The 72089-nt window shown below is 38.8% G+C and overlaps 2 protein-coding genes across 2 annotated transcripts; one reads left to right on the forward strand and one right to left on the reverse strand.

Annotated features, from left to right (window-relative positions):
- The first annotated feature begins 3016 nt into the window (after window positions 1-3016).
- ZC2HC1A (zinc finger C2HC-type containing 1A) lies at window positions 3017-38917 on the forward strand. The gene is made up of 10 exons (XM_036404177.2): window positions 3017-3047; window positions 3132-3437; window positions 14873-14946; window positions 15662-15778; window positions 15988-16123; window positions 19010-19158; window positions 19949-20048; window positions 20727-20835; window positions 32833-32940; window positions 33605-38917. The coding sequence occupies exons 1-10, from the start codon at window positions 3017-3019 to the stop codon at window positions 33789-33791; spliced, it is 1317 nt and encodes a 438-aa protein (XP_036260070.2). The 3' UTR covers window positions 33792-38917.
- Window positions 38918-41421: 2504 nt separating this feature from the next.
- On the reverse strand, window positions 41422-51670 carry IL7 (interleukin 7). Its single transcript, XM_036404188.1, has 5 exons — window positions 51647-51670; window positions 47861-48003; window positions 44734-44820; window positions 43814-43966; window positions 41422-42479 (listed from the first exon to the last, which is right to left on the reverse strand). The coding sequence occupies exons 1-5, from the start codon at window positions 51654-51656 to the stop codon at window positions 42333-42335; spliced, it is 540 nt and encodes a 179-aa protein (XP_036260081.1). The 5' UTR covers window positions 51657-51670; the 3' UTR covers window positions 41422-42332.
- Between the last annotated feature and the right edge of the window lie 20419 nt (window positions 51671-72089).

Genomic DNA, 72089 nt, shown 5'->3' on the forward strand with positions numbered 1-72089 from the left:
TGACTACATGTCTCTATGCACTTGAAAATGACTCACTTATGCAACCAATGATCTAGACAAACCTGTAACTTTTATCTATGCCCACAAACCATAGGGAAAATAGGTTTTTCTAATATATCACAAACTCACCATTTATCTCTTGCAACTTATCCCTGTGGGCAGACTCCTTTTTTTACCAACAAAAAATAAAAACCTGTCCCTTTACTGGCCAGCAGAAGGAGACCTGAGTATTTTTGGAAACTGTGTCAATGTTAGGTGGTCTCTCTACACACCTGCTTGATATCTGAGCAAACCTCAGACTGACTTTTACCTCTCTTCTTTGGAACTTCTGGAGTTTGGGCACAGGTGAGCATGGCTGGGCTAGTGCTTGTATTTCAATTCTTTGAAAAAAGTTTGAGTAAGGAATTTATAGATTTTGGATTTAGGGCTGTGTTTTCCTGATTCTTCTCAGAAACACTCAGGACTCTGAACACTCAGGATGGAAGCTGCTCAGACTGCATTACTTTTTGGAGGCAAAAATTTCTATCATCATTGCTGAGTCCACAAAACAACTGATATGGAAGAGGAGCTAAATATATACTGGTGCCTACAGGCTTACCATAGCATAGCAAATGTAACCTAAGATGTATTCATAGAAACATTCCCAGCAGAGGCAAAGAGGTCTCAGTGATGTGATAAGATCACCTCTCTGGGACAGTTTAAGATTCTGATCAGACATGAAATATGAACTAACATGGAATAGGCCAAATAAAGGGTACCATGGTGGCTATGGAAATGGAAAGCATAGCTTCTGAAGTCAGTGCAGAAGAGCTGTATTTTGTTTAGGCTGACAAGCCAAATACTGAAACAGAATGGATGCTAGTTCCCTATAAACGTATAAAAGAGATAAACAATAAAATACATAAGCCAGAAATAAATGTTGGCACAAGTATACATGATGCTAACTAGCAATTAATAAATTTAGCATGTGACTTGAAAAAAAAAATCCTAAATGTTATAGGAATATCATTGCATCAAACATTGAGTTTGTCAGAGTAGGTCTACAGAAGGAAATATGGGCTTGGGGTTTTTTTCAGTATGAAGGTGAATTTGTGAAGGCATTCATGTAGCACAGTGGCTGTGATCACAGACGACTTGTCCCCTGCTCCCCACACAGACACCACAGTTAAAAGACAGCTCCTGTTCAGCATCAGGAGTCCTTTAAAGTGTGCTGTCCACAGTTACAGTTGCACAACTCATGTTCAGACACCAGCCACAAGAGCCAAAAGAACCTTTTAGTTTTTCAGCAGAATCCTGCTCTGAGGCAGATATTGGTGATTCACTTGTGTCTTACCCTGGAACAGATGATACTTTGGCCAGGCAGATCCCATAGACCATATCAACAACAGGGACAAATCTCTACAGAGATTTGCCAGGGAAGTTGACAGTTACCTCAGATGTGAACACCACACTGAGACACTTGAAGGTAGGTGGCCTGAAGTTATTATGCCCCTGTTATATATATATGCCCCTGCTTTTAACAAAGAAACCCCGAAATGTCAAAGAGAAACGATAAACAAAACCAAACAAAATAGGAAACCCTTCGCTAAACTGAGAACATCTTCTCCTCTGGTTTTGAATTTGCAATCCACATATGGAAATATCATGAAAGGAAGTGCACTTCTGATCCACTATCCAATGGTAAGTTTATCAGGTAATGTTTGCTACCTATAGGCTTATTTAAGTTCTGTGTCAAAGATTTAAAGGATCATTTGCAAAGTTTAGAACTTTGCAACTTGGTAGCAAACTAGTTACTTCTGGCATGGCCTGTAATTTTATAAGCATAAACTCTAGAGACCAAAGGCAAATCTGAAATGTACTTTTTACTAAATTAACTGGAAAAAATTGCAGCTGGAACTACCATGTGTACCCATGCTTTTGGTCTCAAACTATGATTTTAATCATATATTAGTCATGATTTACATGCTGACTGTTTGGCATGAAGCATCTGGATCTATTTGTTCTGCGCTAAGGGGATGCAGAAACGACAACATGACCATAATCTCCAATTTAATGTAGTTTTAATGTATTTGTTTCTTTGTGTTGCATTCACAGATGTGCTGTGATAAGGATAGTAACTGAGATTCTATGGACAAGTGAATCTGTATCAACCAACTTGTCTAGCATAAGAAATTATTTGCATATGCCTGTAATGACAGCAGTAATTTCTAAAAGATTTATTGTACTTTAGAAAAACTTTATTAGTTGCTCACGGCATATTGCCACAAGAAAGACAAATAAAAGATCTTAAGAAGTAATTCTAAAATAATGGCTTGAAAAAAAGAAATACTGAAATGCTTTGGTTGCTAAAAATGTGGAGACCTTTTGTAAAATAATCAGAAAAATTTCCATATGTATCAAGCATTATTTATATTCACTAGCCAATGGCAATTTAGCAGCACTGTTTTCCAAAAACATCCATACTGAAATGTTATCTTGTAGCAGGAGATTCCATCAAGATAATTAATCTTTTATTAGCATTTCTTTCAGTTAAGAAAATAAGGGGGGGAAAGGGTGCAGGAACGCATTGTCTGCAATTTTTTTCAGGACATGAACCTGAAAACATTTTTTTCCACTGTTTTTCCTGTAGTCGCCCTAGTTTTCTCATTAGCAAGGGGACACCCAGTAAGGCCACACATCAGCACCCATCTGTGCAGCTGCTGGGTGCTGAGAGTGGAGGGGCCCTGACACCATCCGAGTTGCTGCCCATATACATCCAGAGACGCTGGATGCTTTGCCGACTACACGATTATTTCTCCTGATGTGCTTCGCTTTGGTCTTCGTGTTCAGGGAGGAGTCTCCCTCTCTGGAGATATTAAAAATCCACCTGGACTCGTTCCTGTATCACCTGCTCTAGGTGATCCTGCCTTGGCAGGGGTTTGGACAGGATGATCCCCAGAGGTCTCTTCCACCCTAACGATTCTGTGATCCTGTATTTCATGGAAGGAGATCGCTGATCACACCATAACCTCAACGAATGGCTTCAGGACCCGTCAGATCGCACCTGAGTCAGAACACGCCTGGTTTTTGCAGGGAGATGCCCGGACCCGGTGCCCTGCTCCCTTGAGAGCCCAACCAGGGCGCAGCCTAAGGGCGGGTGACATCTCCCGGGCCCGGCGAGGCGGAGCGGAGCTGGCCACCCCCGTACGGGGCAGCGGGCGGGGCGCAGCGGGGCTGCCGAGCGGAGCGGGGTTCCCGATCCCCTCAGCGGGCGGGGCGGCGCCGGGCAGAGGCCGCCCGCCCGCCGGGGCCGTGGCCGCCGCCCGCCCGCCCGCCCGGCCAATGGGAGCGGCGGTTGTTGGCGGGCCGGGCGGTGGCGGCGTTGCCACAGCAGCGGCGGTCGGAAACCGAGCCCAGCCCGAGACGGCGGTCGGGGTGCGCCATGGAGGGGCTGGAAGGTGAGCGGCAGCGGCGGGGCCGGGGCAGCCGGCGGGCGTCCGGGGCCGGGCGGGTCCTTCGTGCTGCGGCCGGGGAGTGCTCTGGGCGGTGGCGGCGGTGGGAGCGGGGCCCGGGCGCCGCCTTGCCCGTTCGCGGAGCCCCCGCGGCCGGGAGTGCTGGGGGCGGCGGGGCTGAGGCGGGCGAGCGCCGCGGGAGGGGCAGCGGGCAGAGGCGGGAGGCGGCGGGGCCGGGCGGCGGCAGGAGCGGGCTCCCCGCGCTTTGTCTCCCCGCCGCTCCGCTCCCGCAGCGGCCCCGCCGGCCCCTCCCTGCGGCGGCCGCGCTCCGAGCCCGCTCGCCGGGGCCCTGCGGGCTGGGCTGGGTGCGGCGCAGCGTGCGGGCATCTCTGCCAGGAGCCCGTGGTTGTTTTTCTTTTTGCTAACAGATGGCTAAGGTGGGTGTTAAGATCCGCTTATCGTGCTAGGGAAATGTTCGGTGCGGTGAAGAAAACTAGGTATGAATTTGCTGACAGGCTATTTTCAACTTTAGCCTGTGCCGGTTCAATTAATGGAAACGTTCTTGCTCTCCGAAATGATAACATCATTTTCATCGATGATGTTATCCATCACAACACGGATATCGGCTTGGAATTCATGAAGTTACAGCTTGCAATCTGAGCATTTTTGTAGGCCTGTCATTACTGCATTTTGCAAGCTGCTTTAACCATGCTACTTTAAAAAATACCTGTTCTGAAAAACAATACAACACAGTCATTAAGTCTTCCATGCTCTACATCTCTAGAGGTAACTGAGTGCTTAAATAGGAGTAAGCACAAACTAGCCTTTGTTCTTTATCCCTTCTAGAACAGTTGGAGAACTGAAGTAATTTTCACAGAATACCTGTGTTCTGTCTTTAGTAGATTTTACAGTAATCAGACCCTGCTCTTGAGCCTAGTGACTTCATCAAGACTCTAAATTTGGACATAACTTGGCATTAAAATCCCAAGAGCTTTCTTTGATTCACTTGGCATTCTTTGCTGACTGTTAATGCCTTTGAAATTTGAAACATGGTGTCCAGTGTTTATCAAATAATACCTTATCAGGCATTCCAGCTCTCAGGACAGTGGTATGTTACCTCTCCAGAAGGGGAGAGCTTGTCTTAATTTTGAGTAAGCTGTGCATTTGACTGCATTTGAGACTGTTCATCATCTGCAGCACATCTATCAATTGATTTGGCTGTGTGCTAATTTACCAAGACCAGCTATGCTTGCTGTGTTATGTAAGCTCTTGCACTTTAATTACAGGGGTAGGAGAAAAGTATCTACAGACAACAGCAGAATCCTGAAAAAACTTTTTCATAAAATTTTTCATAAAATTTGTCCAGTTCCTGCCTTTGTTGAAAATGGCTTGTATCTTGTTTGTATTTCAGAAGGTACTGGGAGTGGAGGGAACTATTAAATCATAGGTGAAATCTCATGTTTTACTTAACCTTTTCTTGAAAGTACTTTCAAAAGCTAGAGCTTGTCAAAGCATTTTTTCCCTCATGTGAAATTATTCTTCTGAATGCTTGAGATTAATTTCAGACCATCACAGGACATAAATTATGTCTAAAACTCCAGTTATTCTTGCCTTGTGCACACTCATATTTCACACTGTTATCCACTGTCCTTGAATGCAGAAGTTTTTGAAACTGAAGAACAACTTTCTGCATTTTTATGGGTCATTTTATGCAATGTTTTTATTTTTTTACAACCACCACAAAATAAAATACTTCTCTTTCTGCTTCAAAACATTTGAAGCAAGTGGGTTTGCTTATATTTACAGTTTTTCAGTTTAGGCTGTCTCCATTCATGTATATTAGCTTAGGCTCAGATTAAGTTTTTGTAGAAAGGTTCCCCTAGGACAGAAGAAATGTAAGCAAAGCCAATAACAACAATAATAAATTATTTCATTGGATATTACACTTTTATTCAGTCATTACTCCATTGGAGACTCAGAAGAACGTTGCTGGTTGCCATCTTGGATTAAATTTCTATTTGGATGTGCAATTGCACAGTCATACCCATCTGACATAGAAGTATGGGCAGCTTCTGAAATCTGGCTCAGCCTGCTGCCTCATTATATTAGTGCTTAGTAATGTCATTTCCCAGAGCTGGCTGGTGCAGTAGGTGCTTGGCAGCTGTGCTTGCAAGGGTCCTGGTCATGGGGAAGGGCAGGACTTTGTTGACAGCAATCTCTTGGTGTGTCTGTGATGGTGGCAGACCCTCAGGCTCAAGATGCTTGTCCTGGACTTCCCAGCCTCAGAAAGGTGCTGGTGCTTTCATTTTGCTGAGGATCAGCATTACAGATGAGAGATCTGTTTTACTTCGGTTTATATAAGCATGCTATTAATAAGAAAGAGCTCTACCCAGTTTATAATGATCTTTCCAAAAAGTGGAGAGATGAATGTGTAATGGTTGGCATGTGGAGCTGCATTAATGACATTTAAAAAGCTAAATAATATTTTCAGTGTCACAGTTGCATTTTCTCACTCTTGCAAGTTTAAATGTTCTGTGAAATGGCAAAGTGTGTTTCTATGTCACTTTAAAGTTCCTTCTAAAATTTACTTTTGTTGCTCCTTTAAGGCTGTTGCTCTATTAGGTTATTTTTTATCAGTATTGTTATATTACTAGATTGAGTCAAATTTGTACCTTTAAAGGTTTGTAAAAGTAATGAATGCATACTTCTCATTACAGATGACAAATCTGATATTAAGTCTAAAGTCGCTACCTCAACATTTGTTACTTTGCAGCTTGCATGCTGTTTGGGTGGTTTTTAATTTTCATTTAATTTACTGATGAAAATAGAGCCTCAGACTGGATCTGTCTGACAATGTAGTGATCTCTAAGGTGAGCTTAAAAATCCGTTCATGAGTAGTTCACCACGTGGTGAATCTCAGGACCGTTTTTGATGGATTAACATGTTCTTGTTGCTTTCACTGCTGGATGTCAGGAAAAAAGCAGTCACACTGGCGTGTTTGTTGCTCTCTGTTTTGCTTGAGTGAGATGGAACCAAGCACTGAATTCCTGGCTTCATTTAAACCAGAGCAGTCCAGTGGTGGTGTTTGATCCGCTCCTCTCCAGTCTGTTGCTTTTTCTGGGAGGGTGCCGACAGCAGCTGCTTGAGCCAACTAAATGCTGCTTCCCACACTTGTTCACAGCCCATCCCAGCCTAAGGAATAAGGGGCAGAGGGACAGCTCTGTCCGAGGGCAGAAGCCCACCTCTCTGTGGTAGTTGATGGCAGCGTTTGCCCAGCCTCAGCTCGAGCAGCCAGGGAGGGCTGGCTGTGGTTGGAAGGGGCTGGCTGGCTGCTGCCTTAGGAAATCGCCTGCAGTTTCAAACCCAGAGCTTTCCCTTGCTCATCTGCATAGGGACTGCACCCTGAGCAGTCTGGGTGTGTCCTCGAGGTCTCTCTGTACAGCATCTTCTGCTGAGAGCTGGGGTCTGCACTGTGACAGCAGTTGTCCCTGGACCCTTTCCTGGCATGGGGAATGTCTGAGATGCCCTGCTCCACCCCTAACAGCACAAGATAGAGATCTTGGGAATTTTATGTTAGTAACGTGACTCTTGAGAGCAAGTGCTTATTCTTGCTTTGTCAGAATTTCTGAATGCCCAAGCTTATTTTTTTCCTTAATAGTGTAGAAAATTATTGGTTTTTAAAACAAAAGTAATATTAATGTGAGTGTTCTTTTCCTTTTAGAGTTGATCTCTGTCTGCCTCACTGGATCCATGCAGCAGCTTCCTTACTTTGGTGGCCATTTTCTTTAGCTCCATTTGACTTCAGAATTCAGCTTTTATTTTTTTTAATAGGTGTGTCATTTGCCCAACAGAAGAAAGAATTTGTTTTGTTGTACACTGTTCTTAAATCAGCAGCTTGAAAACTATTAAAGATTGAAATGCAAAACTGATATTAATGTACACAATTTTTAATAAGTTTTTTTTAAATAAGTTATTTGTCTCTGTTAGCCATTAAAACACAGAGATAAATGTGTGTGCACTGAACTGATGCTTCACTGGGCATACTTGAATCTCAGTTAAGTGATCTGAATTTGACATTTAGCACTCTATAACTGGTCAAGTTATTTACTCTTTTTAAAGCCATCATGTTTTTATTTTTTTAATTAATAGTTATTTTACTTAAGGAAAAATCCCAAAAGCTAGTTTAGGCTGATACAATATGGATAAGTGCACTACCAGAATATGTTTCACCTTTAAAGGAGATGAAGTAGACAGGAATGTGTGTAGACAAGAATTTGAATGTTTCAGATTAGTTTCTTCAGTATCTTAGAAGTAATAGATTTTATGCCCTTTTCTATAGTTTTTTTAGATTTCTTGTATTTTTAACTTAAATTGCAGAAGCTAGATTGATCTACTAATTGACTTCAATTGGTTGAATACAGTGGAAAGATGAACATGTTTTACCTGCACACAACATGGTGTGGTTGTCATCAAAAGCAGGTCTCAGTGAAACCTGGTTTCAGGAGTATGGTAAGCACTTAACTGGAGCAGCTGATGAGTGGCCTTACTTTCTAAAGAAATTCTGAGGGAGGGGCAAACTAGGAATCAATATATTATAAATTAAGTTTATTATCAGTTTTTTTTTTTTAACACATCATATTTTGCCGATTAAGATTCTGATAAGCCAGCAGACTTAGTTAGGGGTTGCTCTGTCCAATTACACTTGTGTTGTACAGTGCATAAGCCCAGATTTGCTTTGGGGATCACTATGGCAAAACAGTCTTGGTTTAAGGCTGGTGTGAGAAGGCAAGTCTTTGCCTGACTGCCCTCTCAGTCAGCTCAGTGACTGTAGCTTAATACAGGGGAACAGCGTGTTTATGAAGCCAGAGCAGAACTGTAACATTTACATAGGTTTTGCAGGTCACATGCTTTCTAGTGCTTCTAGTTGATCTTAAAGCTTGTTAATAGAAAGCCAGATGATGTGTATCTGGAATTCAGATCTGTCAAATAGTGCTGCTTGTTCGCCTTTGGTTGAGTTGCATTTCCATAGGCTTTGCAGGGGAAGGTTTCATACATTTTTCTGGATGACCGTCATGACTGAGTGACTCTCTAAATGCCTGCACATTAACACTCAGTATGGGAACAAATGGGAGCAGTCAGAGGTCTGCTCTCTGTTGCAGGGCTAGGATCTGGTTGGGATCATGTGTAGGTGGTAGGACAGCTCACAGGACTGCAGTGCTGTGGTGGATGAGTACAGGCTCTTCAGGAAGAACCAGCTGGACAGCATGGGGGGAAGTTGCCCTTTATGTGGGAGAGCAGTGAGAATGCAATGGAGCTTTGCTATAAAACCTGGGGAGTATGAATCAGGGTTAGCAGGCAGACCAGTGTGGGAACAGCTGTTGTGGCTGTCTGCTAGAAGCCACTTGATCAGGAAAAATATGAGGTCTCCCTCATAATTGGAAGGATTAGTGTATTCACAGGCCTTGGTGTTCATGAGAGACTTTAACCTCTGAAGAGACTTTTAATCTGCCAGAGGGACAAATCAGTAAGGTGCAAGTAGCTAGGAGGCTTCTGGTATGCATTGATGGCAAACTCCTGACCCAGGTGATAAAGGAGCTGGCAAGGGGAGGCAGTCCTGCAGCACTTCATATGTACAGATGTGTGAGATGTAAAGGTCAGGGGCAGCCTTTCCTGCAGTGACTGTAGGATGGTTGAATTCAGGATCCTGAGAGGAGGGAGCTGGCTAAATAGATCTCAGCCCCAGAGTTCAGGAATGCAGTCTGTGACTTTAGTGATCTGCTTGCAGGAGTCCCATGAGAAACAGCTGTAGAGAGAGCTGGTTATTTTTAAGGATGTGTAATGTGACTGGCATGTTTTCACATTAAAAGTTACACTTCATATGAGGAAGGAAGCAAAGAAGGACAGTTACAGTAAAAGGTATAGTAAACTCACCATGATGTGAGTTGCGTGTGCTGCTGTTACAATCATTCTTGACTGCATGGAACTCATTTCTCAGTCACCAAAAAACCTATACAGAATCCTCCTCCAGGCTGTCACTTTGAGGCAATAGGTCTCACCTTGATGTGTTATTTTCAAGAAATGCAAATGAAATTCGCCATCATCAGACTCATTCATGTTCAGTGCAATAACAGGGTTTTTGAAATATAATGCATTTTCATTGTCAGACTGAAAAGCTGGTACAAAAATGTGCAGAGTTACTATGAAAGTCTTTTCAGCTTGAGGGAATGGATGCTACAGTGCTAAGGTGTTATCTTTTGGAAACAGAAGTGACAGGTTTATACAAGGTTGTCAATGCAGGAGTACAGGAGAATTCATGAGGATTTCCTATAAAATTGGGAGCAGATAGATAAAAGTAGATTGATTTGCTATTTGTTAGACAATTGTCAAAACTTAGCTGCTTAAAAATTTCAAAGTATATAGATGGTTGAATACTAAGAAGCAGGACTTGCTATGATTTCCTCTTCCTCTTTCTTTCCTGCAAACTGCAGAATAGCACAGGTGAGAAGGGATGTGCTTGGTGGGGTAAAACATGCACAGTATCATTTATCAAGCAGACTTGACCAAAGAATAGCAAGTACTGCCTGTTGTTAAGAATTACAGTCAGTGTATTTGCCTTACTTACATTTTCATTTCAAAATTCATTTTGGCAAAATAATGCAAATTTGCAAAACTTTGATCATAACTGGAATACTTTTTTCCTACTTCGGTACATTCATATTTCAATTATGTTATTTAATTCTCTTCAAAACTGCTTTAAAAAATTAATACTATAAATTTAAAAAAATTAATCCTCGAATTTAAAGGAATGTTCAAGGGTCTATGCAACCTGGTCTAGTTGAAGGTGTTCCTTCCCACAGGAGGGAGGTTGGAACTAGATGATCCTAAAGGTCCCCTTCCAACCCAAACCATTCTGTGAAGGTTTCCCTACCTGTGTCACTGCATTGGTTTAATTTTTAGGTGGCTCTTGCTTGTAGTATTTGCCATTGGTTAGGCTATAGTTAGTTAGTATGTTGATTAAAAAATATAATCCAGTTGTTATTGATTATTGGACATATGTTAGAGACTGGGCAGTCCTCAGAGAACCAGATGCTGTGGCTTGATAATACAGATTCTAACTAATGTGGGGAATGAACAGCATTTTTTTATTGTACTATAAATATGTGGAACTCTTAAGTGACAAATACCTTGCTTTTGGAGATGAGAATGGAGTTATGCTGAAAGCGATAAATACAGTTTAGTAGAAGAATTTGGCAAGTGCTCTTCAAGTGATGACTTTCAACACTTGCAGATTACTTGCTGGTTTCAAATAGTCCCAAGGCAGGGAATTGTACCAGGCTGTTTCTGCATGTTTGAATTCACAGAGGCTTGATGATTCTGATTATCACTGTTGTCTGGCCTAAATAGTTTAGTACTGTCACTGCTGTCCGTAAATAAAAGGTTTGAAGGGCAGTCAGATTTTACTACCTGACGAAATACTGTTACAAAGTGCAATCTTGGTTTCTGCAATTTGTATCTAAGTTCACCTACATACTTGGGTATATAGAGCTCTCCAGATGAGAAAAGTGTAACAAAATTTCAGTTATTCAGCAATACTGGAGGCTTCTACTCCACCTAGTGGGAAGTCTATTTACACAACTGCTTTATCTGTAAACATGACATCAAGAACAAGTGACTGTGACAGCTATGGCTGTGACTGTGTCAGATCGAGCTTGTATGTATTGATGGGTCCCCACATTGTACTGAGAAAGATAAATAGAACTGGCAGCTTGCCCTTTCTGCTGTAAATCAGTTGTGCTATTTGAACATGAGAGAAGAGAAAGAATGAAGTTGTTCTCTTGAAATCTTGGTTTCAAGGAAGTCTAAGCTTATCTATAATACTGAAAGCACCATGATACGTCTGGAGACTGTATAGCTGTACTGTCAGACTTAGTGGTCCACCCAGACTTTACAGCTGAACTTTTAACTTCAAGCTCAGAAAGTATAGACAACTAGACTGTAGCCATACTCAGAAGGGATGTGTGCAGTAACTTGTGTAGCTACAAACCCAGTGATTTGGAAGTAGAGCTGGAGGAGGAGGAGCTCTGACAGGGGTAATTAACAAACATGAACGATAAGATTTATTGTAGTCCTGCTAATAAGCTTCCAGTCTGGTTAAGTCAGATATCCAGCATCATAGTAGGTTATTCACTGTGTTTTTCCTGAGACCTGGTCTCAGGAAGGCAGTAAATAGGATGTAAAGATCAGCACTTCTGAGCTTATCTTCTGAGCTTATCTCAGTATTCTGTGGTATTCACATAACAATTTTGATCACATTTATCTTTTCTCTAGATGTGTTTTGATTAGATAAACAGTAATAAATATTTCAGTCCTTCTCCAAGTTAACTATATTCATTCATGTTTAATACAAGCATCTAAACTGCTGGTGATTAGCGATACTAAAGCTGGTAAAAAGGAAAAGAAGTGTAGCTGCTATATGACTAAAATGATTTTAAAAAGCCTGCATTGTTGCCAAATTTACAGACTGAAGAAAATTGCCATGACACTATCTTACTACCAATTTCTATTCTCAGACCAATTTGTCAAGCATATCCTCCTTCTGATTCCTGATTTGAGTGTTTCTTTTTTTTTTTTCCTTAACCTTCTCTCTGCAGTGCATCCCAGATTAAAAACCATTTCAGTTAACTTTTTCAGGAAAAAATTGCAGTAGATATCACACATTGATGTCTTTAAAAAAAATAAAACAAATCCAAAATTAACTCAATTGCAACTTTCACAATTTTATTCCCGTGCCTTAATTTTAAGTTATCAAATTTCATGTGGATAACATTGCTAACCCTTCTGTAAAGGAAGGCTCATGGGCTCCTAGAAAGAAATGTTAAGGTTTTGTGGTTTTGATTTGTTTGGTTTTGGGGTGGTTTTGCTTTGAAAGTGAGGAAAATCACAGAGGAGTTAAGCTGAAGGGGTGAGTGTGCCCCTTCATAAAGGACACTTGGCTTCCTGTTTTCAACAAAACTTCAGGAACTTTCATTTCTTAAAAATAACTTCCTTATGTGCTTTGGGTCAGTGATTTGTGTTATACGGGAGGTGTTGGCAGTAGAAATAGCTCTAGGCAGATGTGATTACCTGCCAGCACCAGGGGAAGGTGGGAATGCTGTGAGGAAATCCAGGTCTGTGACTGCAGCTGCACTAAGTGGTAATTGGTATTCCTTGTGCTTTGGTATGTTGTATGTAAATACTGCTCATTCAGGTCAGCAGCTCTCAAGTCTGCTTCTTTTCATGAGGAATTTAAACACCAGCTCAAATTCTAGAACACAGAAGAAAACTGTGCAATATGTAGCTTCTTTTACTAAGGCAGATATTTGAAAGAATTCTCTTCTCAGCCAAATTCTTAATTGCATACTGTATACCTTGTGTCAAGACCACTAATTCTGATTTATTTCAGCTAATTTATTGAAGACACAAACAGTGTCACTTCATATTTTTGGAAAATGCCTGTCCCACTTGTTTCTGCAAAGCTGAGGGTTGTATCAAAATGATATCATAAAAAGAAGTTGAACTCTTTAGCAAAAGTGAGTTTGCAGTGATGTAGGTTATCATTCTTAAGAGGGCTAGGGACTCTGAAGAATGAAGTAATAAAATAAACAAATCTGTGCATAATTTGTATTTTTGAGTGGACTAATTGAGAAAAGGTTAAAATCATTGCTGCTTACCCTTCATTCAGATCAGTGGTGAGGGCAGATTCCCAGCCATATAAGCTTTGTACCAGTGTTGATGAGCTCAGGCTTGTGGATTTAAGAAAACAGACCTACAGAAAAAATTTCAGACATGATTTCTTAAAAAAGAGTTTTGAAAAAATACAGTTAAAAAACAAGTTCCTAGTAAATCCTTATCGCATTCAAGTACACTTCAAATGCAAGAATAGAAAAAAAACAAGATTCATCTGCATGTTTTGCATTTTTCCTTCTTCTCGTACTTGTGTACATCTAAATGCACAGATATTTAGATGGCACAAAAGAAAACTTGATTATGGCTTCCATTTGTAAAACTTGGTTACTGTCAGTGCAGTCCTCCTGTGCTGTGGTAAGGACAGGTGTATTCATATCTACATGGAGAAGGTATATAAATTAATTAAAGGTATGGGCTAAATGTTATAAACTGCACATGTTCATGCAACATTGCATGCAGTTAGTTACTGGGGGTGAACTTGCTTTAAGTAATTGAAAAAATCAAAAATAGAGAATAATTGCTTACTGGTAATACAGATCTCACTCAGTTCTAATTTTTGTATTTGGGCAAAAAAGGTTTTCAGTGGGAACCATGACTGCCTGAATCTATGTTTGTTTGCTGTGAAGTATTTAATTAAATGATTCATTTTTTAGGACTGGTCATACACTTAGTTAGCAAGTGTGTATGTTTAAATGGAAAACAGTTTTCCACTGGGAAGCTGGGAACAAAACATGATCAAATGATTGAACATTGCTATGTTAATAATTTTGTTAGTTTAAGATGCTGCTTCACCTAAAATACAAGTCAATTCAAAGTGGTTTTATTTTAATGTGGTGTAAATAGAGGCAGTTGTATTGTCTGCAATAGTCAAATTGAGTACAGAGAAAGCTACTAGTGCATCTCAAACATAATCCAAATTTACAACTTCTTTCTTGATGTATACATGATATAAAAATATCCCTGTATTCCTCTGGTATACTACTAGATATAATAGATGCCTTTTATTGGGAAACCCTGCAGTTTTCACCTCTGCCATGACTCTGTTGCATAATCCATACTATATAAATATATTTGCTTGCATGGGTCTTGATACTTAGACTTGTTGGTCTTTTGTCTGGTTCTGTGGATCTGCTGTATGTCAAATATGCTATTTACATTTTTGTTACCGATGCTTGAATAGCAACATCAGAAATACTTCTGTAAACCATCAGTAATAATCTGAATAAAATATATAGTAAAAATAGCATCAAGACTGTTTTCTTTACAAGAGAAAGTGGAAGAGTTTATCTTAGTAGAGCAAAATAAATAATGGAATGTGTTCTTTTTATATTTGATACTAAATTTGATCTTTTCCAAAGACACAGAAATACCCACTAAACAGCTTTATTCTTGGTGTGTGTTTGAGCTGTCATTGGGACTTACAAGGCATTTTTTTTATTTCCATATTGATATGCATCCTTTTAAGGGTGGAGTTATGTATTATAAATAAAGAGAATTGCTGGTGATGTGTGGGCCTGACAGCTTCCAAAAGTACCTAAAGACTTTGGTATATTTTTACCTTTCTCATGTGCCTAGCCTCTGCACAAGTCAAAGGATGTATACTTGTACAGTAACAAATGTTATTATGGCTAAGTGTATATGAGGTTAGCATTTTTTGAAATAATGTTTTGTCATTAATCAACTTTTCTTAAAAAAGTATGGTTTTTGTTTTTTAGGTGAGGTTACAGTGCAAACTGGAGATCTGTTGCCATGTAAGATTTGTGGAAGAACCTTCTTTCCAGCAGCGCTGGTAAGTGGTGTGAGCCCTGTTGTCTTTTAGATTTGATAAGTTGATATGAAAGTTAAGCAGGGCTTACTATAGCTAAATAAAATAGATCTAGGTGCTTTGTTTTGGCAGGGGTTTTGGTTTCCCCCCACAAGTAATTACTGATTCCACTTGTCTCAGGTTTGAAGCTCCTTAGGAGAGATTTAATTTTCTTTTAAGTTCCCATCATTTTCTGAAACACATGCCTCTAAAAGCATCTTTTTTAGGGTTACAGAATCAATCCTTGTCTTCTGCAGTTTTAAGTCTCAGCTAGTAAATGAAGTGTTTTATTTGCCATTTCCAGGATTGTCGTCTCCATTGCTAATAGAAATCGGTCTGTCCTTAAATGTGAATATGAATTTCAGACACCTGTGATTTGTTTTGCCACTCAAATGGCCACCAAAAGCTGCCTACCTATCATCAGTTTTCTATGTGCAAGGAGCAAATGTAGATGCCTTCAACTTTTCTTCATTATCACGTGTGGTTTTGTGACTCTCTATAGACATCTGTGAATTCCTGTAGTTCTGTTTTAAAGGTAGTGGCTGGCATAAATGCTTGAGGGAAAACAGTCTGAGCTTATTCATCAAGAGTTGGGGGTTTTTTGCATTTTTTTATCAAGAAAGAGGGAAATAATGTGTTAATAAGTTCTGTTTTCAAAACTAATTTCTGTATTCTCCTTTTATTTCGCTTCTGCTTACAGAAAAAGCATGGACCCATTTGCCAAAAAACTTCTTCCAAGAAAAGGAAGACATTCGATTCCAGCCGACAGAGAGCAGAAGGAACTGACATTCCCACAGTAAAACCTCTTAAGCCACGGGTATGTTACAATTTACTCTGAATATGAGCATTTTAGGCATACTATGTATGCATTTTAATAAGACTTATTTCTTCTGGCAGTTCATGTTAATTAGGTCAACTAAGATTTGGAAGAAATCTTAACTATGATGTCATGTACTAAAATAAGGTGCATACTTAGCTTCAAGTAAAAACTTCAAATATAGAAAACTTTCTTTTTTTGCCTCTTAGCCAGAACCACCAAAAAAACCTTCTAACTGGAGACGAAAGCATGAGGAATTTATAGCAACTATACGAGCAGCCAAAGGACTTAATCTCAAAGACGGTGGAAAACTCCCTCCACCACCTCCACCATCATATGACCCTGGTACGTAAAACAGTCAAGTTCCTTAGAGATTTTTAAGTTAATGTGAAGAAGTTTGAATTGAAAAGAAATTTGTTGGAATGCAACATTCACAAGTTCTTGAAGATTACTTACTATCCCTGTGCAGATGCTGGATTGTGACTTTGGGTCTGGCTGGCTCATATCCTGTGTAGATTTAAAAGCCCATGACTTTGTTTTTAATGTGTGGAAAGATAGCTGGGGCCAATTTGCAGCTTGCTACTGTCTTGTACACCATAGGCTGGACAAATTGTTTAATACCTTGTTAGTGCTCACAGCAGTAGCAGATTGCCTTTTTGATTAGATGACAGCCACAGCATATTTACATTGTGGGAATGCACTTTTGTGTTTTTCAAATGTAATCTCTGCCATTTCTTGCTAAATTCACGTTTAGTTTAATGTATGCAGTGTATTCCTTAATGCCTCATGTGTTTTTGGTGTGTGAGATGTGTGGAGTTAGCAAGGGCAGGACAGTCCTTGGGTATCTTTGAACTGAGACTGGGTAAAGTGTTCAAGCAGTTTGATGTGAATGAGAAGGAAATACACCTTTCATTTAACTTCTGGGATATGATAATAGGCTGAAGAATATATTTCTTCCTCTTGTCCTAAGAGCTAAACCATTTGATTAGCTGAATGGCTATTTTCAGAAGGATTGGAAAAAACCAATCCGCCTGTCTCTGTGGATGTGAAGTGTTCCCTACCCTGTTTCTTTGCAGAAGATGTGTTAGTCCAGCATTAGGATTGTAATGATGCATTCATTCTAAGAGAATGTATTATTCAGCATTCTGTACTCACAATCCTGAAAAGCCATATAGCTAATTTTAAAAAGTAAGGCCATCTTAAAGCCAATTGCAAATGCTATGGATAAGAATCACAAGGCTTGATCATGGAAAGAATCATTAATAATCTATATAGCATATCTATAATCTGTCTAGTTGTACTTGTTAGTCTCCTTACTTCAATCCTTCAATCCTGCAGTGGGTTAGATTTATGAAGAGGAAACCAGGAATGAAGAGACCATGCACAAAATGATCAGTGCATATTCTTCTTACAAATAGAGCAGGAGCAGCTACTGATGCTCCTTTTCTACTCATCATGTAGGAGAGTGGGAAGATTGTGAACATTCCATGTGTATCCCTCCTCTCCTACTCAGCTCTGTCTTGGGCACACTTGTTTCTAACAAGCAGCAACTCTTTTTCATTTTAATGGAAAGAGTCTCATATTCATACTTTCTACTTAACTGCTCTGAGCTGGCAAGAATTGCTGCTTCTTTCATCTCCTCTTCCACTTTTTCTGAGAAAGCGCAGAATGGCCTCAGGTTAAGAAGGACCTTAAGTCACCCTGAGCTTGACTGTGTATGTTTACTGCTCTCTTATTTTGATTAATTTTTGTTTTATAAAGCTTACATGGAATCCTAGAGGTTCTTCTGGACAGTATGAGCAGTACTTTCAGAGAGCCAAGTGTTTTACAAAAGAATGAAGATACAATTCCTGATTCCTAAAAGTATACATTCATCCTTTCTAGTCTGATACATTTGTGGGCTTTGAAAGTTTTCTGTGGGACCTGAGCTCTGCGCTAGTCAGGTATAGGATATTGTCTAGGGGTTTTCACAGCTGCTTAATTTTTTTTCTTTTTCTTTTAGTTCCTTTTGAATAATTTTGGTTTGACTACATAGCTATTACAGTTCTGTTTCTGATTTTTTGTCTTTTAAGGTGTAGTTGTTGCTCAAGTGTTCTGACAGTAGCAGAGAATATGTAAAATAAATAAATAAATAATTGTTGTTGTTACCCCATGAGATTCCCATGCTTCTTCCCATGTCACTTCTCTGTGTTCTTCCTCTGTCCTTAGGTCACGCTTCTTGGGTCACAGTTCATGGTTTGGTGGTCATTACATCATTTAACTTACTCAAAACTGTTTATAAATATTTAAAGGGACAAGTATTTAAGCCTGATCTACTGCATTTGGACTAGTAACATGTAATCCAAAACTTATTTTAGATTTTATTATATCTAATTGTAATTTTGGAGGCAGTGATTGTTGAATTTCATCTCATTTTCTTCAATACATTTCTAAAATGACCTAGAAACACTAATTCAGCCTGCTTTGGCAGTATCAGTTGTCTGAAACTGTAGTCCAAACATATAATTTTCCAAGGACACTGTATTTTAAGGTGTGTATTTCCAGCATACAGATGATGTATCTTTTAATATTTTAAGCATTTCTGTAGCCCTTTCTGTTTTTTCCCCAATAAGAGTAATATTCATGTATGTAATACTGTTTGCAATGTGACAAAATTAATCTGGCAGGAGTAACATGGTCACCAGTTACTTTCTTTTGCATGTCTCTAGAGATAGATCCTTATTTTGGCTGATTTTCTATTGATTATTTGTTAAATTTCTGATTTTTTTAGTAATGATCACTTGCAATATTGCAGTTAGTATTTCTCAGTTCTTTCAAATTCGTCAGAGGAAACAGATTTGTTGTCTTTTGCTGCTTGTGTGGGAAAGGTTTTAATGTATTCCCATATCTTGAACAAACTGAACTGTTTGTGATTTTTTTTGATTGTTTGTTTGTTTAGCTTCTTCTCTACTTCCTTCCAGCTGATCTCTGTGCCATGTCCCTTTACCTCTTTGGCTACCTTCTCTGCAGAATAGCATCACTTAAAGTGTTTCTGATTTTGCTTAGGTTATTTCTAATCCTCAGCTACTTTTATCCATCAAAAGAGAATATGCTTTTACCTAGCAATCTGTATTTCATTTTCAGATTCAAAAAGCCATCATTTCCCCTGGAGGGGAGGCTGGCCTTTAAAAGACTTTAAAACACTGTCATTTTTAAAACAGATTATTAATGTTATATTTCTGTGTTTTTAAGATTACATTCAGTGTCCATACTGCCAGAGGAGATTTAATGAAAATGCAGCTGACAGGCACATCAATTTCTGTAAGGAGCAAGCTGCACGTATCACTAATAAGGGAAAATTGGCAGCTGATACCAAAGGAAAGCTTCCTACTCGAACTCAGGTGAGCTATAACACTTTTCTTAACTTGCAACTTGCATTCAATGTCAAATCAAGCTTGTTAAATAGTGTGTTACTTTTAAAAAGAATGAACTATTTCATTCTGTAATTTTATTATTTGCACTCACTGAAATTAGACACTAAGCATGGATGAGGCTTTTGCTTTCTTAAACTGCAGAGATCCACAAGTCAGATGGCAGCAGTTACAAAACGAAAACCAGTCATAAATGTAAATGAGGAAATGTGCAAATGACAAGTAAAGATAGCTGGAAGAAAGAGAGATGCAGTTTTTTTAAAGGAAGTTGAATTTCTGTTGTGCTAGTTTCTAAATTCAGGTGTAGACTTGTTTAAGGGGCAAACAAAGTTACCTGACTACAGGATAACTGACCAGCAGTAGAGTGGCTAATTAGAGGCCTTAGAGGGATTCAGGTGTACTACACAGTATTTTGAATTAGTGCAGGGACTGGTCCAGACCACACAGGTGAAAGTAAGATTTGGATTTGAAAGACAAAAATAATTCTACCTTTGAGTATTTGCTTTTAAATTAATTGGTAATGAGATTATGCTTTTAATCTTAACAGAGCCACTAAGTTAGGGAATGTTTCCTGCTAGTATTATCTGTAAGTACTAGAAAACAGACTATCAGAAACCATTTGCATGTTCCCATACCAGAAACAGGTTACCTAGTAGGAAATCATCCTCTCTTCTCCCACAGTACCTGAAAGAACTACTTGTTGTGTTATATAGATAGCTTGATTTAATTGCTTAAATTTCTAGGTTGTATTTTGTTACAGTACAAACCTGCTCCAGTTAAGAAGATGCCTTCTTTAGGATCAACACCATCACCATCATCACGCTTACCACAGCCAAGTGGTGTTAGCAAAACTGTTGTAGGTATGAAATGGATGTTATTAATTGTTCCATGTCCTTTTTTAATAATAATTCTCAAACTATGCAGTAAAAATTGATTGTTTATTTGATATAGTGGTCTGTAAAATCTCATTTAAAATAAATTTGGAAGGGGCATTGATTGCCATTTATCTAAAAAGACTCTTGAACACTTAGGATTCTGGTTTATATACTTGGTCTTTTTTTTTTTTTCTGAATTGAATATGAAAAATCATTTGGGGTAGTAATGCATGATTGTATCGAAAACTGATCTATCTCATGCTTAATTCTGTAACTAATTTGTCTGCTGAATATGATCATAAATTGGTAAAAATACATAGTTAAGGCATGTATATTAGAATTATGCAAACAGCAGTCTAATTTGGGTTTCAGATATCGGATATCAAACATGTTCTGTTCGTACATAGACTTTTTTTTCCTGAGCAAAGTAATTGAGATACAGTATCTTTTCTTAGAATAAAATACTATATCTCAATTACCTATTTTCTGTACGTTTCTTGAAACATTTTCTTTTTGTATTATCTTGATACTGACTCACATATCTGTATTTCTAAAACTTTTGTTATGAATTTTGCAATTAAAATTTTTTTTAATAAATGGTATCATTGCAGCAGCAAAATCTTACATTTTCTTATATTTTTATGCTTGCCTTTCAACTGCAAGGTGTCTCTTCAAGTAAAGCACTGTCTTCATCTGGATCCAGTGGGAGCAAAATTCAGACATTATCACCAGGTCATAAAAACTCACCGGGAATGGTGAACCCACAGGCAGGGTGAGTTCCATCTAATGTTGGCATTTGTGCTTTATTTCATATTTATGTTGTTCTAGTTTTAGAAGTCTTTGTGGTTTGGTTCACTTACTTTTTATTTTTTTTCCTACAAGCTTTGGAAGTACAGTGTTTTTCATTTATCCTTTATCTGTAAATATAGCTAATGTTTAAGGAACATTGGAGAAGGCAAAGGTTTTATCAAGTTGGTTTACCAACAAAGAAGATCAAGAGATAAAAATAAAATATATTAAAATGAGATAAAAAAAAACATTAAAAATTATAGAAGAGGCAGAAGTGGCTGGAGTAATGAAATTTTTCTTGGTAAAAGTGAAGGGTCTTAAAAAAAGCAGAAAACATTAGGCATAATTTCCTGCACTGCATGGAAATAGAAGAAAGAGGTTTCCTCTGTAGACTACAAGGCAATTGTGACAGGATCTTCTCTCTTAGCCCAAAAGGATGGAGACTTTCTCTTTTCCCTTTCCTAAGAGGCAACAAATGAATGAGCACAAATAAGACAAAACCAGTGCACTTACAGCAGCAAGGAGTGCAATGAAGATTATTAGTGTTCAGTGTAAGTGCTGGTGTGATCAAGGCTGTGACTCATGCTTTGCTGGAGGGGTAGACATTTCACAGAATCTCATAGAGAAATCTGTGGAAGGGATTGAAGAAAAGTAGTGCAATTCTACAGAAGTTTGAGGAGCACTGAGAACACAAAACATAAAAGGAAGTGATTGCAATTATAACATTGGTGACTGAAAAAGATGTATTCCTATAAGAATGTGTATCCAGTTGGTGAAGACTGTATAATGTGAAAAAAAAACAGTGTCTTTAGTTCATGAGGAAGAAAAGGACATTCTGAAAACTCATGGGGTTGGACAGCAATTACACAAAACTAAGAGATTTTATCACTCTTAAATTTTAAAGGTTATGCATGAATATGAATTATAGCTCTGTCATGCTTCCCTCCTAATGTCCTTTGGATCAGGATTCAATTCTGTCCCTCCCTGCTCTGTCTACTCATGATAACTCTTTCAGACATAGGTCACATGCAGAGTTCATAAGGTTGACAGATGTCTTTCTTTTTATTTCCCCCCTCTCCTGGTGTCTCACTAGTCTTTGGTCAGCTTCACTACCATTTGTAGGCATCTATGCTGTGACTCTCAGAAAATCCCAGCCCCTTATTCACTGACTTTCTTTATTTCTTCATTTTTAGAAGTTGAATTAGCACCTACTGATGAGTAGCAAACAAGCAGGTCTGTAAACCACAGTAAAAAAGTCAGCTGAGATTATTTGAAGGCATGTTTCTGAGTCCAGTAGTGTAACCCAGCTGTCTGGGAAAGGTTTTTTCCTGTTGAACATTCCTAACTGAAGCCTCTATTTGTCAGTGAGGATGCAGCAATTTTGGTCTTCACTTGTTAACAAGGAAGTTCTATGTAATTTTACCAGTCAGTTGTGTTGCAATAAGCATATGAAATTCGGTAGAAAATAAACCCCCTTTTGTTCCAGCTATTCCTCAGAGATCAGAGGGGCTGAGTGCAGCTTGGCTTAATTTCTGATTATAACCAGTTAGGCACTGTGGCTAGTTATGTTCAATAAGAACTTTTACAATTCCAGATTCACAAATAATGTAGCTTATTGAAGCAGCAGATCATTGACTCTTGTTAGATTGCCGGTGATAAATGTAGTAGATCTCCAAAATGTTGTATAACCGTTCCCAGCTATACTGTGGAGGCAGCCAGAGGCACAAATCTTACCAGAGAGTCATCCCTGCTTTGGGGAGGGGAGAGAAGCAAGACCATTGTCGATGAAGTAAGGTCGTGTTCTCATACTCTAAAAATGGAGGATTTCAAATACCAGTTTTAGACTTTCTGGAAAAGTGGAGGTATGACTATAGTCAAATATAATTGCTTACCAGTTACTGTGATCCTAGTTGGGGGAGAAGCAGCTTCTTTCTCATTTTCATATCGCTGGGTGCATTTTTCAATGTATTAATTATCTTTGGATACCTTTGGCTGAATTGGTTGTAACAAAGGCACCACAGATCCCTAATAATTCAGTATCATCCTCCACCCAGGTGAGGGAGCAGTGAAGACCACCTGACATTACTCCTGTCAGCATGTTACCACCTCACATCATCTTCCCAAAGGAGCAGATTTGTAGCAGAGGCTGGTTGTGCATGGCTAAGGTGGAGTGAGGCTGATGCCGAGGTCTGGGTGCACTCCTGTTCTTCACTGAGACACCGATGGGCTGTGAGACCTCTGCCTCACCCCGGGCATCATTCAGCTGTTAAGCCTTGCTCCAGCCCAGTGCAAGATAAGGAGGTGGCTCAGCTCTCATTTTTGTTCAAACAGCCTCATGAATTCTCCACAAACTCACAGCATCTCTGTATCTTGACATAGTAAGTCTGGCAATTTTCCACAGTTGCTTACTGGACTTTGTTTTCAGTAGTCTTCATTTTCTCCTCTGTTGCTTGGAGAAGAAACTGTGACATGAAGCCAAATAGCAGCTGGGGAGATGTTTGCCCAGGTTCTCCCTGTTTAGGCATTCTGCTAAGCACAAATAGATGGCTTCTGGCTGGCACACCTCTCAGATAATGATCTCTGCTGAAAGACAGTAAGTGTTAGCTTGGCTTATAACCTCAATTGCCTACACAATTTCCACATTTAAAGAGTATGGGTGTGATGAATATGTTTCTGCCTGCAGTCCTTCTAAAAAACTTATTGTCTTCTGTTTTCCAACTCAGCTTTATGGCATTTGCTGCTCATACTAACCAATCTTCCACAGGTGGCTGTTACATGTGCCTTGTTCCTAAGTGTTGTATCTATGACCTGGCATTTCTTTTTTTTAGCTTCATTGTATTCACTTCTGGGGACAAATTTGTCAGAAGTTATATTGAAGCAAAGAGGTGTAGGAGCCAGTTACATCATGGAAAAGTTAGGTTTGTTGGATTGGTCACTGGTGACAATTTTGGTCTTAATCATCTCAACTTCTGCCTTAGTATTGGGGCATGAGGGGGAAATACATTGGGTTCTGTTGAAATACCTACAAAATTATACCAAAGCTGGGATAGAGACACTAACAGTCAATGTCCTGCATGAGAGTGAAAATAATTAATACTGCAGTGACAGATTTTAAACATTAAAACATCTTATAATTTAGGGTATAGATAAATGCAACTAGAATTACTTTCTAAAACTTCCGAACATTACCCTTCAGTAGGATTAAATAAGATTTATTTCTTTTATTGCATTTATGATTTAACCAGTAGAATGAAGCCTTAGTGTGAGATCTGGGATTCTGTTACACTGAAGTCAGACAGAGCTTATGCTGGAGAATAAGATGTTGTGCTCTTTTGAATTGTTAGTGAAGCAATTTGCTGAGCAGTGTTGTGTGGGGTTATTTTTAAGGGCAATCTTTTAAATGGAATGCTAGGAAATCACTTTTTTATTTTCTCCTTGACAAATATTAAAGAGCCTACTCGCGTTATTTTGACCAGGTTAAATTCCAGGTTTTCCTGTAAGAAACATGTTCCTGCAGTTTGCAGTAAGGGAAGCTGTAACTTCAGTGGTTTTTTAGATATTACTTCAGTGTGCAACCTTCCATCTTTGCCCAGATTCTTGTAATTCTGGATTTTCCAGAGACGTAATAGAAGAGAGGCTTAACAGTAGAATTGCAATTCTATTGTGCAATATCAAGGCTGAATTATGTGTACCGAGTGATGGGGACACCGCTGCCTTCTGTGGGGGCCGCGGTCGTGCAGGGGCGCGCGGAGCGACCGCAGGGGGCGCTGTGCTGGGCGCGCAGTGCCGCCCGCGCCCGCCAGGTGGCGCTGGCGCAGCGCGGGCCGGGGCCGGGGGACCTCGGTCCAGGGAGGGAGCTCGGAATTACCCATCCATCGCCTGTAAACCTCGTGTGCAGCATCGCAGCAGCAGCAGGCGGCACTATTACTGTGTACGGGCAGGAGTGGAACCCCAGCTTTGAATCCTTGCCTGTAAACCTCGTGTGCAGCATCGCAGCAGCGGCAGCAGGCACTATTACTGTGCATGGGCTGGAGTGGAACCCCAGCTTTGCATCCTCGCCTGTAAACCTCGTGTGCAGCACCGCAGCAGCGGCAGCAGGCACTATTACGGTGTACAGGCAGGAGTGGAACCCCAGCTTTGCATCCTCGCCTGTAAACCTCGTGTGCAGCACTGCAGCAGCAGGCGGCACTATTACTGTGCATGGGCTGGAGTGGAACCCCAGCTTTGAATCCTTGCCTGTAAACCTCGTGTGCAGCACTGCAGCAGCAGCAGGCACTATTACTGTGTACGGGCAGGAGTAGAACCCTAACTATGAATCCTCTCCTGTAAACCTCGTGTGCAGCACTGCAGCAGCAGCAGGCACTATTACTGTGTACAGGCAGGAGTAGAACCCTAACTATGAATCCTTGCCTGTAAACCTCATGTGCAGCACTGCAGCAGCAGCAGCAGGCACTATTACAGTGTATGGGCAGGAGTGGAACCCCAGCTTTGCATCCTCGCCTGTAAACCTCGTGTGCAGCATCGCAGCAGCAGCAGCAGGCGGCACTATTACTGTGCATGGGCTGGAGTGGAACCCCAGCTTTGAATCCTTGCCTGTAAACCTCGTGTGCAGCATCGCAGCAGCAGCAGGCACTATTACAGTGTATGGGCAGGGGTGGAACCCTAACTATGAATCCTTGCCTGTAAACCTCGTGTGCAGCACTGCAGCAGCAGCAGCAGGCACTATTACAGTGTATGGGCAGGGGTGGAACCCTAACTATGAATCCTTGCCTGTAAACCTCGTGTGCAGCACTGCAGCAGCAGCAGCAGGCACTATTACAGTGTATGGGCAGGGGTGGAACCCTAACTATGAATCCTTGCCTGTAAACCTCGTGTGCAGCACTGCAGCAGCAGCAGCAGGCACTATTACAGTGTATGGGCAGGGGTGGAACCCTAACTATGAATCCTTGCCTGTAAACGTTGTGTGCAGCACTGCAGCAGCAGCAGCAGGCACTTTTACTGTACATGGGCTGGAGTGGAACCCCAGCTTTGAATCCTCGCCTGTAAACCTCGTGTGCAGCACTGCAGCAGCAGCAGGCACTTTTACTGTGTATGGGCAGAAGTGGAACCCTAGCTTATGACCTCAGTTATTTTATTTTAAGTCATTTTCACTGTGCAGTGTCCTTTTTGTTTTAATTTGAATTCTCCCCTTCTGCTCCCCAAATAAAGGACTACTGAGAGAACACAGCACAGTTTCATCAACATAAGCTATCTTAGAGTCAGTCAGGCTTACTTTGTACGTGTACATCAGGATGTGTCAGCTGAGTTCTGCTGTGAGTTTTCTTTTTCTGCCTGGACAGAGTAAGGACACAGACAGTCCTTCCAGTATGAATAAAAGTGTTGCATAAGGGCATAATTTCTGGGTCATACAGAAGCAAGTGAGGAGTAGCATGTGACTGTTGTAGTCAGTAGGAAAATCTTCATTCATTTGGGTGAAAATAGGTTTTTATCCTTTTGATATTGAAGAACTAAAAAAGGAAAATTAATTCTATATAAGTTATCTGTCATTAGGCTTAAAATTTGATATCATGTTATGAAGCAACATTTGATATGCATTTTTTACAGTATACAGGTTAGTGGTGTCTTACATTTCTTGAGGTATATTGCTGTCAGAAGTAATCAGATGTTCAGGATTAAAAATTGGGTAGGTTCTTCCTAACCTAAGGGTAAGCAAACAGGTGAACCCCACACCCACATGCAAACTGTTTTGCCCATCAGAACCTGACACCATTAGTGGCCAGACGGGGATCTTTTGTGTTTCATTTGTGAACAGTTATGTTTGTTTATTTGGTTTTTTAATGGGACTTGGAAATTAATTTTTAATTTTTGTTTTATTTTGGGGATGAAACATACATTTTAATGTTAATGTTCCCCTCCTGGGAATCAGGTCTGCTAGTGACACATCCACTACTGTCTTACAGCTGAAATACAATATGAACAGCACACCAGATCAATAACAGTAAATTTTAAATTCCACTTACATGTTTACCATAAAGCATTTGTAACCTTTAAAAACATTATCTTTTTAAAGCAGTTTGATCCTTTTATGAAGACCATAACTTACAGAGTTTTGTTCAATGAAATCAAGATATGTAAGTAACTGTCTTCAAGATCTTTGCACTTCAAAATATTCTTGTAGTCATGGGGTTTTTTCATCAGAATGTGAAAGGGCTTTCAACTTAGGGTTTTTGGTTTTGTTAAGGTGTGAAAGAATACTGTAGTGCTTTGTTTTGACAGTATTATGATGCCTTCTAGGATATTTCTTTGATGTCCTACTCAGTATATGCCTGGAGTTCACCGATTACGCTGATAATTTGTTAAAGTTCAAAAATAACTAAGAAAATCCTGTTAGGTTGGAGTATGTGTCTTACAGTGTCAAAGACCTCAGTCTTGCTTCTCAGTTTCTTGGGAGTATGTAAAGAGTATATATGAGGTCAAACAGGAGTTAATTAGTTTGAACTAGAACATCTGTTTGGGAGGCTATTTGTAGGTTTTACTTTATGATGATAAGATGATAAAAATGGCAAATTTAACTTGAAGGTCTGATTTTCTAATCTAAGTTGTGATTTCTGAAAAGCTGCAGTGTTCCTTATGATGATGTGAGGGATTTTTTTTATTATTTTGTTGGTTGCCTTTAATAAAAATGTTTTTAAAATTAGATTTTTGATTTATTCTTTTTTGGTTTGGAAATGTTATCCATAATACTAAAAAAAAAATTAAAGTATTGGCTGTGTATATAGTACTATCTATTTTGAATGGGGTTTTTGTTGTTAAAACAAAGCTGAGTTTCTTTCAGGCTGTCCTCTATTCTGTCTTTACAAATAAAAAAACAAAAGGAAAAAGAAAAAAATTTTTCATCTTGCTAATTCTAGAGTTGCACATATATATCTGTTAAACATTTCTAATGTTTAAATTTATTATGACTTGTAATTATGAGCCCTCTTTTCTAGATGTGTTGTATGACATCATGAAAGCTGTTCTTAAAAGAAACCAAATGTGAATATATTGTGCAGAGTTTGAGAATAACTGGCATTAGTGTTTTGTTTGATAAAGAATTTTAAAAAATGTATTGGAAACCTAATCCAAAGTCTATGAAATCCATTCCTCATCAAAATGAGGAAATCCTTTTGTTTGCTGGATAATTAAAGTCTGATTTGTGCTTTTTTTTTAAGTCAGTGGGATTTCTTTGGTAATATAAGTATTGAATTGTGAGTATTTTTAGTTTCTTTTTTTTTTTGCATAACTTGAATAGCAATATAGCACTGTCCTTATGAGCACCCCTTTATATATTTTAATAGTAAGATGGACAAGTTAGGCCCACCACTGTGAACTGGAAGAAATGTGCAAAGGTTTCAAAGGTTTTATGATGCTAATACAAAAACAGACAGTACCATCAAAAGGCCAGATGAGTTGTTGCCTGTTAAGAAGTGAGTATTACAAATCAGTGTGTTTTATCTATTCTGCAAAAATGTTTCTCCTGAGGAGAAAAGTGTGTCCTTGATGAACACCAGCTTCCCAGTATGTCTTCCATATAAATGCTGTGGGAGAAGAGTAGATTATATCATTAGTATAAGAGTGAGGTAAACAGCTTCATAGAACAGGGAACATGAAGGTTTCCCTCAGATTTGATTTCTTCTCTCAGTGCTTGATTACAGATTAAAAGTAATGAGTTTGAGTCTTGATTGCAGATTAAAAGTAATGAACTGGTGCTTTTCTAAACCAAGATAAAACTGATTTGCATGATGCAAAGCTGAAGTAAGCATTTATGCCTGATAACTATACTGGTTTTTGACAAAGTAAAATTGTAATTTTATTCTCTTAAGGTCAAATATTTCTCTAACTCCTACATCTGTAAGGTAGCTGTGATGGTCCAAAAATATGAGGGAGGCAGACTTTGTAATGAAAGGTAAAGTCTTTGGTTAAGTCCAACTTACCTCATATAAAATTTCTGGATATTCAGAAGTCTTTATAAGATCTAAGTTTGGAAGGAAGGTTATTCCAATTATTCTAACCTTTTAGAAAGGAAATAGATACTAAATTGTAGTTAAGCCTTTGTCATATTTTGGAAGATGCCAAATTCAAATAGGCTGCATTTTAATTTTCTAAAAGAGAAATAAGTAATTAATTATAAGGCTCATACATGGAATGTATTGCTTTACATAGTAGAAATGTGTCTGAATCTCTTAATGCTGTAACCAAAGCTGTAGTATCTTTGAGACAGGGACTTTGGTTTTGACTAATCACAAGCAATGAAAGGAATGGGAGCTCTTTTTAAACAAACAGAATTTCTTTGTTTTTATTTGCTCCTTTGCATGTTTGGTTAGAGTTATAAATCCTGTGAACCATCAAAAATTAGATCAGTTTTTCATTTTGTAATACATTATTAAGATGTTGAAAATTTAGCTTGGTGGATTACTACAATTGCTTAAAACAGGCTCGATCCATAGAGCAGTGATTTGATTTTTCTTCTCGAGAAAAACTCTTTAAAAGTTATAGGCACTTCTGCTCTTCATACAATCCTGTTGTTACTCAAGTATCTACTTAGTTCAAGAATTGAATCTGCCTTACTGGCAGTAAGTTATTCAATATATTGCATGTCAACAGCATTCAGCAAGTGTGAATAGCTCCTAAACTTTCTTAAATTGAGCATAGCAGTGTGGATGGTTGCAGTTTTTGGCAAAGGTTTCTGGACTTTGGGACACATGCCATTAGTCAGCAGAAAGTTATTTATGACTTTGCATAGAACTATGAGTTGTTGAGGTAACAGTGACAGCTGTCAAGGATATCTGAAAACACTCTGTCGAAGAAGCAAGATTTATATATCAGTGTTTTATTATAGAATTCAACCAAATCATAAATGCATGCGTAGAAAAAGACAGGCTTCTTTTAGAAATTGTTTTCAGATTTTTATTTTGCAAGCAGTGGTAATTCAACTAGATGTGGAACATGAGCTGCTTTAGGAAGAAAAGTCACTTTCAATCTTAGTTCTTTTAAAATAGAAAGTGGATAATAAATTTCTGTAGAGTATGTCTAGATTTTAAGAATTCCAGCGGATGTTTGTATACAGCCTCATCTGCTGTCAGGCTCTTGTTCATACTTCATGTGATACAGTGTAGAGCAGGGATTTATATAGCTTTTCAAAACAAAACACAAAAGCCAACCAAACAGGAAAAGCAACAGAAGTGGACAAGGATATAGAGAAGGCAGAGATCAGGCAGATCAGAAGAAACCAAACTGTGGTAGGACAAGTTGAAATAACGAAAAATACCTGACTTTGTTGGAAGTCATCTGTCTCTAGAGATCAGATTGCTACTTAAGGATGCAATTTCAAGATTTGTCACCAAACATACATGAAACCTGATGCTAATTGTGTGTCTAGATTTAGGCTGAGTAAAGTTGTAGACAGTGGCAGCCTACTCCTTGTGTTCATTTGCTCATCAAAAATGTCAGAAATCACAGAATCAGTAAGGCTGGAAGGGAAGTTTCTGATCTGAAAACATATTTTAAGTTTCTTCTATCTTTTTAGAAAAGTAGTTGTGGAAAAAGACTGCAGAAACATACAGAAAGCTGGTTTTATACATCTTGGAATGAAGATGTCCTGATAAACCTTTAATGAGTCATGTTTTATGTGTTCATGTGACTTTGCCTCCTTTTTATCCAGGGTGGACTCTGCACTTTGAATGGCTTTTCAGTATTTCAATGTCCTCCCTCCCCAGCTCAGTTAGTGGCCTGAATGTTGTATTAATACACTGATTTCTCTGAAATTTATTTAGTATACACCTAGTACAAAAGCACCATGTGAATTTTCAAAGTACTTAGTGAGATAAGGGTGTTTGATACAGTTGAATACAGGGAAGAATAGTGGACTGGTTTTCACATCAATTTATTTCAAACATCCAAGACTCGTAACATGATGTTCACAACTGGTTCAAAGTACGCTCTGAAGAGACTTCAATTTAAGAAATTATTGTTGTTAGTTTTGGAAAAGTAGCATGTTGGTCCCAAGGTGAAAATGCAAAGAAAACTGAGTCAGCAATAATTTTGAATTTTTGTTTTTAATTACTTTAGGCTGTCTAAACAGGAATTGAGACACAATTCTATTCTTAGCTTCATTGTGTGATCATCCCTGATCCATGATGATCCCATAATGTTTCTGTGTGTGCAGCTGATTTTTCCTTTATATGCTTTTCTGTCTTCCATAACAGGTAAAGTAACAGTCCAGTATGTTCTTTCTACTATGGAGCTCTAATGGGTTTTACTCAATTTTAAGCAAAGGTCTCTCTTCACTGTATAATGAGATGGGGAAAATAGCACAAAATGAGTATTTAAAATCTGTACATCATAGCAGTGTAATTTAGGTTACATTTAGAACTTTTGTTCTAGAATTCTGTAACTTCTGAAACACTGACATAACTTTACTAAGTTTAATTCTGATATAGCTGATGTAGTGCTTTTCAGTCTGCACAATATTTTTTTTTTCAATTAAGTCCATCTTTAGAATCTCCTTGCAAAATAAGGGGCCAGACAGGGAAACTAATGGAGAAGGTTAGTGTTCTGCCCAGTGATCCATAATCTTTGATTATTCCACTCTACCTGTTGCAAGTAGAAGCCATTATTGTTAAACTTGAATGCTTTAGTTAGATATAATTTCAATTTAAATAATCTTGCAATTAGTTGCTGATTTCCACCTTTGTGCTTAATTATTTTATCACTTCTCCAGTGGTTGAAGTTATAGAAGGAGCTGAAAAGCCATCTTTATTCCATGTGCATGACATGAAGGGAGAAATGTTTTATGCAGCATGTCTATAATTAAGGAGTTATTACATGTTCCTTAGTTGTGTCAGTGTTGCATTTGAAGTTACTGGAGTTGAATGCATTTCCTTATATGTGGTTTGAAAACCAAACCAAGACCAGACAGTTTATAATTCTTAAAGGAGCAGTTAGGTTTATCTGAAGGGACCACATGGCCTCTCGGTGACTAAATTTTTTTTTATGGAGTCTTGTTTTAATTTTTTTTAATGTCCTGGAGTGAGTCCCAAATTAAATTTTATTTATGCATTGGTGTTCAAGAATGAGAACAGAAAAAATTGGTCATGCACAAGATGTCATAGTCTGAAAACTTGCCAAAGAAGAAGAAATCCCAGTGAATTGTAGTTCTTTTGAGCAATGATGAAAACTTCTGTCCTTGATCACTAATGATAAAATGATGCCCCTCCCAATTTATTTTTCTTGGAGCTCCTCAGATTTTTCAGGGTATTCTGATGTTTCTATACTCATCAAAACCAGCAGCAAGATATTCTCAGTGATTGGGATGTGCTGGTCATTGTATACTGACTTCTCATAATACTCATAAGTCCTGAGGGGAGCAGTTTCCATATCTATGTGGTCATACTATTTATCTGAACTTCATGAACACTGTGACAGTTTAGAAAAAATTGAGGCCGTAATGCCCACCTGGATATACTTTCTTTCTTCTGCTATTTATATTCATAAATATAATTGTTCTTTGAAGAAAAATGATTTACATCATTATCTAAGAAGGAAAATTCTTGTTCACTCACTTCATATTGGTCAAAAAGTATTGAAAATATGGTATCATTTCTACAGATCTTAAACTATTAAAACCTGCAGTCATCTGCTCTCTATTTTCCTAAAACCCTGCCAGTCCTAAAAAGTGACTTAAAATTTGTCAAAGTAGATATTAGAATGTACTGAGCAACCAATAATGCAGGATCTACCTGTTAGGAAGTGAGACACGTGAACAGGAAGCTCCCCTGTCCACTGTTGGTAGGAAATGAGTTATTTTTCATACAGTTAACCAGTGTGTAGATTGATGCACTTTTATATGTGTGTATATATATACATATATATTTGAAAATGCATATTCTTGTATGTATTTCTCTCTGTGTGTATAAAGCATCAGATATTTCTTCTATTTTAGAGGCGCAACAAAAACCCGGACATCAACCCCTCCTGGTGTGGCAAGAGCCATGAGCACGGGTGCTTTGACAAACAGAAGGAAAACTAGCAATTCAGACATTCACTTAAGGTAGCTTTTAACTTTGTGGATTTTGTCATTAATAGAGCCTTCATTAAAGGGGATTACCTACCACAAAAGAAGTTAGGGAATGTATTATTCTCTGCAGTTAATAGATGATCAATGTTATTTGGCTTGTATAAGGTGCTCAATATATTTTGCATGTTTATCATCTGACAACACACCTTTGTCATCAGCTGTCTCAGATGTGCACAGAAGACCCTGTTGGAAATGTGAAAAACTGCTTGGAAGCTGTTGAAAAAATAACCAAATTTTATTTCAGTAGAAACTTAATTAAATCTCCATGCTAAGCACGCAAATTGTCTTGCCCTTTCAAAGGGTAGGATGAAAATTGTGTTGCTGTTTTAGCCTTCCTTTTTTGACAAGCTAAGTTTTAAGTTTTCAAACACTCCATTTAATCTAAGTAGTCAATGAAATATTTGATCCTGTTCCTCAAACTCTGGTGGTTTTTTATTTTCTAGTAGGGAAGGTGGGTATCTGGAGATATGTGTGGGAGCCTGGGTAGCATTGTATATAAAATATACCACTCTATATAGGAAATGAAGGTATTAAAATGACAGTAACAATAACTATATTCATTGCAAAGATTATACTAATTTTACATTGTTATACTGAACTGACTTACAGAGAATGTTCTTCATCTGGGAATTTTCAGGTCTGATGGGAAAACTGGGTATGACAATGGAGACTGCCCATCCTCAGTGAATGGAGGAAGTGCAAAAAGCAGCGAAGGAATTTCACCTGTACAGTTGTCCAAGTTCTGCCATGCATGTGGAACAAAGTATCCAGTGGAATGGGCGAAGTTCTGCTGTGAGTGTGGAATTCGAAGAATGGTTGTGTGAACACATTCTTTAAAGCAGAAAGAAAACAAGAAATTGGAACATCTGCTATGTACTGTGCATGGAAAACTTGAGTACTCCATCCAGTTAGACTTCATGCTGCAAAAGTCAAAACATCACTTTGTAATTTTCTGAGTGCAATCTTCTGGTTACACAGTTATTTATAAACAATGATATGTACTGTATATAAAATAGCAGCTACCTAAAACTGTGCCATTCAAGGAAATACTCTTTACTCTTTGTTGAAAATATCTAAAAGGAAGGTAAAAATGCTTTAAGTAACCTAGGTAGCAGAAGAGGTTCAATGCTATTTTTCTTTGTAAATCCTACTAGGCAAAGGATTTTTTGAATCTCTTGTGTAGGGTAATGCTTACCTATGGGGAACAAGCCATGAACAACTTGGGCTTCAAAAGTTTCTCTGTGGAGGCGTTTCTTTCATCTGTGACAGTAACTTAGATGCTGTGTTCTAAGTGAAAACAACATGAGGAACTCCTTATAAATTCCTAGATAAAAGTGTAAAAAGTTTAGATCTTTAAATTCTTTAAAAGTAATATGCTAAATGGACTTTCCAGTTGCTTCCTAGGATTTTTAAAGAATCAAAGTGTAAAGACTACCTGCGAATTCTCTTTGCATCTAAGAAGAAAGGCAAGATTTTCTTTTTGTGGCTTTCCGTGTTCTGTTTTTCAGTAAAAACATGTTAATATTTTTATGTATGTATAAGGAAAAATGTGGTATTAATTTTATTATTATTCATTTTATTAAGTTCCTTTTGTTTCAAAATACTTGTCTTCCTCCTCCTGTGCTCCACCATGCCTAGCATATCTAAAGATGTTGTGCTTTGTCCTGTTTCCTAAGGTCCTCCTAGTTTTTTTTTTTCTTTTCCCTCATTTCCTCAAGCAAAGTCAAAGTCTGTGCTTATCCTACCTAAATGTTGAACTCTTATTTTGAAAACAGCCTTCTTGATGTATCCAATACCAAAAGAAAAAAATAGTTATATAAAAAGGAATGCTATTAGAGTAGTAGATCTTGATGTAAGTAGTAAGTCTTTTTTATTCTTATTCCTGTGAAAATAGCACAGCTTATGCATGTGAATGCATAGGGGAGTAACTGTGCTTCACTGACTTTTTTTTTTTTGCAATTTTTTGTATTTCTGATCTCAAAACAGCAGTTTCTTCAAGTTAGTAATAGACTTCACATTAATCCATTGGGAAGAAAGGAGAGACTCAAAGTTGTTGGGTTTTTACTAAGTAAATTAGTAAGTTACACATTTACTAATAAAACCATTCACAAGCCAAATCAGTTAACTTGTATCTTAATGTTGTAATTTATTTTGTGAAGTTTTGCTTTGAAGTACTTGCACCATCTTCATTAGGCGTGACAGAACAATCTGAAATAGCTGTGCCTTTCCCACAGTAAATACATTTTTTGTCAAAAAACTGATACTTTCAGCTCGCAAACACCATTAGTTTCAATTCATTTAATTTCTTTACAACTTAAATATAATGTAGTGTTCCATGGTAGTATTATGGTTGTTGCTTACCTTCTCAAAAATTGTGATTATCAATGGGGCCAATATGGACAAAAGCATGATGGAAGAAGAACATCTTCAAAGCAGATACCAGTCTAAGAGTGAGTGATTTAAGAGACTTGATGTAGTTATGTTGCAGGCCACAAGCTATTCATGTTTCAAAATTAGTTCAGTGAATGTCTTGCACTTTTTATACAATTTTTTTAAATAAATTATCCTTCATTCTGTGTACTCTTTTCACAATTGGTGTAAACTGGCTACTGAGCATGATAGGATGGATGACTGGTAATGATACTTAGAGCTGACAAATCCTAGCCAGTTTATTTTCTAGGGGTTTAGATTCTAGGATCCATATTTGGCACATTCATGTCTGTATTTGGAAAAACTGGAATTCTGCATTCCTTCCATAGATAAGTTTGCTTTGCAAAACTTGCCCTGGACTTGGGCCATTGAGGTCTGCAGACTGACTCTCTGAGCTGAGTCCAACAGCAAAGATACCAGTCCAGAACAGGTTTGATTAGATAGTGAATCTACTTTTGCCTGATGAATTTGCAGTTGTTTCTGCTGGAAAATGCATTTTTCCATTTATTAAAAATGCTTTCTACAAAGGGAATGTTTGGTACAGCACTAAATACCTTTCAGATTTTCCAGGATTATTGTAACTGTAGGAAAAAACATATTGACTTATTTCTCTTTTGAATTGTAGGTGACAGGTCTTCTAATTTCAAATCATTACTCATACAGTTTACTGTATTTTCTGCTTTGTGAGCTGTTTGTGAGACTCTTTGCTTTCAATGCAGCATTTAGTAAATTACTTGAGTAGCTCATCATTTGTTTCATTTACACTTACGTGATTTATCATGAGGATTATATAGGGAATTAACCTGAGCAGAAAAAAAGTTTTTTAAGACTGATCTTTTTATCTGGCCCTACAAAGAAGGTCTATGAAACATAATTGACTATTGATAGTAACACTGGATAATGTGTGTGTGTTGTAATCCACAGTAAATACAAGCAGACAATGAAATTCCTTTTGACTGTGTAGTTTGGTGCTGTATAGTAAGACTTACAAGGCCAAATATGTTTTGTGTTTATCAACTGGTTTTTTTACTGAATGACATAGGTTTCTGAAGTCTGTGATGTTACAGACCCTAGCCTGTATTTCTCAAGGTATCAACACAGATCACTGTAATTCCATCTCAGTGGATGTTTGTACAAAACAGTGGATTGGTTTTCATAACATCCCCAAAGAACTGAATGTGGGAAACAAATTTGTTATATTTAAAGAAAAAAAAAATCAGGGAGTTGGACTGAATTTTCAATCTTTAGTATATTACATGTGTCAGGAAGTTCCCAAATTTAATTTATTGGTGATCTACATACAAACCCTCTTGCCCTAGTCTTCTCCACACCCTTATGCCTTGGTTTTCATGGGATGAAAAAACATGAACTATGCACTGTCTCTTTATAGTGAAATTTAGTGATGCAATCGTTGTGATGATTCCCATACCAATGTATAACGCTATGACAGATTGACTGTCTGCCATTTTATCTTCCTAATGTTCTTACTAATGTTCTTCCATTCTTTAAAGAAGGTGGGGGGGTAAAAGGTCGATGATAAAACAAGAAGAGGCTGGTTTTGGTGTTTGGCCTGAGGGAGTTTGCATTCCCATTCTACTTTTGTGATTTTCTCTTTTACAAAGGACCTCTCTGTGCCAGGAAGTAGTGCAAGATCATTGGAACTATGCTGATAAAAGTGCAATGGAGTTATGAAAAATGCTAGCTTCAATAGTAAAAACAGCATAGCATAAAGCTTAATTGCTATATGATGTACCTTACACAGGCTTATATTTATGCATGATGCCCACACCCTAGGTAGTTTCAGAACTGGAATCTCCAAATATACAGCAATTAAAATATGTATTTCTATGAATAATTAGTCTTAAACACCACTGCAGGGAGGTGGGCAAAGGGAAGTGCTTCATCCCCATTTCAGGTTGTAACTATGAAATGAACATATAGGCAGAATTTTTCAAATTTGCCAAAGGGACTGGAGGGAGGGGGAAAGCTCCACCTGAGCATTCCCTGGCTGGGAGGGGGTCAGGCAGGGGCCGCTCTCCTCAGTGCTCCAGCTCTGAGCCTCTCCCGCGTGCAGCCACACGTCCCGTGCCTTCACAGGAGGGGAAGGCTCAGGGTGTATTGTAACACCTGACCCAGGCTTTATGCATCATGGAAGTGCTCTGTCATCTGCAAGGGACTGACTCCTAATTCAGAGCTGGTGCCTGAAATGCAGGGAGAGCGTTTGCATGATGCCTGATTGCTGAGTCAGTGGGAGGAGGTATGACTGCAGTACTTTAAAGAAACAAGATATGTGCACACTGATGTAGACTGTGTAAACATATAAAACTGAATGGTATTGTCTATGTATTACAAAGGTCACAAGAAGTGCTAGTTTCCATCACATAGACTTTGTATATCTTCAAGGAACAAACCTGTTATGAGTGTTTTTAATCTTGGCTGAAGAAATTGTGTTTAGTAAGAGCACTTTTTTCAGTTTTATTTCTATCCAGCTTGACTAAGCTATGAATAGTTAAATGGGTTGTATGAGAAGGTGGAATTTTCATCTTTGGTAAAATTTGTTTCAGTGACTGGTGAAAATAGTTTAATTGCCTTTCAAGTACAGCTTATTCCAACTTGTGATTGTTTTGTTGCTGGTTGGTTTGGTTGGTTTTTTTCCATCTGCTAAGTAAGGTTTGAGTGACCTAATTGTGTTGTTGGAAGAAGTGTTAGGTAAAAGACTTCATTAGCTGAATTCAGTAGTTACTTGGTTGATATTTTCATTCCAGTATTCACAGTATAAGAGATTACTCTTGCATACTAGTTCATTTTTTGGTTTGTTTTGGGTTTGGTTTTTTGGTGTTACATCAGTCCAGAATAATACACGTTTCTGGAGGATCCTAATTAGTCCCATTCTACTTCATCTTGCCAGAAAACAGCTTCTTCATATTTTCTCTTAATAAGTGTTCATTCTTTACAAAAATTATATTTTCCCAATTTGAACGTTTGAGTCAGCAAATCAAATACTCAGTTTAATATGGCTGAATACTGAACCCACATTCTAAACAGAAGTGCATGGTTTACCATAGTTCTATATTTCTGTTTGGCTTTCTGGCAGAACCATGAATGGATTTGGGTGGGATCTGTAAAGTGCTGAGTACAGTACAACTGTTACAAAACCTACTTTATATGATTGCTCTAACTCTTGGTGTTCATCCTTCATATGACACTTAATATGTTTCTCTTCATAAGTTTATTTATTACTGTTCTCTGTTTTTAAATGGCGTGTTCATTCATGTGTTGGACGTGATTAATTTTTTGAGCATTGCATTTATTATGTTTGCCTTGCCCCTCAGTACATGGAATATTTGTTTGTGACCATCCAGTGAGGTGTTTTTTTTGCCAGAATTCCTTGGTTTGTTTGCCTCTTATTTTGTATATTATGTTTATTTTAAAGTGTCATTTCTGTTTTAATTAATATATGTAAATCACCACCTAATGCTAATTTGGCACTTGTTAACAATAAAGCAAATATGCCAATAAAGCTTCTTGTGATGTGCAATTTTTTGTAGTCAAATGTAAAATAATCTTATATAACATAGCATACAGGTAGGTAATATAATTTCAGTCTTATTAATATTGTGATGTCTGATCTCAGGTACACAAAGAATAGGGTTTTTTAATTGGGTGAGATGAGATTTGGATTCCTAAGTCACCTTGAAAAACATACCAGATATTTAAATCAGTGTGATCTGCTTATATAAAGTTAACTCTCTATCTCCTCTATTTCCCCAATTACACTGAGAATTTAGTTTATGTAGAGCCTATCACTGTGACATCTTTAGTATTTCTTTTTTTTCTTCTTCTTCTTAATAATAAAACTGTAAGGCATAGTTAGCTTGATCTGGGTTTGTTCTCCTTCATGACATCAGAGCACTGTTGTATTGATGAAATTATTAAGAAAAAAAGGAAGTTGTTTATATTTTTCTTCAGAAGTTCATTTATGTGAGCAGAAATTACAATAAGGGTTTGGATTGCTATTTTTTTTTCCCTAAATATGGATGAATAGAGATCAATGCCTCTTATCATTCATTTTTTTAGGGGAAACTTCCTCCTACTGAGCTCTTTAATGTACTTGGAGAGATATAGATTTGAAGGGTGGACTATTCAGTGGAAAAGGAATTGACTGAATGGATACAGCTGGAAAGTGGTGGTCAGTGTGTCTATGTGTCTATGTCCAGGTGGAGGCTGGTATCGAGTGCTGTCCCTCAGGACTCTTGTTTTAAAACTCTTGTTTTGGTGGTCTTTTAGTATCTTCATCAATGACACAGTGAGATTGAGTGCACCCTGAGCAAGCTGAAGGACAGGATGCCATCCAAAGGGACTGAACTGCCATGACTTCTCAAATATCCTCAGATATTCGCTCAGAACCCACAGATGTATTACATCAGCTCCCATGGACTTGTGCACCTTCAGGTTCTTTAGATGGTCTCAAACCTGACCCTCTTACAACAACATTGTGAAAATCCTTTCAATTTAAATACCTACGTTTTTATCCTTGACACTTTCCCATAAATTCCATGTATTTCTAAATCATGGTTTTGACCTACTCATTCTTTCTGTGGCCAAATAAGTAAATAAATGCATAAGTGAAGGTGGCAGGCAGGTAGGCATGATGGTGACGATAACATGCACAGTTTTCATTCCTTTGCCAGTTCCTGAAAAGCACTTTAGTGCCACATTTGAAAGTTCAGGAAACCTGAGGAAGTTTTCAAATTGAAGGAACAAATCAAAGAGCACAAGTCAATGCATTTAGCAGTTAGTGTTTACATGTAATTGGTGACAACAGGAAATTTGGCAACAAGAATCAGACAGGCAGGATATTTATTAAGAGAAGTAATCAGAAGAAATCCACAGTTTCATAATCACTTCATTTAAATTTCTGCTCTGGATCTACCCTTGGTCTTTGGCCCAGGGTAGTCCTGGAATTGCGTTATTTCTCTCAAGACTTAAGTTGTGGAATGATGCTTAAGTAACTTACACTGACTGACCTTTCAGTTTTGTAGTAGCTAATACTGCATCTGTGTATTTTTGTTTTAACTCACACAGCCCTTTGCTTGCCAAGTGGTTATTAGGAAATAAGTGCTGGCTTTCAACTGTTCTTGAATTTCCAAAAAATATCAAAACAACCTGTACTTCAGTCTCAGAGACCAACTGAATCCACAGTCTCCTGGGTCCTCTTTCAGAAGAAAGAACTTCCAGTGAAGTCCTTACACTTGTGCTTACATTCTCTTTATCTGCAGTGTGATACTGGGAAATGTTTCCTTTCCCTGTTCCATAAAAGATTTATGGTTTGGGGTTGGTTTCAGTTTTTTAAGGTCTTTGGAGTGAAAGTTGCCATCTCTTATACAAAGAGCTAAAGAGAATATGTGAAAGTCTCAGTCAGTTTACAAAGTTACCACCCCTGCCTCATCATTAGCATCAATACATGGGGTGTATTTCAGGAAAGCATGGTATGCTTTGCTCTTAACCTCTTCCCTCTCAGATTCAGTAGAGCAATCTTATTCCAGTCAAACACATAAAACTAGTGCTCTTTACAATCAACTGAGCTAACAGTTCTTTGAAGTACATCCTACTGGTTTTTCGGGTGTTTGTTCTGAATACCAACATTTTTACAGAGTAGTTTTACAGAAAAATTCTGTATAGCACAGATAAAACAATTTATGTTAGTTTACTTCAAACCAGGAAACATCAGGCTGACTTTACTAAAGCTTTCCTGAAGTATTCAGTCCAAGGCAGATGGCTGGTATGAAAATGTTTATCTCAATTGGGCAGGTTACAGGCAGCTAAGAAATGGGTATTTTAAGACAGGAATTCCCCAGCTGAGCTTTGAATGATTATCTCTGAATAAAACCTAAAAAAAGAGTAATGGTAGTCAAAAAGTGAACAGCCCAATTTCATAGAAGACAAATATTTTATTACCAAAGGAGTTATATCAAAGTAAGAAACTGCAAAAGTGTAATAACTATAAAAATACTTCTATTTATTCAAAATAAAATATGAGCACTTTATTAGTTAAATGCCAATATATTATTCTCTGACAATATTCACATATTTTAAGTCATGTTTGCCTAACATCTTAAAACATGTTACATAAAATAATTGCATATGAGAAATCACAATCTGAAGCTAAGGAATTCTAGCTCCTCCTGCAGCTAACTCTGGGTTGATCAAATGAATGAGTGTAGTGCTGTTTCCAGTCAACTGAACAACTTACATTCAGGCATCTTCTTCTTCTTCCACAGGATTCAGTCTTGCCTGTGCTTCAGCCAGCAGAAGCATGCTGCATCTCTCAAAAATCAGTACCCTTCTTGAGTTTTTCAAAAAGCTAACTTTTTCCCTGTTTTTCCAAACCCAAATCAGTTAGCAGACCCATCAGACCCACACCAAAACCACTTCTGTGTCAGGAGAACATATCCAAGATAATCTGCTGCTTTGGTAAATTGTAATTTTTGGTCCTTGGTGTGTTTTGCATAAATATAAAGCAACCAGCTACTTTTTCATACTCTTCATACTCTTTTTCTTCACCTGCAGATTCCAAGATGTTTTTGTAAAATCCAGTACACATGTAAGTGGCTGCTTTCATATGACAGTATTATAAGGTTACTTGAAGAATTGGAAAATTCAGAGTAGTTTCCAGAGCACAAAAGTTGGACACAGACTTCTGCAGAGTTCTTTGTTTCAAATGCTGGTCTTCTATTTCCACTTCTCGGACTTCAGCAGCTTGGTTCAGCCATTTCTGTTTCTGTCATCTCCAGGAACAAGGTACAGTAGCCTTCCATCAGAATTCTGGCATAATGTGTTCATATAAGCGAGCAAGTTTACTTGAAGAATGCATATAAAATGCAAAGATACCAAGTAATGCCACTTCGAAAGAAAAGAGCAAGATTCACCTGGAATCACCTGGAAATTATTTTTTCAAATTTATTCCAGCAGGATCGAAGGCTAGATATATTTTCTTTCAGTTCACAAACTTCTTGGTTACATTTCTTTTTGGACTGTTCACCTGTCTCTGTATCTTCTAAACTAAATACATGTGAGCAAACCTGAAACAGAACAGATTGTATGAGAACTGCTTATTCTATTTCTGTAGCCATCTTTCAAAGCAAACCAATTGCTTTACATCTGAATACTGGAGAGACCCTGCCCATGGGACTGTGAGAATGTGGCTTTAACTCAGAGCAAATAAGAACACCTGAAACAAGCGTGTCCAACCGAGAACATGTACATCCTCCAACACAGATTAAAATTTATCCTCCATTTTCTGAAGGACTGAGAAAATAAAGCCAAATAATTTGTGAGCCAAACTTTGACTATATGTGTCAAGACCAGTGGAACAAGACAGACCAGTTCCAGGGGCTGATGCTGTGTCCTAATGTTCAAGATCTCAGCCAGACAAAACTACTGTAGTTCTTGTTCATATTCAATGACTGCTCATTTTTTTCTTTCTAAATTACTTTAATTAAATTAAATCTTTAAATAAAAGCAGGAATCCATAAGGTTAGGCAGAAGTTGCAAGGGTGACACTGACTTCTATGACTTGACTGGGATACCTTTAAAGTAAGGCAAATGTTGGATTCACCAGAGGTGACAAAGGAAAATATAAACACCAACATTACTTTGAAGATCTCCTCCCAGACTGTAAGTCTCTCCACTCAAGGAGAAAAATAAAAAGCTAAATGAAGCCTTCAATCCATCTGTTTAAACACTATATTTTTGGTGCCTATGAGGATACTTTGATGCTGGTTAATATTTTTGTGTTCAATAGGTAACACTGAGCCACACTTAAAAGAACACTCTTCCTTTGTTACAGTAGTCGGTAGATCACTGTGCTACATTTAAGCGGCACCTCAAAAAGAAGATTCTGCCAAAGACTAAAAACCCAAATATTATCATACCCAATTGTTCTTGTTGAATCTGAGAGATTGTGGTTAAAATAAAGACCAAAGAGATTACAGAAAAGAGAGAATCTCACCCTAACTGTTTGTTGAGAGAAACCAAATTAAACATTACTCTTAGAGTTAGTGAGAAGTTACAACTCTGACAATACTCCAGAGAAGTTTAAATGCCTTCTTTGCATAAGTCTAGTCCTTGTCTCTCACTGGAGAATTAGTTAAGTGAAATTCAGTTCACTACTGAACCAGAGCAGGTATCTTCACCATAGACTTCCAGATGAATTTCTGAGTCTTTGCTGAGCCTAATGTCTATTACAAGAGCCTAATGTCTATTACAAGACAAATGCTATACAGAGGAAACTTCCTTTAGCATGGAACATGTGCAAGATGGTTGTATCTTTTAGAGGCAGATGTGATAGTCTGTGTTGAAGAGCTCTAGAAAATAAGAGTTAAACTATTACTCACTAAAGTTGAGTACAACTCACCTTTTCTTTTTTAGGTCTTTCACATTTACACTGTAGAACTTGTAATGTCCCACATGAGACGAATGCTGCTTTCTGTCTAAAGGCTTTGTTGATCCTCTGCTTATTAAAGAATCTGAGCATGTTGCATGCCATGCTCTGTAGTGATTCTATTTCCTGTCAAGACAGCAAGGAAAATATGTCCTGAAAAGTCTGTGCACCATTAATTATTTGCAATGATGGTTTATCTTTAAAAAACCCCAAACTCTCCATCAATTACTATTGGTTTCTCTTGTTTTCATAGTGCAAATCTTTTTCAATAAAATACATAACTAATCTGACTTACCTGCCATCTTTTTGAGATATTTAAAGCAGCAATTTTTAGTAGTAATAATAGTAGCATAAGGATGTTAGGGAGAAATCACAGCTGTAATCAAATCAATTGATGCAGTTAGGAAAACAAATGATTTATGCAGCCAGTCCTTTTACCAAGTCATGAAAAAATCTGTAGCAACAGCTGCCAATTGTGCTTTCTGGCATTTGAGATCTGCCAAAACTACTATTTTAAAGCTTTCAGGTCTGAAGTGAAAAGTTTAGCTAATATAAATTTCTGTAAAAAAATTTTAAAAAGAGATTGGGAAATTGTAATATTTACTTCCATTGCCCAAAAGAAAAGTATCTGTTTTGTTTAAAAAATATAGAAGAATCTTCATAGTAGGGAATAAAACCCCACATTTCTTGGATATGGAATTGCTTAATATTTAAATGTTTAAAATATCAATTTACTCAACACATATAATTCCAGATTCAAAAAACAAACCATCCTGAATACTGTGATTTGACTATTAAAACTAAATACTATCCTATCACCCTATTTTATCCTGGACTGTACAATGAACTCACTTGGGTTTGTATTCTCTACATTCTGAAAAATTAAATTTTACCTCAGTATCATTGCAGAAAAACACTTTGATATTTTCATATTTTTTATTCTTGCAGCACCTGTCACGATTCTCTGCAGACATTTTTACCTGTAAAATATCATATATGTTTAGACATGTAAGTACTGTGTCAGTGCTCAGTCACCCTGACAGCAAAAAGCTCTTTCCTGATGTTCAGAAGGAACCTCCAGTGTGCTGGTATGTGCCCACTGCCCCTGGTCCCATCACTGGGCACTGTGGGTAAGAGCCTGGCTCTGCACTCTTTGCCCACTCACTTGAGGTATTTCCACACATGGATGAAATCCCTCTGAGCCTTCTCTCCAGGCTGAACAGCCCCAGCTCTCTCAGCTTTCCTCATCAGAGGGATGCTCCAGTCCCTTCAGCATCTTCATGACCCTTTGCTGGACTCTCTCCAGTAGCTCCATATTTCTCTCATACTGGGGAGCCCAGAAAGGGACACAAATCTGTTCAATTTAAATCTTCATATTCTATCAAATTGCTTTGTTCTTTGGAAATTTTGAGACATGGAGCAATGTTTAAATCTTACAATTGAATTGTAGCATTGAATACAGTGTTTGTCAATGTTTGTCTCAATAAATACATGTCTCAGCTCTAAACAGATGGTAGCACTCACTTTGTATGTGTAATAACAGAAGATGGCCTAAGCAACATCACATGGTCTTTTGCCTGATTATAATATTTTATCAATACTTTATCCTCTCTTGTAGTTTTTTCTTCCACTTTCACACTTGTCATCAAGATGACAATGGAAGTCAACTCAACAGAAACTTTGTCTTCAGCCTGTATCCAGACATTCCAGTTAAGCCAAAGGGCTTTAAAAAGGCAGCTCACGACAGTATTGTTTTAGATCTCTTCACTTAGCCATGCATATGAGCACATCAGACAGTTAATTCCTAAAGTTTTTCTGCAGAAATTGCCTGAATTTCAGAAGCTCACCCAAGATAAACAGAACTTTATCCAAAAAGTGATTTTAAAACCAAGAGTTTAGGGAGTCAAATATTCACTGACAAAGGAAAAACCACAAAACAGCAAAACCAAATTAAAAAGCCCAAACCACAAACATCAGGAAGCTAATGCACATCTTTTCTTGCACCACAACAGATATTGCTCCAGTCACAGCACCAAAATTTATAATTATATAATCATCCTAAAAGCTATATATCTGTCACTTCATTTGCTAACTGCTATGAGATTTTCCATCCTCTCTAGCTTCCTCAGATCACCTTTAGTATAATGTACAGTAACCACATCTGAAGGTAGTTCATTGGCCGTGTCGAAACCAACCTAAGGGAAATCCTGACCTCAGAAAAGGCATTAGTGAAAATTTAATTACCTTACAGAGATCTATTATATGACTCACTATCCTGCTCTGCAGTAAACCCGTAGCTGCTCCAAACATCTGGCTGAGGAACTGAAAGCTACTGACTTTGGCTCTGCAGTTGCAGGAAAGTGCCTGCTGGGCAGTGCTATCACCCACACAGCACACATATTATTTGCTGTTAACTTACAGTAACAATACACTGATTATACATAGAAGACAAATTTATCTTAAACAGTGAAAAGTAAAGGCAGAAAAAATAAAGAAACTTACACAGTAGTTGCTTGTGTATGTCTTCTAGGAAGTAAAAGCTTCAGAGCTCAATACATTCCCATTAGTTTTCACAAACATTAATTCATTAAGGTTTTATTTATGTATTTATTTTGATATACAACATCAAGCTCCATCCTACAATAGGACAGTGGCAAAGCATTGCCCTATCCAGGCCAGGAGAGCCCCTCAGCCTCCCTGACCTGCATCTTGAGCAGGGCTGGGATGCACCTCATGGATCACCACCACCAGAAGGCAGCAGGATCTGCCTCCCAGAGGATGTTATTCCTTCGTATCATTTCCTCTTATAGGTCAGCTATCTTCTAACTGCTCACCAAGAGAGTTTGGTTTTGTTCTCTAGGGAATACTTGTTCTTTGTCAGAAATACAACAGCAAACTAAAGGGAATACGCCTCTATTCTAATATGGCCATTAATATTCTCTCTAAATTTGATGCCTCCTTCAGGATAAAGTCATTTATAAGCAGAGAAATACCTTTCTTTCTTCATAATCTCAACCAACATAACATGATCCAAGTGTTAAAAGATGATTCCCTGACCCTAAAGATATTTTTTTTCCAGATGAGGGTTGATGTGCCTTGGGTTGGAGACCACTGCCATAAAGCTCTGAAGGATGGTGGTAGTTTGTAAGTGTGAGGAAATGCAATGACTCCTGATTTTCCCCTTGGAAAAAGGTTGCATATTATTTGTATTTCATGCAAATAGATCTTGATTTAAGACTGCAACAGGATGGTGAATTCTCATTTAGTGACAATCTGTCAGCAAAATCACAGTTTTTTGTGGGAATGCCTCTACTAATACAACTGTTTTAAGTGTTCCCCCATGGAAGTGTTCTTGACAGATTAATTTAATTGCTAATAATTCATGAGGAAGAATTGGAAGGTAAATTTTGGGCATGGACTGGTAAACTGTTAAGAAACTATTTTGCTAAGCTATAATAAATGTGGCTGATAAAGCCATAATGGAGGAGATTTACACATGAGAATGTTAAGCTCTGCTCTGCTGCTATCTAGAAAAGATAATTTGTTTTGGCTAAATAAGATATATTAATAGGTACAAAGAAACCTATTAGGATACAAACAAACTTTTACTGTCATATGAATTTTGTGCCTCTGTGCATTTGTATTCAATGGACAACATAAAACTTCAGTCAAGAACTCTAGTTAGTAGAACAAATTACAGCTGTAATGCTTTCTCTTGATAAAATCATATAAAGAGAAGTAGTAATGAAATTACTTTAGAAAAAAGTACTTTCTGATCAAATATATGATGTATATAATGCACAGGCACAAAAAACTGTATCACAGTATTTGTTCATGCAAATAGGCATTATCCACAGATTTCAGAGATTTTAAAGAGACTGAATTGTTGCACCCCTCAAATAAAACCACCATTCCAGCATAATGTGTGACTTAAAATCGGTCTTTTATCATGTTTTAACATTAGAGATTTTATTATTAATTGTTAGCATCTAAAAATAAGCCCAAGAAGCTACTACCTACCAGCTCATTGATGTCGTGACTTAGTATATTCTCATACTTCACACGGATTTCTGTTGTTTTATTTCCCATTGCACAGGTAGATGCATTCACTGGAGACAGAACAAGGAGCAGTGGCAGAACTGGTAAGGTAGATCTGAAAAAGGCTGGATTATAAGAACAGTAAGGTACATATTAGTTAATGTCACAGACTGTGTGCTGTATTAACAAATACATTCTGTAATCTGTTAAAATAGTTTAAAAGGGATCTTTGTACAACCAAATGACTTGTGCCTTGCTAGAGGGAAGGATTCACCTCCAGATTAAGACACTCTTTGGGTGTCTAAACTCCCCCGTACCACAAGATGATTCAGCCAGTGTGGATAAGTGCTGTTGTGTTGTTGAGGGTCCCCAGGATGAGGTGAGAGATGAGAATTTGACTCCAAGTTCTCAGAAGGCTGATTTATTATTTTATGATATTATATTATATTAAAAGAAATTATATACTAAAACTATACTATTCTATATATATATACTATACTATAAAGAAAGAGAAAGGAGACATCAGAAGGCTACACAAGAATGAATAATAAAAACCTGTGACTGACCAGAGTGTCCAACACAGCTGGACTGGGATTGGTCATTAATTAAAAACAATTCACACGGAACCAATCAAAGATGCACCTGTTGATAAGCAACCTCCAGACCACATTCCAAGCAATCAGATAATTATTGTTTACATTTCTTTTTGGAGGCTTCTCAGCTTCTCAGGCGAAAAATCCTAGCGAAGGAGTTTTTCAGAAAATATCATGGTGAAAGATAAGAGCCTACAGCTATTGAGCTGACCAGCCACTTGGTGACTTCTTGGGCTGAATTCATCCTCAGGGTTCACTGCAAGCATTGTATTTTATTGGACCATAACCACATTGGACACATGTAGAGGAGTGTTTTAATCATATTATGTTTAGACATTCAAGTGTCTTAACCTGCAGCTGAATCTTGACTATCCATTTTTCCTTTGACAACTACAAATCCCCATGAACACAACTCTATAACAAAAGTTGTTTAAACACCTTTTCAGGCAGACCAAATGTACAAATCCATGCTACTGGCAATAACATGAGATAAAGCAGCAACACAACCTTCTCCACAAGATTTCTGCAATCTTTTTGAGCAAACTTCACTGCCCATCACTTTGCTTGTCCCTGTACTGGACTGCCTTCCCTTGCTCTGACCCCTGGTCTTCTGTCTTTGCATGACATCCAGGAAAATATGAGTTCTGTGAGGATGGGCAGAGAGAAAAGACCAAAACATCAAAAGAGCCTGAAGAGACTGACAGGAGGCTGCAGGTGACTCACCTGGTGCTGGGAAAGAAGGAGACCAAGTACGTGATAATACATGATCAGGAATAATTAGACTCTGGCCTATTGCTAGTCTGGCTAGGATAATGCTTAAATTGAAGGTTTGGGGGAAAAAAACAAAGGTAGACATTTATGATGGAGGACTAGCAAAGATCACAGCAAGTTTCTGGAGGAGTATGCAGTGTTTCTGCCCATCTTCACCACTGAGTAAGAACAACAACTGCACACAGAGTACCTGTGAGACAGGAGCCAGGAAAGGAAGAGGGGATGCCCTGGCCCCAGCTGCTCCTTTCCTTCCTCTCTGTCAGGGATGGGCTGTTGGGTACAGCCAATCCAGCACTCAAGAGATGGGCACCTCTGGACCTGGGCATCACAAGTAAATCATGTCCTCAGAGAGCAATTTTGAGCAACTAAGAAAACAGCAATGAAACTTGACCATAATTTGCATTGACCCACCTATCTTCTGCAATGCAAGAACCACAGGCACACCACATGCTCACTGCCATTAAAAGAAACACAGTCCCTTATAGCCCATCCCAGCCAACTCACAGCAGACTGAATCCTCAAAGAAGAATGCATACTGACTAGTGAAGCCTTCTCTTTCTGATAGATTGCATGTGAACATGTGATTATGTACACCTCTGCCCTAGAAACAGGACTGGAAAAATTTTACCTGTACAAGCTAAACCACAGAATTCTTGAGCAAGCTGCCTGAGAAATTCTAATTGGAAATTTCATGGGTTGAAAACCAGATTTTCTGACCTTTTCATATACTGATCAACCAAGGTCTATTAATGTCTCAAGAAATCTAGCCTGATGGGCTCAGTGAATCTTAAATGGATCCTAAATGTAGTAAATTTAAAAACTCTGTAAGGTGACTCTATTATGATCTTCAAGCTCAAAGTGGACACACCTGATTTCCACAGAGCTTTACCTTTGTAAATCTCTATGCTAACTATATCTCTGTTGCATGATTTATCAGTTTGAAGGATGAAGACTTAGTATTTTAAAAGACACTTACAAAAAATATTGAAGAACTCAATAATAGGGCAACATTTTTCCAATCTCCCATTGCACCTCTTGATTCCAGTGCAAAAGATGAACTGCAATGCTTGTTCACCAGTAGGGTAATACAAACAATTTGGATATGTTGCTTCACAAACATACTTGAAGGGACGAAAATAGCAATCCTCTAAATTAAAACAATCTGACTCCATCACTTTAAACTTGGCTTGTCTGGCAACAAGTAGAGATAAGAGATAAGATATTGTACAGATCACCAATCTTTTAAATGAGGAAATTACAGAATAAAAGTAGATCACGTGTTGCACACTCATGAGGTCCCTTGGGCCACTGCAGGATGGTAATCAAATTTTTTCAGACATTCCTAAATGAGTCCTGGAAAAAATATTAGACAAGTGTCAAAAAATTCTATGAGATCTAGACTGAAAATTGAAAGGGATTTTCTTGAAGTTAGGTAACTTTGAAAGAATGGGAGTTTATGGTGCTCCATATGGCCAGCAATTCAAAAGAAAGACAGCATTACTGGTAATAAACCATTTTTCCAGTAAACTCCCAGAAACTCCTAAGTCATATCTGGAAAGCCCCAAAAATTCTCGTAGCAAATCCAGGAAGAGCTAGTTTTCCAGTATTTCCACATATTTAAAAAAAAAAATGAAACAACACAAAAAAAACCCCAAAACCTCTTGGCTTTTTAACGTTAAAACACCCTCCTGTGCATACACCCGGGGGCACGTCCTCGGCGGCACCCAGCGGGATCCTCGCAGCAGCCCCGGTCTCACAACCCCAATCTCAGGGGGGGACGCTCCCTCTGCCCCCTTCCCCTCTCCGCAGCCCGCAATTCCCGCGGGGAACGGGTCACTGCCGCTCTTTTCCCTCCGGGTCCCGCTGCACCCGGGCGGAGGGGCGGGCGGGCGAGCGCTCCCGCCCGGGGGCGAGGCACCCCCGGCACTGCGCCGCACCTGCTCCGGGGGCACCCGCGGGGCTGCAGCTGCCCACGGCAGGCAGATGCCCACGGCAGGCAGATGCCCACGAGAACGTAGGTGCCCATGGAAAGGGCGGTGGGAGCAGCACGGACCGGCGTGGAGCGATGCCTCCCGCAGCTCCCCCGCCCCACGCTGTCCCGCTGCCTCTGCCACTCCCGAGCCGCCCTTCCCGGCAGCTAGCGTGATGGGAACCTGACTCTTTTACTTTCATTCTGCGGGGAAAAGAGAAAAAAAAAAGCGAAACCGGGAATTTCCCCAGCCGTCACCAAGGGTTTAAAAGGCACCGGGAAGCACCGCGCCGGCAGAGCGGGCGGGACGGCAGGAGGCAGCGGAGCAGGTGAGGAGCCAGCGCGGCCGGGGTGCGGAGCGGAGCGCGGCCGGCCCGGGGGCAGGTGAGGCGGGCGCCTCCTGCGGAGCGGGGCGGTGCGGGGCGCGCTCCTTACCATGGAACATGGTCCGTGCGGAGGCTGTCGGGGAGCTGCGCCGACGGGTCCGCGGTCATGGTGGCGGCGCCGCCTGGGCCATGACGGCCGCAGCCCGCGGAGCGCCGCGCAGGGGCCGGGAGGGGCCGGGCCGGGCTCAGCAGCCCCCCGGAGCCCGCCCGCCCGGGGGCACCGCGGCGCTGTCCGGAGCGGCGGCGGGACGGCCGCGCTTTGCCTTTCCCATGGGGCTCCGCCGGCCGCCGCAGTTTCACTTTCTGCTCGGCCGCGGCGGGGCTGCCCGCGGGCCGGCGGCGGGCAGGGGCGGCTGCGCGGCCCCCGGGGCGGGCGGCATCCCCGGGAGCGGCTGTGGCGGGCCGGGCTTACATAGAGCCGGGATTACATAGAGCCCCGGCTACACGCCCAGTGAGCGCCGTGTGTGCGGCCGGGGAGGGAAGGATGGATCTTGGCACTACGCGTGGAAAGAGCCGCTCATCCGCGGGGAGGATATCCTTGCAAAAAAAAAAAAAAAAAAAAAATCACTGCATGTTGTGGAGTCGCTTTTTCAGAGGGGAGCGGCTTAGCTTGAAAGCTGATGCGCTGCCCTTTCGCTCCCTCAGCTGCCCTTGGATGGGTTGTGAAGGCGGGACTGCCAAGAGGGCTCTGTCTCCGGTCAAGGGTTACCCCAGGCTGTTGGCATGGGCTCAGAAGTGAAAAGTGGATGGTTTCTGCACAGTTTGTCGTCTACACCCTTTCCCCCTCCCCTACCCCCCTGCTCTCTTCCCCCACAAAATCATTTTGTGGAATATGAAAGGATTGAGAAAGAATGGTGGATGGCTCAGGAAGGTGTTTCAGCCTGGAAGACACCCAAATTCTTTAAGGCAAACATGTAGAAAGATGTGCTTTTCTTGGTAAATTCAAAATGGAAAAAATTTTCATGTGCAGTTCAAAAGGCTTGGAATAAAACAGAGTATTAAATATCTTAGTAGAGTCCCTTCACATCTCCTGCCCAAAAACTTTCTGAGTTTTGAGTTCTGCATCACCCTTCCTGCTCTGCGTGAGCACAGAGAGATGATTCCATAACCCCTCTTTCTTCTCACAACAGTGCTTTTCTACGGGGAGATAGATAGTGAGGTGAGAATATTAAGGAGCAAATATGGGGAATCCTCAGGATGGTTTCCTCCCATTCTCTTGAACTGAAATTGTGCTGCTTCCTTCCTGTGTAAGGAGGTCCTTCATCCCCTTTATTGTCTGTGAATTAGACTCTGCTTTAGATTGGCTACACATTTCTCATTTCTTTGTCTTTGGAAAAGAATTCAGTCAATTCTTCTTCAGAAGTATTCTGTCAAGATTCAAGACAGAGGAGGTTTTCCACACCTACAGCTTTGAGCTGCTTGATTTCATTAGTGATTACCCGTAACTACGATTTAGGCAGAGAACAGGGATCAGTATTGACACAAGGAGCGCCTGTACTTGCTTGTTCCTTAAATGAGTGCCAGCTTGGATGTGATGTATTGTTCAGTTCTTGAATTTGAACAAGGATTTTGCCTCTTTCATGGCTAAATTATCTAGCACTTATTGTGTCTTAAGTTGTCACTTTTCTGCTTGTTTTCATTTACTGTTTTGTTTTTTCTCTTCTGTCAAATATTGTCTAAAAACATCTCTGTGCATTTCAATTTGCTGGCATGTGCGAATCAGAGAATGCTACAGGACTCTTCTTCTGGGGGGAGATTAGTACCTGGTGTAATGCAAGAAAATTTGTGAATATCTGTTCTATGGTCAGGTACATAGAGACTTGCATTTTCAATAGTCAGATGTTTTGAAAACACTGCACTATGAAGCTCCAGTCATACAAAACTGTGTCACCAAAATCAACTTTCCTTCTAGGCAAGTAGTTCTTCCAATTTCTTACAACAGTACATGTGTGTTCACAAAATGAGATTGTTTATGCAGATTGTCAGGATGCAAAATATAAAGGAAATACTTCTTTAGCTTCTTTGTGTGTTAGTTTTCTGGCTGAAACATCAGGAAGACTGGTAATTGCTTCAATTTATTTTTTTTCTTTAAATAATGTAATTGATGGAAGAAGTCAGTATAGTAGCTTAATGCATTAATGAAAACATGACTGAAAGGTGATGCTGCCGTCTTTTACAGGAGTTTTGCTCTTTTCTTCAGTAGTGGCAGGATTTGATTTTTTTTTTTTTAAGATGAAATCTGGTAAATGTATGGGAAACTTTTTATTCAGTCAAAGTGTCAAATAGATGGTGTGATCTGTACTTTGCCCCATATCGAGTGTTTAGATCCAGTCAATCCCTCTTATGTGACCTAACCCTGGACCAGGGCATAAACTTGAGATAAAGATGTTATTTGATGTATTTGTATGTAAAATATTCAAACTTTGTCTGTAACTTTTATGTGTTTTTAAAAATATCTTGAATCCCTATATGCATTTTGTTTTCAAAGTGTTTCTTTTAGTGATTTAGGATTATTTTGGGGCTTCTTTCTGAAAAGATTACCTGCCAAAAGATCAAATTCGAGTGTTCAGAAGAATTCTGTATTTTTTAAAAGGAAAACCAAACACCAACCAGTTGAAAAATTAAATGAAGGAATTTAAGATTGATTATGTGACTATTGTCTTAACAACCCATTTTAATCAAGAAATCATGAAAAGAGTCCTGAACATATAAAAGTCTATCCCAGCTGAGTCTTACCTTGTTTAAATGACTGGTATCACTTTACCTGTTTTGCAAAACACAGTTGATGCTGAGCTGTAATAGAGACATCTTCCTCTGGAGTGGAATTAAGCTGCAGCTTGTCTGGGGCTGTGGGTAAAACCTTTGGAGGTAGAATAAAACTGAAATATTTCTGTAGAATTTCCAAGACATTAGGTGTCCCACTTCACTTTCATACCTGGAGAATTTACAGAGCTGACTGTTTTAATAGGAGTTATATTAGCTTTATTATGTAGATAATTTGACTAAGTAAGATTCCAAATAAACAGTCTCTGGAAAGATGTAGTCCAATACAGGGCTTTGCTGCAAATGTGTGTAGTTTTCTCTTTCACACTACTTTTGAAAATAACTTTTTATACCATAAAAGAGAGAACTGCAAATTGTGCATCTAACAACTGAAAGGCACCAGTAATTTTAGCTGCTTGTGTATGACCATATGTCACGTTCAATACATTTCCTGAGGACAGTTTCTCTAAGCGAGTTTAAATTTAGAGATCCTCCTGACATGATCAAATTCATTCTTAGAAAAGCAGGCATTACATATTAACCTCTACCAGAATATTGATATTGCTACATGAGAACTACATGATTGCAAAGCACATAATTTCTTGTTACGATTCAGTTCTCCAAAGACTAAGTACGTCTGGGATTGTTGCTGTCTTTCTCCAGATGTTGCTTGTCAGCTTGAAAAGCTCTTTTGATCATGACTTTAGATTTGACTTTAGGCTTCTTGCAAACTTACAGTATCATTAGTATTGTTGAATAACATTAGTTAAAAAGCCATAAATATTTTTATGTCATTTTGGAATAAAAAGTATGTGCTCCAGTTGCTGCAAACTGGTGGAGTTCAGAAAAGTATGACCACTGTTATGCTCTTATTTTTAAGAATAAATATGTCTGATAGTTAAATTTTTTGTAACTAACTGGGGGAAGGTGGGGAGAAAAAGAGACATATTGGCCCCTATTCCTTCCACTAAATAAAAACTGAACCCACAAGAGAATCCCTACTTAGCTGGGATTCAGTTACGTTTATTGTGCACCAAAACCTCTCATTGATGCTCAGGTCTGGGAAGTTCTAATCTTCTGCTGTATTTGGGCTAGACCAAGGGACCTAATATTATCATGGCACTAGAACACTCACTTTTTATAAATTATTATTGCTACTTTTTGTGTACAAATTGTTTGCCTGGTCACTGAGGTGAGCACTGAAAAAAACACACAAACTGACTGATAAACAGGTTTTAATATGGAATTAGATCTTACGTTCTTTCAAATGTAATGTATGGATCTCTTTTTCTTTGGCAAGAATTAAAGAAAAAAAACATTTCTGGAAAACTATTAAGATAAAATTTGTGGACGTGTGGGAAACTCACAGGAATGTTTTGTTATCAAGCTGCAGAATAGAAGGGGTAATTACTTTCTCTTCCTGTCTTGCTATGCAGGATGATGCCAATAAAGATTTTATCAAGAGCAATATGGCAAATAAGTGTGTTTTGAGAAACCACCACTCGGAAGGGGAGGTCTCCCAAGGGCAGCACTACCAGTGTTGAGATGGTGGCACTCAGGCTCCTCACTCCTGGCTGCCAGGGCTCTGCCCCCAGCCCAGTGCATGAATCAGGCTTTGCCTCAGCCTCCCCAGAATAGTGTCTGCTGGTGCCTGGGGTGTGCCCGAAACCCAGCTGGGACTGTGCCCCTGGGTCACATTGTCGGCTCCAGTGGGACGGTCCTCCTCACCACGCCAGGCTTTGAGCTGATTCTTGTTTGTTTCAGTGCCTCAGATGAGGCTGAATGTGGGAGAAATTGATATTTCAGCCAGGAAAAAATATGGAAATCCTGTTCCTGCTTTAGAGAGGCATAGAAGAAAGAAGGGGTTGGTTGTTAGTTTCTGTCAGTGCATATGCTTCTACATTTCCTACTTTAATGAGTGACTTTTTAGGGAGGAGGGGAGGTCTGGTAACAGCAATAATCATTGCAAATATTAACCCATACTGAAATTATGACAATTTCATTGTATTTCAGGGTCGTGGAATTTCCTTTGGGTTTGGTGCTGTGTTTTAAAGAGTTTATTTTCCAAAATTATAATAAAATATTTTTCATTATTTGAGTAAATCTATGTGTCTTACTGGTCATTCTTTTTACAATGTTATATATACAAGTACAAAAATGCATTTAGTGAACTTTTTCATTTTCTCCTCTCCTTCATTGCCCATTATTTGTTTTGAGAAAATGTGGTGAATTGATTTCAGGCAAACTGTCCCTGAAATAATACTCAATTTCTTCCAGTTTTTAGCTTTTCCTTTTTTTCTTTTAATATTCTTTTAAATTTATTTTTTTAAAGAGAACTGGAAGTCTTCCTCTAGGGTGGTTTTAAAGGCAGCCAGAAAATCACCCTGAAAAGTCACAGCGACTTAATTGGCACCACTGTGGTAAGGAGTAAAATTAAATATCTACAAATCTTTTAGAACCAGAAGACTACCTGAGGAATGAGTGTTGGAAATATGATACAGGTGCCAAAGGTTATTTTTATCCTTGCTTTGGATTAATAAATGTCTGTGTTCAATTACAGTTCCAATGAAGGGTTTAGGTCTGTTCCTAAATTAATTAAAAGACATTTTTTCTCCATCTGAAAGAGGTATTGGAGGGGAGGGTTTGTTAGTTTTTCTTTGGTTTCTCTTGTAAAATCTCCTCTCTGATTAAATGTTTATTCTAGGAAGAAATATTCTGTGTCCTTCCTACAAAACATAAAACTGACTCCTTTTTCTCGGTGTGAAATCTTACTTAAGTATGATGAATTCTGTGAACTTCAGGCTTTTTGATTTTGCCAATCATACCTTTCCAGCCTTGGTATGGTTTTACTTTATCAGCTTTTACTTGATTTAAATTCATCCACTTAAAAAACCTTATGAGATGAACTCTTAACTATCAAGAAGCTGCATTTATTGCATGATGATAAACTATCCTGAAGAGGAACCCTGTTCTTAAAACTTAATTTTTAAATTAAATTAGTTTTAATTTAATTTTTAATTAAATTAAAACCAATTTAATTTAAAAATCTATACAAATGGTTTGAATACAATGGTTTTAAATAGAGAACTCTTATTGTAAGTGTGGATTTTGTGGGCCTAATCCTGCAACCTGTGCCTGCTTAGCCCCAGTTTACCATACCTAGCTTAGATGCTTGTTTGTAAGCAAAACATTAATTTGCAGATTTTAAACTTGAACTTCGAGATTTCCCCTCTGAAGATTTGAATTATTTTTTACATTTATTTTGCTGCTGTCTGGAGTTGCCCTGAAATAATTCCAAACACATTTCTATCTTTGAAGATAACAAATTCTGTTGTAACAGTAGTGAAAACCATTACAAATGGGCCTTCCTTCCTTGATGTGGGATCTCTGTGTGGTTACAGTGGGAGGGGGTGGTTGAGAAAAACTACAATTAAGATATGATCTAATAATGCAGTTTGCCCAATAAGCATCACCTGGAAAATCAAAACCGTCAGTGCATGCTGAGACTTGAATTTCTTTTTTTAACAATGTATACTTATATATTACATGAAGATCTAGCCACAGTATTTCGTAAGAACAGTGTGCAGGTACTGTGTTTTTTGTTTTATGTACCATTTTAAAGGGCTGAATTTGAAACAATGAATGGATATGTGTGTGCTTGTTCTGAGTTGTTTGGTGCTTTTATTGCCTTTGGTTTGTGTTGTTTCCCTCAGCAGAGATAACACCACCAGCTCTAAAAAAAGACCTGAAATTATTTTAACCTACAGAAAATGGATAATAAAAGTGAGTCCCAGTAGTAAATCTTTTTTTTTTATTGTTTTAAATTACATTAACAAATTGTTCCCAAAATATACAAGACTGACATTTTTCAGAATGGTGATGAAGACTCAAGCTAAACATGACTGTTGAGACTCTCCATGCCTTGCATCCACAATTACTACTGTCTAATTAATCGGTCTTTAATAGGCTGTTGTGATTTCAGACACATGTTCTTGAATGTCCCACCTTGTATTGAAGATTTGGGTCTCTTTTTCTTTCATTAAAAAGGCATGTAATTATGAAGAAATAACACCAATAGGAGATGCAGCTAATAAAGGTTTGTATATTAATAGTAAAGGCTTCCTAACTCTGCAGTTCTTAACCCCTTCCTCTCTAGAAGTATTAAAGAAATATACTACACATCTCTTAGCTCTTATCCCTGGTTTATTTGTTGGAATTCTGGGCCATACAGTTTTGGAAGGAAAAATAACTAGCCTGTAATTTACAAGTTATTCCACAGACAGAGTTCCATTTTGCCATGTGTTTTATTTGATGTGTTTTTATAGGGGCACTGAGAAGCTGTGGCATTTTCTCTGCGTGTCACACCCAGCGTTATCTGTTATCTTTCCTGACCCAGATGATACAATTTAGTGCCCTTTGTCTGTGTATGGCTAAGATTAGGGCAAGGCTGTGAGCAAGGCAGCTGAAGATGTGTTTAGGTAAGACTGTATGACTGGGAGATTGTAGGAGGTGAATGGGGGTTTCAGCAGGGAGTCAGGGCTCTCTTTGGGAATTCTAGTCCACCACTGGCCCCTGACCTGGGCCCCCAAATCAGGAGGGCTTGTGGTGGAGCTGCAGTATCTTCCACAGAGGCAGAGCCTTGCAGATACTGTGACATCATACACACTGCCTTGAGCTGCTTCTGAAGAAAACCCTGGCAAGAGATCCTGTGCCAGTGTTTGCACATTTATGTTGTGATCCCTTAAGGGACTTCTGGCACAGCAAATGCAGTCTTACTTGGGGCACTCCTGGGAAAAATACCAGTCTCAAATCCACAGGACATTCTTCTTGCACTTATCCTGCCCCAGCTTAATATTCCTGTGCCCTGCTCTGGTTTTTTTTGAGTGCAAATACTTTACCCAGTGGTGGTCATAACACAGCTTGTGAACCTGGACAAGAGTCCTCCCAAGCAGTGCCAACTGGTGAACAAACTAGCACCTTTGCTTCCATGAATTTGGACTGAGGTGTTCAGGAGATGTAAGGACTGCTTCCACTAGTTGCAGATCTGGGACACAAGCTCAAATTGCTATCCCCTCAATTTCCATGGCATGTAAACCTCTCCTCAGTGGGAATCAGAGCTCACTGTTACTGTTTGGCAGGTAGAAGAATAGGAACTTCCTTGGTTTGTGTGCTTTTAGGAAAAGAATCTAGGAGACAGATGCAAAGAAAGTACCAAATTTTCTGACTCTTATAAAGGAATAAAAGAAATTTTTACTGTTGTATAAACAAAGACACCTTGGATTGTTACCACTTGGAGGTAGTAAATAGAGACTGGATCTGAAAAATTGCACATAGGGTCTCAGTATGGAGATAGTGAGGCCAGGTTAGCTGAGGCATTGACCAACCTCCTCTAGTGGAAGGTGTCCCTGACCAGAGCAGGGAGGTTGGAAAAAGATGATCTTTAAAGTCCCTTCCCAACCCAAACTATTGCATGAACTCTATTGGTCCCACAGCAGCCAAGGACCCTGAAGCCCTGCTCCTGCTGCCTCACCATAGCTGAGTAAAATAGCAGAAACAAGCCATTTGCTACCCAAATGGGTCACAAAACTCTTTAAAAGCCAAGTTTGTCTCACAAGAAGTGTTTCAGTTGATACAGTGGAGCATATGAAACTGTGAAGACAACATATACAAGAGTTTGGACTGGAATACCAGAAGTACGTTCCTTTGTTGCTGGATTGCACAAAGAACAACATGAGGACATGATGATGCATGAGCATCACTGTCATCACCTCCAGTAAGACTCCATCTCCCAGTGACTGACTTCTCTTGAGCTGGGTTCTCAGTGCACTTTGGCATATGGCTATTACTGCATACACAGCTTACCAAGAGCTACTTAGTGCATGGGAAATGCTAGGGATCACCAGCTTTTCCATTTTTCTCCTTCAAAGATTATCAGTCTCTTCCTATTCTGTCCTTCCTGATCACTGTTTGGAGTCAATGTGTGGCACAAGGCTGTAACAAGTCAAGTCACAAGTGTCTTCTGGTCATCTAGAAGCCACCTGAGGAAGGATTCTGGAATAACTTTTAACCAGGTTAAAAGTTAACCAGAAGCTTAAGCTCCTGGAAAACTGCCTCTCCCTGATTCTGTCTGTGGATGCCATGGGACAGAGAGAGAGAGAACACAAGTGTTTCTCACAGTGGCTTGTGAGAATTTTCAGGGAGTTGTAAGAATGTAATAACTTGTTTGTATAAACAATCTGCAGGTGGTGTTTTTCTACTTGTCTCTCTGCTCTTCTCAAGGATGGAGTATGAGAAAGGTGTTTTTGTTAACTAGCCAATCAAATAGAGTCAGTGGTATCACTCTGTATAAACCACGCGGTTCTCTTGAATAAAGCCTTCTTGCTCTTTCTGCAATACTGCCTCTCACCTGTTCCTGTGTCATTCTCGGCACAAGAGTGACACTGTCAAAAGATCTTTTTGGCCATTCACCTGTGAAGAAGCCCTCCATCATCAGTAACTTCTGCCTTGGCAATTTACCTAAGAGCTTGTCAAGAAAACTTACATCCTACAGTGACTTTTCAAGCTTGTCTACATCCCAGATGGAGATCTACCCAGGCACTGACCAGAAATTGATGTCAGAAATTGATCAGAACAAGACAGGACAGCCCCATTAGGGAGGGGGAACTGGAGGCCATCCTTCTGCTCCTTGCCTGGGGACATAAACCTCAACATAAGCCTCAGAAAGTGATCAAGACATTTTCCACTTGGCACATCTATAGAAAATTCAATGGGATGCCAGCTTCCCTCCCTTGGATGTCTGGATTCAGTGGGATACCTGCCTCTCCGATCCTTCTGGTGAAAATTAAGTCTATTCTTTGCCCTTTTCTAGAAGTATTTCAAAAAGATGCTAGGTCCAGAAATTTTAGAAGTGCTCAGGATTGTCAACATTGGAGTTACCACTACCAAGCCCTGGAGCACAGCTTGGGTGAGTGGCTTAGGTAGAACCAGGAGGATTATCCAGAGGCAAGGCACTGTCAGACCAGCTGCTAAGAAAGTTATCAAATATTCAGGGATTCCTTCCCTCCCTTTTCATTCCTGTGCCCAGGGTGTGCACCAGGGATGGATGGCTTGGTGTGCCAGCCTGAGAGGGCTGAAAGGGAACTGCCTCCATGGGAATGATAATGTGTCCCATGTTCACAGGGAGTGGGATGTGACAACCTCCACTACCCGGATTTTCTGCACAATTTGTGGGCACAGGTGAGTAGAAGGCTACAGCATTTTGCTTTTTGCTCCAAAAACACTTTGTGGGAATACATTTGTTATTTTGCCTCACCACAGACACAAATTGAAGATTATAAATAAGGCAGATTCATATTTCTTTTAAAATAATATTTAAAAGAATAGCAAGAAGGTAAAGTGTACATTATTTTTCTGGTGCAACATTAAAGTGTTGGAGATCTCCTTTGGAAAAGCTTAAGGGCTAGCCTGTTTTTTTCCCTTATCAGTTCTCCTCACTCCATAGGGAGCCTGCCAGAATGAAATCAGTCTGGTGATAGCTCCTTCTTCAGAGATAGCCTGAAACACAGATGTGAGTCTGGTTATCATGGCAGGAGATAGGCTGATGGCTGGGTGGCATGGAGGTGGGGTTGGTTCAGGACTTTCCTGTGCTGACTGCCCCAGGGGTAAGGGATAAAGCTCTGTGGCCTGGGCCATGTGTGCCTGTCAGGGACTGAGGCACTGCTCAGCACCTTCACCTCTTACAATCTGTTGGCATCACTGCACTCGAAAGAAACAAAGAAAGAAGTTGTTTGAGAATAAAACGACAAAGTGTGACAATAAGTGTGCAGTGTCAGCCACAGCCAGCTCCCACATAGGTCTCTCCTTGTTAAATTACACCTCCACACTTGGCTGTTTCTGTCTGAACAGGGGCACCAAATAAATGGGAGGAGGAGAAGGGGAAGGAGTGGGTAGTCTGGAAATAGCTTTCACCTTTCAGGCAGGCAGCTCTCTGCATGATGCTCTGGGTGTGGGACAGGCTGTGGTTGTGCCACATGTGAAACCCTGCCACGTGCCACGTGGCAATCAGAGTCAGCAGCTAAACAAACCAGTGAGTCTGGGGAGAAAGGTGCCCGAAGCAGGGCAGGCTGGAAGGGCAGCGTGCATGAAGGTGCAGTGGCTGCTGCACAGGTTTCCTGTGCCTCGCAGTGATTTCTGGAGCAAGGCTGTAAGCCAAGCACTCTGAAAAAGCTGAGGTGCAATCAGGAATGCAGGATACTTTAGCCCCAAGAGAATGAAGTTGCTAATATGTTGCCTTGCTTCGGAGGAGAGATCTGCCCGTTGGTGCTCTCCACACGGCTTGTGCTTTTAAAAATTAAATTGTCCATTTCTTACTATTTGAAAACACTTTTGGAAGGGACGACTGAGATTGACGTACAGGTTTTGGTTTTCAATATCTCTGTAATGAATGCTGAAGAATTAGGAGATTAAAAAAATTGCGCTAAAAGTGAATAAAGCATGTTTCTCTAAGTCAGATGTCTTTATCTTCTATTATTATCAGGATATCTCAAGTGTCATCCTTTACTAGTATCTTCACCAAAAAAGGTCGAACATCTTTTTTTTTTTTCCAAGGCTACCTTGAGGGGAGGAATTAGACTAGAACAGAGTTTTTAAGCTGGAGCACCCACTGTACCCCCCCCCCCCCCAATTATCTTTAGCATTAGTTATACATAAAATTATTGATACAAGATCTTCTTGGCTCCTTCTTTCTTCTTATGTCCCTTCACCTTTAAGCTGAATAAAGAGGTCTGTTCCCAGGCTGAAAATACTATTGATAGATTATTTTAGGAAAATTTAAGTAAAAACAGACTGGTTGACTTCTGAAAGGAGAAGCACTGAAGAAAAATACTTGCTAGGATGGAACTTGTTCACTCTAGCTGCCTACAAGTAGGTGAAAATTGGCACAGCTCACACAAAACATTTCTAACGTTCCAGTTAAAACTTGAAATGATCTGTCATCTGTAGTAAATATTTGTTCTGGCTTTTGCAGCTATCTGTCAGTGCTGGCTGGGTCTGCCCGGGTGTGCCAATGTTAAAGGGTGGCCTTCCTTCCCTTGCTGTTTCAGGGTGCTTACAGTAGGGTGGGAGAGAAGGACCTGCTTTGGAGCAGCATGGAAATAAGTGGCAAAAGCTTTATGGAAAGTGTTTCATTGTTCAACAGAGTTAGGGCCAAAATAAAAGGTGTTGCATACAGTGGAAACATTTGCATGCTGTTTCTTATGTAATGTATTATTTGTTTTGTCCTTTATCAACAAGTGATTTGATTCCCTATCCTCCTTTTCAATAACCAATGAAGACTTTGTTTGCTTTCCCCTTTCTGTGTCACCTGTGAGACATTTTTGCCCTTGAATACAGATTTGCCCATGGATGCAGGTTGATTTCAGAGGTACACATTTCTGAATAAGATATGCAAAAATGTAATATCAGTAGAAGGGCCAAGGCTGAAAGATGATTTCTTTGATTTATAAACTGATAAACTGGTAAGTGTATTGCTAACTGAATGCAGTGGCACTCACCACAGTGATTATTATGCAGTTAACTGCTTCATCCAAGTGCAGCTGTCAGTGAGTACCATCATTAAAACTTAACTAATTAATCAGAACTACCACTGCTAAGTGTTCTCCTGATTGTTTCTCTGGCATGGAAAAAGAAGTATGCAAATAAAATTGTCTTTTATCTAATGGGTCATTTGCCTCTTGCTCGGAAGAAAATGACCCATCAGGTAGCAGTAGTGCTCTACATTTTCACAAAGTAGGAGATAATTATGGGATACTACCATACTTCCATATGGGATATGGAAGGCTAGTTAGAAACCAGAAGAATTATTTCTGTTACATGTTTATTATCTCTGGTGGAAGTTCAAGTCAAACAGTTCAGAAAACCAAAAACTTATGAATTCTTTCACTTAGGCATTCACTAAAACTGATGGTCATAAAGCACCTGATATTTTTTAATTAGAATGAATAATTGTACACCTCAAGATGCCTTGTTATTTCAGATGCATTTGTAGAAAAAATACTGATTGAGCCCAGAATAAAGAAAATTTATTGAATAAAAGTGCCCTTTTTTTGTCTTATCTAAAATCATATTGGAGAATTCTGAGTAGGTCTTTAACAAAGAAAATTGACTAAATTCAGCAACTTGCAAAAAATGAGAATATATATTCAGTCTCACCTCCAAAACCACAAAGGCCCAGCAGTCATTCTGGGTCTCTGTTTTCTGCCTTATTTTTTAGGTGACTGGAGCACTGCTCAGAGGTTGGGAGAGACGTGCTCTGCAATCCTTGTTTAGTCTGACAGATTTGGGCCAACACATGCAGCTGAAACTTGGCAGTCCAGGTACCCTGCAAAATTAAATTCTGCATAGACATGTTTACCTTTTTATTAGCTACAAAAAAACACATTTTAAGGATTAAACCAAATACTGTGCTCTGATAAGTGGAGATGTAGCCTTGCCAATTTGGGAACTTAAATGGCTGATGGTTTACACATCAGATTTGTACTTCAGTATAAAACTGCAGTGGGTATGAAGCTTTCCCTGTTACTCATCTCTGGCTTAGGCCATGTCAATAAAACTGTCAATAGACAGTAAATTAAACTGTCAATAGGTGCCAGTTTAATAAGGTCAGATATGGTGTGTACTTCTAGAAGTTTTAGTAAGTATTCCTAGAGATGCTGGTTAATTTGAGATTATAGCACTCTGACCTCCTGTTTTATGTATTTTTCTGAAATTGTATGTGCTTCAAACGTGGATTAAGTGACTTGTCATAGTAGTTTAACTTCTACTAATTCCTTCCAAATGTACCAAACTTTCCTAATGTGCCATATTTGTACAGATGTCTCTTTCTGGATAAATACTCTTCATTCTTGGAAAGATAGAGTTGGAAAAAATGAAATTAAAAAAAACCCAAACCAAACCTGTGCAGAAGTGGATTGGTTTCTGGGATACCTATTGTCTTCCTAATTAATCTAAAAGTTCTGGGCTATAAATCTATACAGGCTACTACTCTGAGAAATGGTGGCATAATGATTTGATATGTGAGGGTGTAAACTGCTGACAGTGAAAGACATAAATTCTTCTTTTATAAACTTCAGTGATTCACATATTTAATAACTTACTTCCTTGTAGCACCAAGTCACACTATAATGCAGTGGTTGTTGGACATAGACCAGTAAAGCTTCTTTCATAGTTAAACCATAACCAATACTTACTGTTTGAATATTGCAAAAGCAGTGTCTTGGAAAAAGCAGAGGTTTTGCTTTCTCATTTGATAGAATGCTTTTATTTGTAATGTATTCCAAGTTATTGTATAGTTGATTTTTAACCAACTGCCAATTACCAGTATGCCAAACACCCTGACATAGTACTGGTAGCTCTTGGTATGTAGTTGCAGATTTTAAAATATTTATAATCTCTATTTTTTTTCCATTAGATCTTCTTCCTTTTTAGTGAAAGGATTATATAGGAATTGAACAACTCTCATTTCAACCTTTTTTTTGTGCAAAAAATAAAAGATTTTTGTGGTCAGGAGGAAAACATTTCAAAGGCTCAAGAGAATAAATAAGTTTGTTAAAACCGAGGCTTCAAAACCTTAGATCTAGAGTCAACCTTAGTCAGTTTTGGAAATATTTAATTGTTGTCAGTACTTTACTGAAGAGAATTTATTTACAGCCAGCTAATACTTGGCTTATAAGCAAATATATTGTGTAAGGAGTCCTTTCCTACACACTACATCATCTCTGCAGCCTCCCTCCTCTTAGCCTAATACTATCTAAGCATTTCTGCCAAAGGATTTGTATCTTCTTATCTCAAAATGCTAGTTTCGTTGGTTGATATGAACAGCAAGCTGGCTAACATGAAGATACACAGTTCCTCCTAGTTGGGTGAAAGATTCAATGCCTTTACAGGAGTGGCTTTAATATAAACTTGTGCATTGTTGTAAATCAGGTAATCAACATGAGAGAGGGGATTATGAAACCTTGCAGTTTGCAGCCAACCTGATAGGCAAAGCTTGGTAAAGCTAGGTTCACTCTCTGATTTGGGTTTTTTTTCAGTACATAGTGCTGTACTACCACCACTCTGTGCAGGAGCTTGAGGTTATGTCTGAAATGTCCTAACACAGCTCTTCATTCTTCATGATGGCTTTTCCTAAGAGACCAGAACCAAAAATTGCTTGCCCTTTTCTAAATAGCAAAGGTCAAAAGTAAATTACACTCTAGTGTGCTTATATTTTTATCCTCAGATTTGTATTGCCCTGATAAATTATGATCTATTCCATTTATGATCATGTGTGAGTTTGTATGGTCGTCATGTCTGAGTTTTGCAGAGCTTTAAAGATGTTGGAATGGTGTTTTCTGGCAACCTTTCCCTGCCTTTATGTCTCTGAACATTTTTCTGTGGGTTTGAAAAATGTAGCAAGAAAACATTTTCGTAGACATGGATGCTCTAAATATTTGTTCCTTGAAGGGTTTTGGAATTTCTGATGTGCAGAACACTTGTTGGTGGCCTTCAGACAGCTGGCTGATCATGTTGAGCCGGCACTGCTCCAGGCTCTCTGTGCTTCCAGGATGGTATCTCATCCAGTTCTGCAGGGTAGGCAGGGATCCTGTGTGACTGCAAATGGAAGTAGGGGGTTTTGTATATTCACTGTGATATAACCACATCATAAAAGCACTTGAGAGCTTCCATTCTATTATTAAACATGGGTAATGCTCCCTGGAATGAAATTATAGCCACCCAGGCCTTCTCTCTTGATTAAAAAAAAAAAAAAAAAAAAAAAAAAAAAGACTAAACAAACCATTACATTTATATGGTTTTATTTGCTCCTTTGCATATCCACCCTAATCTCAGGATTTTCAGGGGATTTTGTGTGTTTGTTAGGCTTCATCTTCTTCAGTTGTATGAGATGGTGTTGTGGTGGTCTAATACGTGAGATATATTTTAAATAGATTTTCCCTAGCCAAATTATTGAGGATTTTATTATATAATAAAAACTCCATTTGTCTTTAATGTCAAGATTTTGGGTTTATCCATATGTGAATGATGTGGACTTTCTAAGCAACTTTTCAGGCTTGAAAATTAGTGACAATATAACCCCAGAATTTCTGTAGGCTAGCCCTTCATTTCTGAACCCTTCACTGCAGAAAGAACAAGGAACTGGGAACAGCAAAATTACTCCAGGAGGCCTAGTCCTGAGAGGAGGTCAAACCCTGCTGTTACAAGGAACTGGAAGTGTTTTGCACCAAAACAGGGTTCCAGGTAGGGATGCGTGCTCTGGGGGAAAACGAGTCTATGTCCTTCTGACCCTGAGCTGTAATCCTTCAAGTTCTTCTCAAACAAGGAAGGCTCTCTCTGACAAGCTTCCTCAAAATAAAGGGTTAAAAATTAAAGAATTGCACTGAGAAGAGTTGTAGATGAAAATGGATTTCAGTACTTCAGTGCAACCTCATGTATCACAGTTCTTTGTAGATTTTCGCTAATTAAGTGAAAACCAAAAGCAGATTCTTTCAGGCTTGGATACACCTCAAGATCAGCATCCCTCAGTATAAATTCTTGGGAGGAAGATGACAAGCTGTCAGCACTAGGTAAAAATTATGGGGTTTTTTTAAAGATACGTAATTGAAGGGTGTGACTAAGTAGTTGAGACTTCCAGGAAAGAGAGAGTCAAGATATGAATCAGCAAACACGAAGGAAGAATATCTAAAATGTCAAAGACCAGACATCTGTTATGAGATATGAATTGTTTTCTTGTCTTCTATTTCCATCAATTCTCTCCTTTCTCAGTCTACTCTGTGTTCTACTTTTGCAAGTGTAGCGATTAGTATTATTTGACTATTAGAACACTTTGATTCAGAAATGAGGAGAGAAAACAAAAATATGCCATGGAATAAATTGTGATGCTTATTAGTGTAAATGTAATACTGTAATGTATTGATCTTTTTCACTCTTTGTTTCCAGTCTCTGATTTTTTTCCCTTTCATTAAATAGGTTATCTGATACATCTTTATGTAAAAGTTTGACAGAATTTTTACTGGTTACTTGAACATATTCCTGCTCATTTTTTTACTTCATGTGAAGTGCAAACTTTTATAAATAATCTATTTTGGGAGACATGTCTACAATTTATACTGTTGAGAGCTATTCAATAGTAGTTCTTCTCAAATAAGAGAATTTTGAGCAGCAATTAAAAGGCAGGATGTTGCATCAGCCAACATTTTATGCAAGCCCAAATTAAAATTGTTTGAAATTGTTTGAAAATTAGAGCTGCTTGCACTCTCTGAAGACTTGAAAGACAGGAAAAGTGCTGAGAAAATGGATGGAGTAGGGGAGAGGAAGAAGGGAAAGAGGAAAAGTAGGGATAGGTGAGTGGTTTAGACCAGTCAACTATCTCCAATTTCCAGATAAATTCTGGAATGACAGTTCTAAATACATATAAGTACTTGAGAGATCAAAATGAGATGAATTATAATCAGCAAGTTGTGTTGAGCCAATATTATTTCTTTCTTTGTTAGGATAACATGTCATTTGAACAGAGAGGAAGCTATAAATTTAATCTGCCTTGGCATTATTAGGGCTTTTGATATTGTTATTTATGACAGACTTGTACAGTAAGAGAAATATGGCCAAGATAATGTATTAGCTGGGTGAGTGACCTAGAATTCAGATTTCAAACAAACTTGTCACTGAGAACACTATCAAAGATGTGGAAAACATATTTTGGAAGGGTGTCCCCTGCTAACCCATGTATTTATTGCCTGTGTAATGGAGAGTGTGCCATGGCACTGTGAGAGGTGTAGTGCATGCCTGAGGATAAATACTGCAAAAAGCCTCCATGAGCTAAGGTGGTTCTGGGAGCAGGAGAAGGAGAATAAGCATTTATTTATAGGAAAATGTTAAAGATCTGCACATGGCAGCAGTGAGCCAATACAAAGCAAAATACAGAGTTGGGAGTGTGACTGTAAAGCAGACAATAAATAAACATTGGCCTTTTCTGTGCCATCTCTTTCTGTGCTTTTCCCATTACAATATGTGTGGACAGGGCATTTTTTTCTGTCCTTTATGACCTTTCCCTGATGGATCTGCCTTTGTACTTTGGACAGCCTCGTTCTGTCCTTCATGCTTCAAAAAGATTGTTGCCCCTCATTCATTTCCTCATTTCATTTCAAAGTTGTATACTTTCTTCTTGAGTTCAGATAACTGAGGACCCACAAGTGATCTCTTTTTAAGTTCTTTTTAAGTTTCATCTTTTTATATATATATATATATATTATTCAATTGCTTAAATTTTTTGAGGTGTACTTCTTTCTTCTTTTCTGCCAGTGAAATATAATCAGTTCCTTTGAAGTGTTATCTTCCATCTTGGTGTGCCTTGCTCCTCTTCCTCCTTTTTTTTTCCCCCCAGAAATGCTAAACCAGCACATAATGGTTCTGCTACTTGACCTACCTGTGTGTGCACAGCTGATTCTCCTGGCAGCACTGCTGACCATTGGAGGTGTTCTCTCAGGGTGTCCTCTCCTGGCACAAGGTAACAGGGTATTTTTCCCCCCCATGCTTGCTCTGCCACACATTCAGCCTACAACAATTACCCAGTCCATTCTCAGCTATGCTAAGTGGCCCAGGCAACCACACTTAGAATTTCCAGCATTTAGGGGCTTCCATTCATATTCTTGCATTTCTTTCACTGGTACAGATATTCTTTCAGATGTCTGAAGTGTTTTGTAGGACTGTTTGTTTTCATTCCCGTGCCAGCTTGTATTTTAAGGAATTTTAAGGACTTATTTTAAGGAATAATCATGCCAGGTCACTTTCTCATTTCTAGGCAGAGAGGATTGGCAGATCATCAGTAAAGACACTTCCTGTGAGGAGAGGAAATATTAGTGTTATGGTGCTGTTGGAATGCAGATCTGGAGGAAGATGACTGGAGCATACTCAAGAAAAATAAAAGTTGACAAGAACTGATGCATACAGTTGACATCAAGAGAGCAGAGATCCTTTGGAGCAAAAGGAAGTGAACTGTCTGATTATTGCCTACCAAAGAGGAGGAATAGGATTTACTCATGGGTAAATCTAGAAACTGAGCACAGTGGGAAAGAGCTAGATAAACCAATGGGTGATTGATTTTTGTAAGTAGTTTGCAAATAAATTCAGGCTAGATCTTTGAAGATGTATTCTAACCAAGGGAAAAAAACCCTCATATTTCTGTGTTTTAGCCTTTAGTCTGTGTTGTGGCAGAGATAAATAAAGATTAAAAAAAAAAAAAGGTGTGGTAACAATATGAAAATACTGTTGCTAGGAGCTATTGGCGACAAAATAAAATGGCCAATAGCACTTTTCAGTCCTGAGCTATAGCAAAGATTTTCAATACACTAAAGTCTGTCTCTCATACTCACTTTTTTCTTTTTGTTTCTTGTTACAAACACTTTTATATCTGCTACATAATTAAAAACAAGAACAGATTTAGCAAAGCCGCACTAATGTCTTTGCTGATTCTTCAAAGTTTGGAGTTAAAAATAGTTTTCTGGGGAGAGAAAAGATGATTTATTTGATTTTAATGATTACTTTAAGAATTAACAGTAGCTCCAGGTTATGTTTAGTTCTGTCTCCCCAAGAACTGATAACTTGTCTTAAAATCAATGGTTGCCTAGTGACAAGCAATTATTATATAATTTTATTACTTGCAAACAAAAAAATATTGTCTTGGCCTGTAATGATGGGCAGAAGCCTAAAGTTGTGATTTTATCAGAGTTTTGGAGGTTTCAGCATGACACATACATTGTTTTTGACATTTCTGTAAGCCTCTGCAAGCCTCTCTCTAATCTCTTGTTATGCATGGAACAATTTCCATTATGTAATTTGTCTTTTTATCCAAGGGTGAAATGAGGAGGCAGACTTGGGTTTTTGTTTTGTTTTGGCTTTCTTTTTTTTAATTCTCTCATATTTTAAAAATATTTTTGCAAGAAAAAATCTAATTCTGTGCCAGTCATCTTTGCTGAGAGCTTTGGCTGGCTGAGAACCAGCAATACTGGCAGAATCAGTGTTTGCCACCTAATTCTTCCAGTTCATCTGAGTAAGTGGGTAAGGTCCTTGTAGATGTAAATGTGCTGACTGTGAGCTGCCTCAAAATACTGAAAGAAAATGTTGCAAAGGCCAGTCACAAGAATCACAATGAAATGAGGTCTTATTGAAATCAATGAGTTCTTATTGACTGAGCATCCTTTGTGCTTTCACAGATTTGACTTATTGCAAACTGGATTCTTTACAAGCAGCACTTGTTTTTCTGAAAACTGAAAGTGAAAATAAAACACATAATGAATGTAAGAGAAGAAGTGCAACCAACATAACAGCCTCAATTTATGAGGAGCAGGAATTTTCCAAATATGTTTGTTGTCTCTGCCAGCTTTCACTACTACAGCAGTTTCAAATCAAAATTATTGTATTCCCTCAAGGAATATAAATACTCTCAACTACTTAGCATTGTTATTATTATTTACTTTATTGCTGGCATGGGTGCTTACACAGTCAGAAGGATCAGGCTAACCAAACAGTTCAACCTGGGATAATCAAGTAGCCTGCTGTGGATTGGATTTGCATTACACAGACATTTTCAGGACTAGAATATGTGTGAGAGGTGTAGGAGGTGTCCACTCTCTCTCCAGGAGCGCCCATTTTACTTATTTTGGCTGCACTTTCCTAGG

Source organism: Molothrus ater, chromosome 1 (genome assembly GCF_012460135.2).
Source record: "Molothrus ater isolate BHLD 08-10-18 breed brown headed cowbird chromosome 1, BPBGC_Mater_1.1, whole genome shotgun sequence".
Classification (NCBI taxonomy): domain Eukaryota; kingdom Metazoa; phylum Chordata; class Aves; order Passeriformes; family Icteridae; genus Molothrus; species Molothrus ater.

Excerpts from the sequence above, each read along its gene's own strand:
- IL7 (XM_036404188.1), bottom strand. Across the intron at positions 43,967-44,733 it reads TTTTCTGCAATGATACTGAG|GAAATAGAATCACTACAGAG; the intron begins GTAAAATTTAAT and ends CTGTCTTGACAG. Across the intron at positions 42,480-43,813 it reads AAAGACCTAAAAAAGAAAAG|GTTTGCTCACATGTATTTAG; the intron begins GTGAGTTGTACT and ends GTTCTGTTTCAG.
- ZC2HC1A (XM_036404177.2), top strand. The coding sequence starts at position 3,017 with ATGGCTTCAGGACCCGTCAGATCGCACCTGA. Across the intron at positions 3,438-14,872 it reads CGCCATGGAGGGGCTGGAAG|GTGAGGTTACAGTGCAAACT; the intron begins GTGAGCGGCAGC and ends TTTGTTTTTTAG. Across the intron at positions 15,779-15,987 it reads TAAAACCTCTTAAGCCACGG|CCAGAACCACCAAAAAAACC; the intron begins GTATGTTACAAT and ends TTTGCCTCTTAG.